The 66,422-nt window shown below is 35.3% G+C and overlaps 12 protein-coding genes, 1 non-coding gene and 1 pseudogene across 22 annotated transcripts in view; 4 read left to right on the top strand and 10 right to left on the bottom strand.

Annotated features, from left to right (window-relative positions):
- LOC105164181 (V-type proton ATPase subunit c''2-like) overlaps positions 1-280 on the bottom strand; it is a 2,297-nt gene extending 2,017 nt beyond the window's left edge. The window contains exon 1 of one of the 2 annotated variants that reach the window (XM_020697022.1): positions 60-280. In XM_020697022.1, coding sequence (XP_020552681.1) covers positions 60-172 — 113 coding nt within the window. In that variant the 5' untranslated portion in view covers positions 173-280. The remainder of the gene's footprint in view (positions 1-59) is intronic. The other variant, XM_011082786.2, reaches the window with a different exon arrangement.
- On the top strand, positions 4,510-9,323 carry LOC105164169 (plastidic ATP/ADP-transporter). 3 transcript variants are annotated; one of them, XR_847996.2, is made up of 6 exons: positions 4,510-5,723; positions 6,617-6,871; positions 7,240-7,383; positions 7,481-7,828; positions 8,150-8,565; positions 8,835-9,323. XR_847996.2 is itself a non-coding variant. In XM_011082772.2 (5 exons), exons 1-5 carry the CDS (start codon positions 4,944-4,946, stop codon positions 8,513-8,515), a joined length of 1,893 nt encoding a protein of 630 aa, XP_011081074.1. In that variant the 5' UTR covers positions 4,510-4,943; the 3' UTR covers positions 8,516-8,775. The 3 variants fall into 3 exon arrangements, 1 of the variants encoding a protein (XP_011081074.1); XR_002286787.1 differs by having other exon boundaries at positions 8,830-9,323; XM_011082772.2 differs by lacking the exon at positions 8,835-9,323 and having other exon boundaries at positions 8,150-8,775.
- On the top strand, positions 9,783-12,706 carry LOC105164162 (root phototropism protein 3). Its single transcript, XM_011082759.2, has 3 exons — positions 9,783-10,565; positions 10,690-11,358; positions 12,044-12,706. Exons 1-3 carry the CDS (start codon positions 10,515-10,517, stop codon positions 12,572-12,574), a joined length of 1,251 nt encoding a protein of 416 aa, XP_011081061.1. The 5' UTR covers positions 9,783-10,514; the 3' UTR covers positions 12,575-12,706.
- On the top strand, positions 14,211-16,630 carry LOC105164155 (molybdate transporter 2). 2 transcript variants are annotated; one of them, XM_020693132.1, is made up of 3 exons: positions 14,211-14,794; positions 15,273-16,270; positions 16,349-16,630. In XM_020693132.1, the coding sequence occupies exons 1-2, from the start codon at positions 14,351-14,353 to the stop codon at positions 16,230-16,232; spliced, it is 1,404 nt and encodes a 467-aa protein (XP_020548791.1). In that variant the 5' UTR covers positions 14,211-14,350; the 3' UTR covers positions 16,233-16,270; positions 16,349-16,630. The 2 variants fall into 2 exon arrangements, with proteins under 2 accessions (XP_020548791.1, XP_011081048.1); XM_011082746.2 differs by having other exon boundaries at positions 14,212-14,794; positions 16,373-16,630.
- On the bottom strand, positions 16,651-21,380 carry LOC105164135 (dolichol-phosphate mannosyltransferase subunit 1). Of its 2 annotated transcripts, none has more exons than XM_011082718.2 (10): positions 21,218-21,380; positions 20,472-20,560; positions 19,263-19,391; positions 18,598-18,697; positions 18,463-18,496; positions 18,320-18,396; positions 17,870-17,895; positions 17,619-17,783; positions 17,421-17,535; positions 16,651-16,991 (listed from the first exon to the last, which is right to left on the bottom strand). In XM_011082718.2, exons 3-10 carry the CDS (start codon positions 19,382-19,384, stop codon positions 16,887-16,889), a joined length of 744 nt encoding a protein of 247 aa, XP_011081020.1. In that variant the 5' UTR covers positions 19,385-19,391; positions 20,472-20,560; positions 21,218-21,380; the 3' UTR covers positions 16,651-16,886. The 2 variants fall into 2 exon arrangements, with proteins under 2 accessions (XP_011081020.1, XP_011081028.1); XM_011082726.2 differs by having other exon boundaries at positions 16,887-16,991; positions 19,263-19,370.
- On the bottom strand, positions 21,918-23,101 carry LOC105164685 (gibberellin 3-beta-dioxygenase 1-like; the record flags this gene model as incomplete). The annotated part of the gene is made up of 2 exons (XM_011083401.1): positions 22,611-23,101; positions 21,918-22,533 (listed from the first exon to the last, which is right to left on the bottom strand). Coding segments are annotated over exons 1-2 (1,107 nt in total), but the record flags the coding sequence as incomplete, so codon positions are not given.
- Positions 25,830-27,482, bottom strand: LOC105164675 (annotated as a pseudogene).
- Positions 27,941-33,042, bottom strand: LOC105164122 (bifunctional aspartate aminotransferase and glutamate/aspartate-prephenate aminotransferase). 3 transcript variants are annotated; one of them, XM_011082699.2, is made up of 10 exons: positions 32,806-33,042; positions 32,595-32,719; positions 32,337-32,384; positions 31,348-31,476; positions 30,952-31,011; positions 30,219-30,375; positions 29,551-29,657; positions 29,396-29,454; positions 29,078-29,186; positions 27,941-28,594 (listed from the first exon to the last, which is right to left on the bottom strand). In XM_011082699.2, exons 2-10 carry the CDS (start codon positions 32,655-32,657, stop codon positions 28,142-28,144), a joined length of 1,185 nt encoding a protein of 394 aa, XP_011081001.1. In that variant the 5' UTR covers positions 32,658-32,719; positions 32,806-33,042; the 3' UTR covers positions 27,941-28,141. The 3 variants fall into 3 exon arrangements, with proteins under 3 accessions (XP_011081001.1, XP_011081008.1, XP_020552944.1); XM_011082706.2 differs by having other exon boundaries at positions 32,852-33,042; XM_020697285.1 differs by lacking the exons at positions 32,337-32,384; positions 32,595-32,719; positions 32,806-33,042 and adding an exon at positions 31,790-31,810.
- TRNAM-CAU lies at positions 35,261-35,345 on the top strand. The gene is given in 2 exon segments: positions 35,261-35,298; positions 35,310-35,345. It is a non-coding gene; the product is annotated as a tRNA-Met (tRNA).
- Positions 36,853-38,314, bottom strand: LOC105164113 (protein CDI-like). The gene has a single exon (XM_011082687.2). It carries the CDS (start codon positions 37,974-37,976, stop codon positions 37,143-37,145), a length of 834 nt encoding a protein of 277 aa, XP_011080989.1. The 5' UTR covers positions 37,977-38,314; the 3' UTR covers positions 36,853-37,142.
- Positions 39,804-42,395, bottom strand: LOC105164666 (auxin-responsive protein IAA14). The gene is made up of 6 exons (XM_011083380.2): positions 42,351-42,395; positions 40,928-41,082; positions 40,565-40,746; positions 40,340-40,451; positions 40,160-40,221; positions 39,804-40,051 (listed from the first exon to the last, which is right to left on the bottom strand). The coding sequence occupies exons 1-6, from the start codon at positions 42,393-42,395 to the stop codon at positions 40,014-40,016; spliced, it is 594 nt and encodes a 197-aa protein (XP_011081682.1). The 3' UTR covers positions 39,804-40,013.
- On the bottom strand, positions 46,593-49,358 carry LOC105164104 (auxin-induced protein 22C). Its single transcript, XM_011082676.2, has 3 exons — positions 49,043-49,358; positions 47,123-47,219; positions 46,593-46,827 (listed from the first exon to the last, which is right to left on the bottom strand). The coding sequence occupies exons 1-3, from the start codon at positions 49,356-49,358 to the stop codon at positions 46,728-46,730; spliced, it is 513 nt and encodes a 170-aa protein (XP_011080978.1). The 3' UTR covers positions 46,593-46,727.
- On the bottom strand, positions 53,692-59,407 carry LOC105164085. 3 transcript variants are annotated; one of them, XM_011082657.2, is made up of 11 exons: positions 58,534-59,407; positions 57,539-57,641; positions 57,217-57,434; positions 56,314-57,137; positions 55,829-55,943; positions 55,463-55,588; positions 55,108-55,163; positions 54,984-55,029; positions 54,683-54,910; positions 54,225-54,317; positions 53,692-54,134 (listed from the first exon to the last, which is right to left on the bottom strand). In XM_011082657.2, the coding sequence occupies exons 1-9, from the start codon at positions 59,073-59,075 to the stop codon at positions 54,883-54,885; spliced, it is 2,058 nt and encodes a 685-aa protein (XP_011080959.1). In that variant the 5' UTR covers positions 59,076-59,407; the 3' UTR covers positions 53,692-54,134; positions 54,225-54,317; positions 54,683-54,882. The 3 variants fall into 3 exon arrangements, with proteins under 3 accessions (XP_011080959.1, XP_011080951.1, XP_011080966.1); XM_011082649.2 differs by having other exon boundaries at positions 54,692-54,910; XM_011082664.2 differs by having other exon boundaries at positions 54,225-54,313; positions 54,692-54,910.
- Positions 60,422-66,066, bottom strand: LOC105164076 (nuclear pore complex protein NUP50A-like). The gene is made up of 2 exons (XM_011082637.2): positions 65,888-66,066; positions 60,422-62,125 (listed from the first exon to the last, which is right to left on the bottom strand). The coding sequence occupies exon 2, from the start codon at positions 62,061-62,063 to the stop codon at positions 60,720-60,722; it is 1,344 nt and encodes a 447-aa protein (XP_011080939.1). The 5' UTR covers positions 62,064-62,125; positions 65,888-66,066; the 3' UTR covers positions 60,422-60,719.

The raw sequence follows: 66,422 nt of genomic DNA, 5'->3' as shown, positions 1-66,422 counted from the left end.
GGAAAGAGGCAGAAAAAAATCTTAGATATAGCGAAAAAAAAATGAGAATTTAAAAATACCAGGCAGCGCCTAGGACGGAAACGCCGATTGATATGGCAATTCCGATGGCGGAGAAGGTGTAGGGAGAGATCCGAACCAAGGCCTGCCACCATGAGCTCGACGACGTCACCATCGTGCCGAACAACTCTCTTTCTCTGTCTCTCTCTCTCTCTCTATATATATGTATATATCGTCAGGAGATCGGAGAAAATCAATTAATAGTTTTCCTGATCAGAGAAGAGTCAAATGAGGAGAAGACGAGTTCTGGAATTGGTTGTATTTGAGTCTGGGCTTTGGTTCTGGATGTAGTGAGTTGGGCTCAAACTGTAAAGCCCAATAAACATACCCTTACTCTTTTGCTTCTCGCCAAAATTTTAATTTTTTCTATAGTCATCATTTTCTCAAGAAAAAAAAAAAAAAAAGGATAATTACACGGCTATCCAGAAATTTAATATAATTACATATAAATTTTTTACAATTAAAAAAATTATATTTACTATTCTTGATAATTATATTTGTCGAACAAATAGATTTCTCCATTAGTCAAAATTCACAAAATTTCTTATACTAGCAAAAATATTGAAATGAAAAATCGATATTTACTTTGATATACTTACTACTGAGTTGATGTAAGTCAAACAAATTTTTTCTAATCAAACTACCCGTGTAAGATGAAGATACACATCATCAGATACAATATCATTGTCTTATTACATGTCAAATAAATCTTTTTCAAATCAAATTCTTTATAAGGATGAATATATACCTCCTTATATACATTATCACTGTCTTACTGCAGGCTAAATAAATCTTTTATAATCAAACTATCCTTATAAGAATGAAGATGTACCACCTCATATGTATTAGTATGTGAAAGATGTATAAGTATAGTTTGATTATGAAATGTTTGTTTGACCTGCAATAAATTAGTCATAAATTATTTTGAATAAATATGAATTTTTATTTTAATTTTTTTGGGTTAAATATAGCAAATTCCATCAATTTTGATTTACTTAAGGATCTATTTGTTAAATAAAAATAAATATTAAGTATACTAAATATAATTTTTCAAACCATATAAAATCACTTAAATTTTTATATACAAAAAGAAAAAAAACCATAAATACACGAGCAACGGCGTTGGTTAACCGGCGGGAAATGAGATCACGTGGGAGATGGGCTTTTAGTGTTCCTAGGCAGATGATATTTTCACCTAAAAACTCCTGCCTGCTTTCCACGTGGACGATTAGACACCGTAGAGTGCGGGGTCCATTATCCATCAAACCGGTGATTATGGTTGGAACTCGGAACTTGGAAACGGAAATGGGAATGGGGGATATGTGCCCAACTCGCCCATCCCTCAATTCTTGGACCCTTTTACGCTTCTACCCAACTTATCCTCAAATTCGCGTTCCCATTAAAATTTCAGGTAATTTACAATAGATTTTTATAAAAATTAATATAATTATAAATATCTTATTATGGTATAAAAATTATAAATATTCTTTTTTTTAAAATTAATAACTGTCTTATAAATATCCTCTATAATGAATTGTCACAATGGTGTATTTGTTATATAAACGTTAATATCACAAAAGTATTTATTAATTTTTTAAATAACAAGAGAGTAATTATAATTATGACAAGTTTTATGAGTGTCCGTTGTAATTTACCCTTAAATTCTCCACCTATACGATTAGTACAGTTGTTTAACTTTATTATTTTGTTTAAATAATAATGAATTTGAATGTTGTGTAACAAATATTATTTTATGTGTATATTATGAATTAAGATGGTTGATTTATAATGTTTAAAAAAAGATTGAACTAAAGTTTTAACTTCTAAAAATTAGTTGTATGGCACGTCGTTTCTCTGTGTATATAATAAATAATTTTTTATAATTTAAAATATATTATAAATTAGATTAAAATATATAAATCAGTACATTGCATTAATAGAAAAAATAATAATTTATCAATTATTGTAAATTTTGAAAAGTTGAATGAGTTAATTATTTTATCATGAAGAGCATTTTCGTCTTCACAAAAATTTGATGTGGCGATGTCGTCAACCGCTGTTTGTGAGTGTGGAGGGATTTTTATTTTTTATTTTTTATGCTAGCCGTTGTGGCACGTTGTTCCTACGCGCATATAATAAATAATGTTTCACGTTTTAAAATATAAAGAAAGAAAAATAATAACTTATCAATAATATAAATTTTAAAAAGTTAAATAACTTAGTTATTTTATTATGAAGGGCATCTTTAACTTCACAAAATATTGGTGCACCGTTGTCATCAACCGTCATTTGTGAGTGTTGAACGACTTTTCTTTTTCCCTTTCTATTTTAAAAAAAAGTCATATATTTGAATTCCATAAATATGTGAATTTCTCTTCATATTAACAAGAATATTTATTTATTTATAATAATAATATTTATTTAAAACAAATAAAATGCTTGTATTATTATTTATTAATCATTTCAAAGTAAGGAAGGTTATGAGGAGTAGGGTGGTATTGTTGTGACTTCTGACTTGGTAAGAATGGGTTGGCCATGAAACTTCAAACACAAATGTCACAACTGACTTGCCTTGATCAATTTGGTTTCTCTTTCATGCTCTCACATTATTTTTCTCAGCATTTTGCTTCATTCCTATATTATCTACTCTATTTAAATTTAAATATTAATTTAATACATTAATATATCGTAATTGATACTTTAATATGTTAATTGAAATAATATTTTAATCTAATAAGACAGATACCGATCACAAGATTAATCCATAAATTAAATTGTAACTGAGGAATATTGTGTATACCACATTAGATAAAAAATGAGAGACTGATATGAATTTTCGGAAGTATGTATTGAAATCGGGGTTGTACGAGTTGTAATAACTCTAAGTAGTTATGAGAAAAGAATCTCCGTGTATTAAGTCCAAATATCAATTGGCGTTTGAAGTGTCACGGGGGGCCGGAGTAAATTTGTGAGAACCTCATACGCGTAGCCAGAGCTCAATTTCACTTCAAAACATACAACACAACAACATCCGACTTTTCTTATTCTTCCCCTCGTGTTTTTTGCGCAAATTTTTTTGATCATCGAGTATTGTAATTTTAAAATTTTAATAAGTTATTTCAAAGTAATTATAATTTTTAAAAATATTCCACCTTTTGTTTTATTATAACCCTTTAAAACTTTTTAAAAAAAAAAATTAAAATAAAATTAATTGTTCTATAAATTTTAACCTTTTTTGTAAATATACTTTAAATAAGTCTGTGAACACGCTTTTTGTCAATAGCAATATGTATAATTAAAAGAGTAGAGACGTGTTTAAGTGTAGTGGGATTGAATAGATATTTCTCTTGTAGTATTTGTATGGTAGAAGTAGCACACACCATTACGGAATTTTAGTTAAGGACGTGGCCCACCTTCTTGGAAATATTTCCCACATTTCTCCCTCATTATTGGTTCATATAATTCATAGTGCATAAATAAATTAAATATTTGATCAATACATTAATATACTAATAATAATTAATAATAAATTATAATAAATCTTGATACAATTAATATATTTATTTATTATACATAAATTACAGTAATTCACATAAAGCGAAACAAATACTCCCAATACCTATGGCCTCGAACCTAAAAAAAAGTTTTATATAAAACTTAAAAAAATAATTAAATATTTAGGATTTATTGACATTCATGCAACACCTATATTACCTAAAATTCAGATCATAAAATATAATTTTTGTAATTTAGATTTTAGTGAATGTGTATGTAATTTTTTTAAAATAAATTTATTGTTTATAATTATATGAGTTTACTAATTATCTAAGAATATGTAGAGCTATTAATTGATATTTTAATACAACAATATTATTATTATTATAGTGCGAGTTCGACTTTGGTCGAATTTGTTAAATATAGTATGATATGCAACTCGTACACTCAATACGAATATTCGATAGTTTTGTGAAGAGAAGAAAAAAATCAATAAATAGATAAAGTTAAGATTTCAAAATATTAAATCATCCTAAAACTTTGCAAGAATACATATATCTATTTATTTTTTAATAGGATGATTTTGCATATAATTATCGATACGTCAATCTTACTTAGTCTCATTTTTTTTATATAAATTATATATTATTATTAATTTGTTCAGTTCACTTTAAAAAAAATAAAGGCACAAAAAAAAATTAAATGGCCAGAAAATTTTGTAATAATTCCAACAACGTATGTTTGAGTTTGAGGGGGAAATTGTACATCACTTCACTTGGTCAAATTTAGGACTCACTCTTGGCTACATATGCGCTTTATTCACATGATTCTCTTGCACTTTTTAGTTGTGATTCAAGTAAAGATCCTATTTTGATTGCTACCCTTTACTCTCTTTCTCTCTCCGCACACTTCTCTCTCCTCTTAGAGTTTCTTTTTTTTTTTTTTTTTTTTTTTTTTTAAATTTAGGTATTCATTCTTGTCCCTTTATTTTTTGTTTTTTTTATTGCAAGAAACTGCAAGTGGAAGAATTGTTCATACGCTGCTTAGGCTAAGAAATCACAGTTTACTGCAAATCCCTGACATCAAGGTTTTTGATTCTTCTTAATCCAAGAATTTCAGGGAAAAACTTGTATTTTTTTATATACTTTCAAATATTTTGTCTTGATTCAAGAACAAGGGTTTGGTTTCTGTGTGAGGTAGTATATAGATATTTGTGTATCTTCCTCAGAACCTCTCTGAGCAAAAAAAACTATCTTCGGCTCCATCACCTCACCTTATCTTCATCACCCATCTCTCTTTCTCTTGTGTTCACTTGATAAAAATCAAATCTTTATATAGGGAAGTGTGTGGGGGAATAAGGAAAAGTAGGGAGAAAGAGAGGGGTTGGAGAAATGCAAGGTGTTTTACAGTCAAAAGGGCTTCTGTCCTTACCTTCAAACCCCAGAACCAGAGCTTTTCTTGCACAACCCTCATGTGATTTGAGGTATAGATTCAACCCTATAAATCCTCCGTTAAAATCAAGAACACTCAATGGGTCCTCTTTAACTCTTAATGGGTTCTCAAAATTCCACGGATTTGTGACAAAACCTCAATTAGTAGGCCAAAAGAATGGAAACTATCCCATATGTAGAGCTGAGGCTGCTGCTGCATCAGGTGATGGGCAGCCTTTGTATGGAGAGAAAGAATCACCCAAGTTTATGGGCATGGAGCTGGTGACTCTCAAGAAAATCATACCACTTGGAATGATGTTTTTCTGTATTCTGTTTAACTACACAATTCTCAGGGACACTAAGGATGTTTTGGTGGTTACAGCCAAAGGGTCTAGTGCTGAAATCATACCTTTCTTAAAAACTTGGGTGAATTTGCCGATGGCTGTTGGGTTTATGCTCTTGTACACACAACTGGCTAATGTGTTGTCAAAAGAGGCTCTTTTCTACTCTGTTATTCTTCCATTTATAGCCTTTTTTGGAGCATTTGGGTTTGTTTTATATCCTCTCAGCCACTATTTCCACCCCACAGCTCTTGCTGATAAGCTTCTGAACATTTTGGGTCCAAGATTTCTTGGACCTCTTGCAATCATGAGAATCTGGAGTTTCTGCTTGTTCTATGTCATGGCTGAACTCTGGGGAAGCGTGGTTATCTCGGTTCTGTTTTGGGGGTTTGCTAATCAGGTAATGGTCTCAGTGCAGTATTACAAATATGTGTTTGGATGTGTCTTTTTTACTATGGTTTGCTCTCAGAAGTAATTCCGGATTTTTCCTTTTGATACATACAAATGATTTCACGAGTTAACAAAACTTATTCGATCCTTTTCATCTGTCTGGTGTTTGAGATTCCTGGTTATCTGTGATTAGGCAGGTGTACTCAAGATCCTTATTCATCCACTTGAAATTTTCAAAATAGCTTGGTTAAGCTTGCAAATTCACTCATTGAATAAGTAAACAATTAAATTGGATTCGATTGAACGGCACGAACGAAATCGAGTGCTAACTCCCATTTCTTATTGAATTAACTGATCGATGTGCTATCGGACATTTATTTTGAATTTGATAATTTTCACAAAAAAATTTCGACATATTTTTATTTATTTATTATTATTATGAGAATTGATCCTACTACTTCTGGTTCTGGGGTTTCCACGCTATGTAAATTAGCTCGGTGCTAGATAAAAGTTTGTTAAATGATGATTAGGCAATGATCATTCTTGTTATAGTTATCTCCATGGTTTTTCTTATAACGATTATTTGGTGTACTTTTATTTTCTGTTTGGAGTATTCAGTATATATTTATAGATTTCTGCATAAAGTTAGGTGGATGCCTGGTGCTCAGTTGATTGCATTCTCACTGATTGGTGTCTATACGAACAAAATTTATGGGTTATCATGTGTCATTCCCTTACATTTCTCACTAAAGGAGTAGACAAGTAACTAGTATGAACATATCATTATACCAAACGTTGTAAGCTATCATGCTTTCCCTGATGTTATAAAGTTGTTGACATTACTCAATTCATGAGGACAGAAAAGTGGATGTTTTAACAGTATTATAATGCATTATCTCGCAGATCACTACTGTCGAGGAAGCCAAGAAATTCTATCCCCTTTTTGGTCTTGGAGCAAACGTTGCCCTTGTTTTCTCTGGTCGAACTGTGAAATACTTCTCTCAATTGAGAGAAAACCTTGGTCCTGGAGTCGATGGTTGGGCCATATCCCTGAAGGGAATGATGAGTATCGTGGTGGGGATGGGGCTTGCAATTTGTTTCCTTTACTGGTGGGTGAATCATAATGTTCCTCTTCCCACCCGTAGTCAGAAGAAGAAGGTATATTTGCTGCAAGATTATGTTGTTCCGAGTAATATTCTGTTGATGTTATTTTGCAGCTAGTATATGTTTCTATCCACTTGGTTTGATGCAAGCCTTTCTTCGAGTCTTTCTCAGTATTAATTACTGTGTTTAGGAATCCTAGTATTTGAAAAATTGAATGCCAAGCCAATCAACTCCAAGCTCGTGGGAAGCTTGGTGGCTTATGCTTGCACAGCCGATATTACGATACAATTTTCGAAAAAATTATTGCTGGAGTTCTTGAGATTTTCAATAGCTTTAGTTTTCTACTGTTAGGAGGTTAATGGTTTGTTAACTGAATTTCTGTTCTCAATCTTCACTAAACTTGGTGGTTTTTTCTTGTCCAGGAGAAGCCAAAAATGGGGACAATGGAGAGCTTAAAATTCTTGGTATCATCAAGATATATTAGAGATCTTGCCACTTTGGTTGTGGCATATGGTATTAGTATCAACCTCGTTGAGGTTACATGGAAATCGAAGCTCAAAGCTCAGGTAAAATGACTCCAAACCTTCCCTTCTTGCAACATCCATACCAAGTTATATTATTTCATCCTTTCTCTCTCTCTCTCTCTCTCTCTAAATTGCACAGTTTCCAACGCCAAACGAGTATTCATCCTTTATGGGCGACTTCTCGACTGCTACTGGAATAGCAACTTTCACAATGATGCTTTTGAGCCAATGGATCTTTAACAAATATGGTTGGGGAGTTGCAGCAAAGATCACACCTACAGTCCTGCTTCTGACCGGAGTTGGCTTCTTCTCCCTGATTTTGTTCGGCGACCCTCTTGCTCCAGCTCTTGCCAAGTTTGGACTGACTCCACTCTTAGCAGCTGTTTATGTCGGAGCAATGCAGAACATTTTTAGTAAAAGTGCAAAGTATAGCTTGTTCGATCCATGCAAGGAAATGGCTTACATTCCTTTGGACGAGGACACTAAGGTTGGCCGTTGACTTTACTATCATATCTCAACTTATTTCTTTCAAAGTGATAATAATTTATAGAGCAAGAATGTTTTAGGTTATCATTATATAACTTTTTCTCCTAGAAACAACCCATTCAAGCACATGTCTCAGATCATTACTCATTTTTCTAAACTTATTTTTATCACTTTTTCCCCAAAGATCGATTTCTAGGCAGGAATTATCCCTGCATAGCATTTAAGTTTCCATGTTGAGAAGTCGACGAATGATGATGTTAGATATTCAACGATCACCACTGTCTCTTTCTTGTGTTAATAATGCAATTGTTTCTGTTCTCAGGTTAAAGGGAAAGCAGCAATTGACGTTGTCTGTAATCCATTGGGCAAATCAGGAGGTGCTCTTATTCAGCAGTTCATGATTTTAACCTTTGGGTCCCTCGCAAATTCGACTCCCTATCTCGGAGGTATTCTTCTCGTAATTGTTCTTGCATGGCTAGGAGCTGCCAAGTCTTTAGACGGTCAGTTCACTGCATTGAGGCGAGAAGAAGAACTTGAAAAGGAGATGGAAAGAGCAGCCGTGAAAATTCCCATTGTGTCATCGAATGAAAGTGGCAATGGCTCTCTTGGTAGTGGCTCGACGCTAAATCCAACGGGAGGCGACTCATCAAATGCTTCATCCGAATCCTCATCTCCTAGGAACATCTGATCATACTATCCGCTAGAGGAATAAGAATATATATTACAAAGATTCATAAGGTTGAGCCTAGTTCTTAAGATTTAGTTCCCAGATATTCTTGGATTTCATTCCTTGTAAGATTTTCTTTTAGGCAGAAATAATTAGAACCAAGACAGTCATGTGATTCATTATCGTTTATTTACTTAAATTTAGCATATTTTACCTCTGTAGTCGAAAGTGTCTATCCTATTATTCCAATCATGGCTCTTGAATTTGGGTTTGGCATCCTATACACCTATGTTTACAATAAAGCTACGAACTTGAGTTTCTCTTGTCTCGAAAAGTGCAGGGTTTTTGCTTCATGGAAAATTCGCGAATGCTGCTTCAGACAGTGGCCCATGGTTGCTGCACATGACCGAGCCAAGAAAACCTCGCTGGGGTGAAAAGATCAGGGCTCGACAATCAGGTGATATGGAGTACCAAAATTTTCTCTTTATGGTATTTGTGTTGGACAGAGTGTACATGAGAAGCAGTGAAGATCACTTCAAGTTTGCTGTAATTATGCAAGATTTTGCAATCACTGTTGTGCATTTGAGTACCGTTATGTCTTCTAGTTCTGCATGGTAAGAATTGCTGTTGTGGTTGGGCTACAGTTGAGAATTGTTGCTTGGAGTGTTGTTTAATGTTGTTATCAGTTACGGGCTAACTTACAACTTTTAAGACAACGATAGATAGAAGCTCACTGCTACAGCAAATTCTTACTTGCATGTAAAAGAGGATATAACAGCAAGACATTTGATCCTTAAGGTACCAATTTAAGGTTAAATTGTCCGATTAATAGAGCTTTTTATTCCGACATTCTTTGGCTATCGAATGCCGTAAACTTTTGCATTTCTGGTATTCTTTTGTGTACTGAAGCGGCCCGACTCCTTACAAGATACAAACTCCACCAAATGAGCTTCAGTTTGCCCATTAATTGCTGCAACAAAGCAGACGATGCTGGGTTTTGGTTGGGGACAAAAAAATCAAGAATCTTGACGTCAGCAGTACATTTGTCAATTCATTACACGTTTTTTCCCTCTTTATTGGGTGTGACAGCAGGAGTCCCAACAATGTCCGACTGTATAAGCCCATAATTGCAGTCCCATCAAAATATAGTGCATTAGAATCACTTATAATCAAGTTATGGATCGATTACTGCAACCTGGGTCGTGTTTAATTGATTTAATATCATGATTTACTTTATGGGAACACACATTCTGTTTCACTTGAACTATCAAGCTACCAGACAGTAGTTAACGGGCAGAGCTGCAAAGTTCCCTGCATAAGTATTCTCTTGCTGTTCTCTGAAAGTTTGATGTCACAATTTGAGCAGCAGTTGAGAAAGAAAAGTGACAGAGAAATAAGACAAAGAAAAGTTAATGCAAATATTCCATCCTATGACACACAATGCCTTATTCTCTATTCCATGAACAAAATTCATTAAGACACCACACAACAAAATGGGGATAGAGACTTGAAGGGATTGGATCTCTCCTTCTCTCACCTCTTCTTTTACCATCTTATCCTCATTTTCTAACCACATATTTGCACAACTCAGTGGTAAACAACCACAATCAATATTGTCAGGACTTATCATTTTAGTACTGCCAAATTACTACAGACACTTTTTCTCCCAACGGCATTCTTGTCTTGGCAAAAGGTGCACGACTTTTTTATATGAAGTGATCCATTTTTACCAACTGAACCAGCATATGTTAGCCTGTTTTCCTTATTACTGAGTAATTTGTCAAGTGACTCTATGCCTTCGGCCTGTAGTAATTGGCCCTTTATGGGGTTGGGGTGACTGACTTGCCCTTTTGAATGTAACTATAACTTAGTGTGACAGTGAAAATTCATATAACGTCGCAAAAATGAAGGGAAATTAGCGTCGCGCTTCTTTTGCAACTTTGCACCTTATCAACAACAAAAAATGCCAAGTGATTACATGATTGATATATCACAGGCCTGACTTGAGAACTTCCAAATAATGGGCTCACAGACAGCACAGGCAGCAGTGCTAGAATTTTCACACAGAAAGGTGACCTTTTTGCATACTTTTCCCCACTTGTTAATTTCCACTACTTATGCAGCTATAGCTGAGTGAATGCGCCCATACTTCACTACCATATTTTCACTTGAGAAGAATTAGCCCAAAAATGCAGAACATGGAACTGCCAGAATTCATCACATCATCAGACATGGATTATTTCATCAACACCCTATCAGACATCAAGGTGAAGGAAACCAAGCCAGACCTGATTGCCTCAACCATAACACATTATGCCTCCAAATGGCTGCCTGAGCTGGCTGATGACGAGGGCGATCGGGCTGTGGCCCATTATGAGGACTCCCAAGAAAGTGTGACAGCTTCATGGACAAAGAAAAGGTTCTTCATACAAGCTCTTGTCGCAATTCTGCCTCCAGAGAAGGAGTCCATCCCTTGCAACTTCCTCTTGAGGCTCCTAAGAGTCGCCAACATGGTTCACGTTGGGCCATCCTATCGGGCCGAGCTTGAGAAACGAGTCTCTTGGCAGCTCGATCAGGCTTCTTTGAAAGAATTGATGATACCGTCTTTTAGCCACACGTCTACCGCATTGCTTGATTTTGAGCTTGTTCTTCGTCTAGTAAAGAGGTTTGCGAGTATGGAAGATGTTGCTAGGAGTGGGGCTGCTGTCATGAAGGTGGCAAAGCTTGTGGACTCTTACCTTGCTGAAGCAGCCGTTGATTCGCATCTGTCATTGCCTGATTTTGTCGATCTTGCTAGCGCCCTCCCAAGCCACGCACGGTCTTCAGACGATGGACTTTATCGTGCCATCGACACGTACCTCAAAGTAAGTAAGCGTTTGTTGTGCTTATGTTCTATTGTTTTTAGTGTATATGTTCTGTTCTACGCTTGTCTTTGCTCTGTGAAAATGGCTAAAATTCTTGGTCAGCCCGGGGACAACTATAGCCTGGTGGTGATTAGGGGTGTTGGATCATATGCAGCCAGCTGCCGGATTAGATTCTCTATGTGTGTTTTTTTTTTTGCCAGCCCCAAATTTAGTGACATCTTCGAAAGTGGGATAAAAGTGGAGGCCTTTTTGGTATTGTGACCACAACAAGATTCTTCCGCTAAAGAGAGTTAAGCAGATAGGTTAATCTTTAGGCACTGTCATTGCATATGATACATACCTCTTATCCTGACACAAAGATTGCCTGAAATTGGCTTTTCTTCTGTCCTTTAATGAGACATTGCATTAACTTAAAAAGTTTAGGATTCAGGCAATGCTGCACTTCCACTAAAAGATTAATGAAACATTCCCCTGCAAATAGAATAGACATTCTTGGAGGTTCTGAAACATTATAAAAAGTTCATGAGTTTGAAAAATTACACTGACCCTCCTGCAGACATGTTTTACGTTACAGATTTGCTCCAGCTGTTCATTTGGTAGGGGAATATTTAATGTAAAACACGACATCATAAGTTGCGGTAAAAGGCCCGAATTTCCCACGCTAACGTGTTTTCTTGTCGAGTAGGCGCATCCGAGCTTGTCGAAGCAAGAGAGAAAGACGTTATGCAGTTTAATCGACAGCAGGAAGCTGTCGCAGGAGGCGTCCGTCCATGCAGCCCAGAACGAGAGGCTGCCAGTTCGGGCAGTGATCCAAGTGCTGCTCTCGGAGCAAACTAAGCTCATCAAGCACGTGGACTGGAGCGGATCGTTGAGTGGCGCCCGTAGCCCTGCGGGAGTGGGGCTTGAGCTGCCGGGGCGGTGCTTCTCGAAAAGGGAAACGAGCGTGCAACAAATGGAAATCAAGAGGCTGAAGGAGGATGTGCTGAGGCTGCAGAGCCAGTGCATGGCGATGGAGAGGCAGATTGAGAAGCTGGTGGAGAAGAAGAGATCAGCAGGGTCGTATTTCAGCTGGAAGAAGCTGGGGTTTAAGGCCAATAGAGTGGGAGAGGTGGGCGGAGAGAACGAGGTTGGGTTGGGGCTGAAATCGCCGTTGGAGATTAAGACAAGGCTTCTACGAGGAAGGAATTCCTCCAACAGGAGGAAATCATTGTCCTGATCAAATCATCACTTGCTTATATCCAATATTCCCATTCTCTCATGCTCCTAATCAAATCCAATGCTGTTTATTTTTATATGTATTGGGAAACTAAGTAATTTAATATGCTACTTCATTATGTTATACTCATCAGACTGACACATTTAATGTTACAATTTTAATTTCAAATTGAATCAAATCCACTATTAATAACACATAATATACTCTATGTAATACAGCTTCAGTCCATGATGCACATGGGCTACCAGTAACCCATAGTGGACTTATGTATATACCTTCCATCCATTTAGCCATTAGAATATTAGATTACAATTTTGCTACTGTTTTTATTTTTGTTAAAATAAAAAGATGATTAACATATTAATATATTTTTTAACAACCATTAAATTATAAAAAATAGAGTGAATTACAATGAGTTTTTCTGATTTTTGACATAATTATAAATATTCTTTTATTGTTGAGAAATTATCCATACTTCTAATATTGAATGAAATATGTAATCTTTGAACGAAAGCCTAAAATATCAATTTTGCCCTTTTTTTAAAAAAAAATAAAAATTGAAAAATATAAAAAGTTGCTGACGAGATGAAATTTTCTTCTTGCCCTTTTAGTCCATAATTTCTTTTTAGAAAATTATAAAAGAATAAGTCATCTAAAACAAATAAATGACAATAAAGTTATCTGCACATCATACAAATTTTCAACTCACAATACCATACTTATTTATAAAACAGAGGGATAATTACGTAGTCCACTTTTGAGATTTGGTATAATTACATATACATCATGTGGTTTGAAGAATTGTATCAAATACCGACAATATTTTTTTTCTGTAAAACAAATAAGATCATTCCATTAGTGAAAATGCACTAAATTTGTAGATATTTAGCACAAAAATTAATGAAAATCCACATTTATTTACTACTCACTTATTGTAGGTTAAACAAAGATTTTCTGATCAAAATATTCTTATATAGGTGAAGATATACCTCACACGCATTAGCATGTGAAGATGTATGCAGATTTATTTGATCTGAAATGATTCAGTAATAAGTCAATTAGAGATAAATATAGATTTCCATTCAACCTTTTTGTTAATATTAACAAATTTGATAAATTCTAACCAATGAAAGGGTTTATTTGTTAGAAAGAAACAAATGTAATTTTTCAAATCATAGAAAAATTAAATGCAATTATAACAAATTTCGGAAGAAGACAATATAGTTATCCCCGAAACTTAAAATGCCCATTTATTTTATGATATAAATTATTTAAGTACGGGAGAAAAACAATTCTATATTAATTATATTATGTTTTGTTAGACTGTTTAGATTGAATAACTCAATCCAATTAAATAAATAGGTTGAATTTATAATATAAAATAAACACTTTATAAAAATATATTAAGCAGACTATCTAATCTAGTAATAAAAAGTAATCTGCGTGCAAAGTCTCAGCTGCAGCACAAGACTTGACAAGTTTAGAGATGCAAGAATGGTGGGAAATGCTGACACGGCAGGACTTCCTCAACTAATCCGCGAAGAGCCATTTCTTGGCTAGTCATCTTTCTCCGACTCACCATGCAACTGAAGGGCCTTTAATAATGAGATATTCTTTCCGCAGGTCGCTGTCCAAATTCATAAATCATCTCTAAAAATTGTAATGAATCTGACCAAACATGTAATCATAAAAACAGGAAAACCAAAGGGTTGATAATTTAGTAGCGGCTTTTGGGGTAGTTACACTCCTCACTTAAGACTCTCTCGCACCGTCAAGATGTCCGGTGACTCGCCGGAACCTAACAACCCCCTCCTCCGCCACCATCTTGACGGGTGGCGCCACCATCTCGCCACCTCACTCCGCCTCAAGACCACCCTCCTCTCCGAGCTGAGCGGGGCCGTCGGCGACCTCGGCACCTACATCCCCATAGTACTGGCCCTCACACTGGTCTCCCACCTTGACCTCTCCACCACCCTTATCTTCACCGCTCTCTACAACATCGCAACTGGAGTCCTCTTCGGCACCCCCATGCCCGTCCAGCCCATGAAGTCTATCGCCGCCGTCGCCGTGTCGGAGACACCCCATCTGACGGTCTCCCAGATCGCCGCCGCCGGCATATCCACCGCTGCCGTCCTCTTCTTCCTGGGGGTCACCGGCCTCATGTCCATCCTCTATCGCTTCCTCCCCCTCCCTGTCGTCCGCGGCGTCCAGCTCTCACAGGTGTACTGAAATTCCACACTTTTTGATATATTGCCCCAACATTTTCCAACATCACAGAGACAATGAGTATATATGACGTGCTGCAATCAAAGTTGTGATTTTTTATTGATAAATTATTAGGAAATGGCTCAAATTTATTGCTAAAGGATTGAAAGTTCATTTTGATGGATTGTTTAGTATGAATCTGCAATTTCTCTCATTTTTCATGAGCATGGTATTTGATTCTTGAATTTGCATGAATTTCACTAGAATTAATGTAATGGAAGCTGGACAACTATATACGATATGACTATTACGAAAGAATTAATTACACATACTGTCACTATGTAATAAGATTTGTCCTTGTTTCTCTAACACTAATAATACTAGTTTGTTTTCCACAGTTCTTGAGTTAGTGGATGAAGCTTTCAAAAATGAATCTTGATGTGAAGGAAAAACTCCCTTGATTCCTGAAAGACATTCTTTACTATGTTGACAGGGCCTGGCATTTGCCTTCTCTGCTATCAAGTACATTCGTTACAATCAAGATTTCACCAAAACAACAGCAACAAAAACCAGCGACCCCCGCCCCTGGCTCGGCCTACACGGCCTTGTTCTTGCGCTAGTTTGCCTCCTCTTCCTAATCCTTGCAACAGGGGACGGCAGCGGCAATGAGAGTGATGCCCATTTGGTCTCAACAACCCGACGAAGAAGAGTTCAGAGAAGGCTCAGGATTTTATCATCAATCCCATCTGCCCTCATTGTCTTCTTGCTTGGCTTGATCTTGTGTTTTATCAGAGACCCGACAATATTCAGCGACATAAAGCTTGGCCCGTCGAGGTTTCATGTGTTGAAAATCACATGGGATGATTTCAAAGTCGGATTTGTACGAGGAGCAGTGCCTCAGATCCCTCTATCAGTGCTGAACTCAGTTATTGCAGTATGTAAGCTGTCTGGTGATCTGTTTCCTGGTACAGAACTATCCGCAACCAAAGTTTCGGTTAGTGTAGGTTTGATGAACTTGGTCGGCTGCTGGTTTGGGGCAATGCCAGTGTGCCATGGCGCGGGAGGGCTGGCAGGGCAGTACCGTTTTGGGGGGAGGAGTGGTCTATCTGTGGTGTTTCTTGGATTGGGGAAACTAGTTCTTGGCTTGCTGTTTGGGAACTCATTTGTGCGGATTCTGAGTTCGTTCCCAGTGGGGATTCTTGGAGTGCTGTTGCTTTTTGCTGGGATTGAATTGGCAATGGCATCAAGGGATATGAATTCCAAGGAAGAGTCTTTTGTGATGCTGGTTTGCGCTGCTGTGTCGTTGACGGGGTCGAGTGCTGCCTTGGGGTTCGGATGCGGGATTGTGCTGTACTTGGTGTTGAAACTAAGGGAGATGGGTTTCTCCGGTCTTCCCTTCTTTAGATCAAAGTCTGAGCCGACTGCTGAAGATGAATCCCTTATAAATCCATAAGATTCTTATCTACCACGTTTGACACATGGGACCTTACTGTAAGAGAAGTATACTCTTAGCTATATTAACACTTCACAAGATTTGAGCAGGCATGTCATAAGACATTGGCCCTTCAGACTGTTGTTCTTCTTCTTCTGCAGGATGAAGAAAAGACGATGTGATGATGCAGTTGAGATGAGGTTGACACAGAAGACTCCAAGGCTGCTACTTATTCCGTATCTAAATGTTAATTAACCTAAATTCTCTAAATTAGTATTTATGGGATTAAGGCTATTATGGCTTATCTGATTCTAGTAATGAGGATTCTGGGTTGCATCTGGATATAGATTACTGGGTGAGTAGAAAATCCTTACCTGTATTTGCTGGGTTAGCTCCATGTTACGAGGAGTGAAACTAAATTCAATATTTCAAAAAGTCATGCATATAATGTCCTGCATTGGTCAGATATCATGTCAAATACAACATGATATGTCTTCAACACTGTATTCAATATGTCATGCGATAGTTCAGATACAGGTAAAGATAAAATGCTCGCTGAAGCCAATTTTCTGTGAGATTGAAGAAAATAGGTCATCTGATCATTTGAAATTTCTATAATCAAAGGTCTCTGCAAAACGTGAAGAGGTTATCATGATCAACTGCTTAGGCTCCATTTTAAGTTGTCACCAGAAGGTATACAAGTCCCTTCAGATACTCTACTATTTCCGATCCTCCCAGCTTTGAGCTTCCATATACTCTATCGACAAAAGTTATTGGAACCTATGAAAACGTGGAAAGCAACATCAGAAACCAGTTTAAACATTCGAAAAATTTCATGGTTTAGGTTTAGATGTTAGAATCTATATAACCTTAACTTGTTTCTAACAGAGCTTGTCAAGAGTCTTTACCAATGAGTCCCAAATCCAAGCTTCAAGTACTTTCAGGTCTAACAAATCTGGAATTTGTTGGATTTGTTGTTATTTGGATTTCTGAGTTATAATTTGGAGTCTACTAACAAGTATTAGGTAGTCCTGAAATCGACTTCTAGGGTCAGTTTTCCAAAGTTGGTACGTTACATGCTCTTCATTCTAGTGGACTTGATGTTTACCATGAATCAATATTTCCGTTTCTTCTGTGATAAAATTTGCACCGTTACGTTCATACTCATTCGTATCACCTTCCTAAGTAGATATAGGAAATTGTAGTTACCTCTTCAATGTGGTAACCCTTTCTTGAGGCTCTAACAATCATCTCCATCTGGAAAACATACCCCTTGCTCACACATGAGCTTATAACATCTTCAAGCACAGATTTCTTGTAAAGCCTTCAAATCAGAAGGGAATATCAAACTTAAGGTGGTATCTGAAAGGGAGAAACTATTATGGCAGGTGCAGAGTTGAGCAATACCGGAATGATCCTGTTAAGTCTGATACACCTGGCCAAAGAAGTGTTTGCGCAAGGACATTTGCTCCCCTGCTTGTCAATTTACGCATCAGATTCCACCCATGCACCCCACCCCCTTTAACATATCGAGTTCCAGTAACTATGCTTGCACCTGTCTCTCTCTGTTTCCTGAACTCAAAAACAGTTTTCACCTAGTATGAGTAGTCAAGCACCAAGTTCATGAAAATCCAGCACTTCAATAAAAATATACTTACTTTATAAAGCTCGGTAGGTATTTCGGCTGTGACAGAACATGAAAAAGAGAACTCAGCTCAAATGGGAATGAAGAAAAGAAGTATTGCATATTTAAAAGAGTAAATAAATGAAGAGGGAAACTTCAGTACAAGTAGTCATGACGTTTGAATAAAAGTGACCATCATTTTCCAAGTCATCTTGATTAGAAAAATCTGATGAAATATCCTTTTCTTCTTTCCTTTTTGGTTTTCTTCACATTATTAACAAGATCCGTAAAGCTGTCAGCCTTGGCCCTTAGGATCTGAATTTCATACTACAAAAATATTTTGCTTCTTTTATAAATTAGAACATTAAAGAGGATTGGGTGCAATACTTTCAGAGAGTATGGAAATCATAGGTTCTCACAATCTAAAAAGTAAGATGATATGAACAAATTCTGTGTTTTTATGCATTTGAAGCCAGAAACTTACATGGTGGGATAAGTCAGCATCCATTATCACAACAAAATTTCCAGTCGCATGCTTCAGACCATGCATGTAAGCCGTACCTGCAATGTAAAACCTTAAGATATTTCACCATGATCTTTCAAAGTAGAGGATGACTGAAAACATACCCAAGCCAAGCTTCTTAGGTCTAGGTCTCAACAACTGCATTACCACAGCACCATGAGTAAAACATACAGCAATAAGAGCTAGAGATTTGATGTCATAAACTACAAAAATGAGTAAATTAAGTCCTAAAAGCTTACAATACAGGCTTCCCCATATGCTTGCTGCAGTTGTTTGACAATCTCCTGGGTTCCATCTGGACTCCCATCATCCACTACTATTATTTCAAAATTGACATTCCTGATCCAAAAGAAGAAAAGAGTCATAAAAAGTGAGGAAGTCCAACATGTGCAAAGGAGAGAACCAAAATGATTATTTCAAACTCTCGATCCATTTCAGCCACACAAAAAAAATTGTAAAATACATTTTGACCCCCTAACTGCATGTTGTGTGAAATTCCCTCTACCATGCATACTTTATAAGACATGAAGACCACTTCACCCCATCCCCCCAAACAATAATATAAAAGATCTATCCCCCCTAAGCAATTTGGTGTCAAATTTCCTCTTCAGTATTATGTGAATCTATCCCCCTAACATCAATACAATTTTATTTTACTTTATTCTTTCTTTTCCTCCTTTCTCTCTCTTCACAATAGTTGGGAACAAAACAGATTCTAATATCTAACGAACAATGAGCAGCCTCTGGAAATCTAAGGAAATTGCAGAATAAAAAACATAAAAAGTTAATATACACACACACACACATTTATATATATATATATATATGTATATGTGAGTGTGAGTGTGAGTGTTTGTGTGTATTATTGTGACACAGACAGAGAGAAACAGAGAGCAATACTCACTGGAGGTGCTTAAATATAAGGTAAACAATGAGCGCAATGTTGAGGCGCTCATTGTAGGTGGGAACAATTATGCTGTACTTGTTCTCCTCTTTTTCTTCCATTGAATTTCTGATCAACACCATCAAAAACCTAAAAATGATCAGTAATTGTTTCTTTTCAAATCTTTAATCAGGTGAAAGAACAGAGAGGATTCGGAAAAATACTATGTAGTGGACTGGATCCAACCGAACAATTGTATAGTTCATGCACAATATCTTCAACCCAAATTAAATAATAAGGATCTAAACCAAATAATTTCCAAGCCAGCTGAATATATATATTTAGTTTTCTCCTTCAATTATGCCTGATTCATACTAAATTCTTGTTCTGACTATATCAAATAGAAATAGTGCTGGCAGATTTTTATTCACTTGTTCAACAATTTTCTAGTTAAATGATTGCCTTTAAACTCAACATCTAGTCCCACATCAAATAGCATGTCTCAAGTAGTTTGAGTCTTTGTTGTCTGTTTTTCAACATCCAATTTAGTATCTGCATTATCAATACAACTGATAGGTATCCCCAATTTTCAAGAATACTCATTTAATTTACATGCAGAGCTCCAAAACATAGTGGAAGGATTAAGAATTACATGTCCGTATATCTACTTGCAACATGAAAAACATAAGCAACAAGGAGAAAAAGTCAAACAGCTCTGCAGATCCCAAGCTTTACCAAAATTTTACGCATATTAATTGTACTCATACTACTTAATAGGAGATGCCGACCCGATTTTTCTACTTCAAAGCATGAACAGAGAAAGAGGAAGCCAAAAGAAAAACACAAGGTTGTGCTCATTAGACATCTCCATCAACTGTACAAAATCGATGAATCATCTTAGGTTATTTTCAATTTACCATTTTGTCAGTCAAATCATGCTAAACAAAGAAGAATTGTCAACATTCTTCCCCCATATACAAAATGCATAGTAGTTGATTTAAGTGTAAAATTTCATACAAATTGAGAAAACTGATGACAACTTAACAAATTACAAAAGTTTCACATGTCAATCAGCCAAGTCTTTCAATTTTCAACATATTTCAGCAAAAAAAATAAATATTCTGGCGAGAAGAACATTGGGTGTTCAATCAGGCATTTTAACAAAATCCTTGAAAGCAATTAAAATTTCTCCTACAAACTGTAAAAAAAATTACAAAGAACAAAAATTACTTGTTAATGTCGTCGGAGAGAAGTTGTGCCGATGGAGCCGGAGCCGGAGCCGTCTGCGATCGAGCGAATGATCTGCTTTCTTCTTCCCGCTGAGAGAGAGAGAGAGAGAGAGAGAGAGAGAGAGAGAGAGAGAGAGTTATTTCATGTCTATCTACATGGAAAAAAAATCTGAATTCATAATCGAGTACATTTTATAGAATAAAGTCATCACTGGGACCAATCAACTATTGTATTTGAACAAGCAAGAGCTAACCATAGCTCTTGATCTATACATCTTTGTCTTCTAATGCTGAGATCTCTTAAGCTAAAATTCTAGTTCCAAGCACCCTTCTTGTTTCATTATCGAATTTCAGTCACCTCCAAAATTTCAAAAATTAAACTTGATGAAAATTGAGCAATGATTTCTCACTTACAACTACTATAGGTAAGGGGAAGAATGTTCCATTGCAAAATAGGATTATGTGTAGCTAGTACTTTCTTCAATTTATGTTTTATATTTCTTACACAGTAGACATCAGCATCTAAGAAATAATATCGGAATTCCCATAACAACTCCAAATCCACCGATAGTTGCAAGTACCTTATTAAGGTTTTGGAAGTAATATAAGGAGCTTTCATGGCAGCACCAACTGAACTACTGCCGGTCATATAAATCCCCCAATAAAATTATGAAAAATTCAACAAACTCAAGTGGAAAGAGGCAGAAAAGAGCTCGATATTATAACAAAACGATGATTGAAAAATACCGGGCGGCGCCGAGGACGGAAACGCCGATTCAGATGGTAATTCCGATGGCGAAGAAGGTGTTACGAGTGATCCGAACCAAATCCTGCTACCGTGAGCCAGAAAACATCAGCTTCGTGCTGATGCTGAACACCTCTCCCCCTCTTTCCCCCCCCCTCTCTCTCGCGTTCGTAACGAGAACGAAGAAAATCAATCAACAGTTGCCTGATCAGAGAAGCAAGACGAGTGTGTGGGCCGACAAATAGGCTGCTATAAAATTATGAGCTTTGCATGATCGATATTTTGGGCCTAACTATACTAGGCCCAATGAGCTCACCCATTTTCCACTCGGCCCTATTTAGGATATTATGAAAATGAATGAAAAACAAACAATCTATATATTTATTTAGAGGAGATATTTTCCACTATAATATTTTTTCATATAAGTTTTTTATGTCAATGTTGTCACATTAATTTTTTTAATTGTAATAATGGGATGATCTTATATAAATATGCAAAAATTATAGTACGAATAATTAAATTTAAGAATAAAATTTATGGGGTGGAGAAGAGTTATATATCTTAATATCATTCAAATACGAAAAAAAATCCATAGTTTAATTCAAATTTGAAAATGATAAATATTAAAATAGGAGCAAAACAATGCTCCAAAAGCACACCTTTCATTTATTTATTTTATATAATTATAATTTTTTAGTCAATTTTCACACTATCATCATCATCGGCATTCATAAATCCATTTGCTAGGCTTATTGTTGTGAGTGCCTTGTCGAAATATTGGGCCTTGATGCCCAAATATTCATTCCAAGTAATGGGCCTGTAGAGAGGAGGGTGGTTGCTGTCCACTAGTTGTGGAAGTGGGCCCATTTTGACACTTGATGGTGGTCCATGGAGATAGACTACAGACAATCGGTGTTGGGTCTGGTTCACAACTGCCCGATGGAGCGCGTTCAAGTATGACCCGTTTGACAATATGTGCATGAGGTCTCCTATCACGACTATGAGGGCTCCCGGGTGAGGTTGCAACGTAACCCACCCAATGCCGTCTCCTCGGAACACCTGTAGGCCACTGGTGTTGCTTTGATGCAGAATGTTCAGGATGGTGGAGTCTGTGTGTGCCGCCATGCCCATGGCCTTATCAGGATCCGGGCACGGTGGGTATGAGTTGAGTTGTAGAGCTGCACCTCTCTCTTTCAGTTCGCCTTTTGGTTCGACCCACTTTACATCATCTTCAGTTACGCCTAATGACCCGAGTATGAGCCCCATAAGGCGGCTTGCTAGGTTTTTCATCTCCTTTTGGTATTCTTCAATCGTATTACTGAAAAGATAGGATAAATAAATTTTGAGTCACATATCAACAAGCACACATTGTTCAAAGGCATGGAAATATTATACCAGAAGTTATGGTAGTCATGGGGCCACAGTTTGGCAGCATGTTCAAGCGGTGATCCAACAATAGTGAAGCCCTCAGACCACATGCTCTTTGAAAAGAAAGAAGAGATGCGCGCCATCCCATACCCTGACACGCCGTTAGGGGTACGCTCTGCCATGAGCTTCCGATCCATGGGGAGGGAGAAAAGTTTCTCCCCTGCCAACTCCACTTCATCAACCAAATTCTTGGGTACATTGTGGTTAACGATTTGGAAAACGCCCCAAGTCGTGCATGCGAGCCTGATGAGCTCCATGGCGTTTTCATCCTTCAGGTTAATTATAGGAATTGATTCGAGTCTAGATATATCGCCTCCGCAAGAGGAGCTGTACTTGTTTGCTTCCGACGTCCATGCATGGGAGTCGGGTAATATCTCAACTGAGCTCAGGTCTACAACTTTGTGATTGAGATTGAGAGGATGAGTTCTAAAGGCATCGGAGAGTACTGACGAGGACATGGCCTTGAACTTGGAAGGAGGGATGTTTTTGTGTACTGATTACATAAGAAAGTAGTGTAATTTTCTATTCTTTTTGGCTATAATTTATAGGGTGACAAAATTAATTGCTGTTTGCCTTTAATTTGTTAAAGCAAGTAATTTATAACATTTTCCTACTAAACTTTTGAATAAAATAAAGGAAGGTATGTTTGAGTTATTCAATATTAAATGATTGCCCTTGTATATATCGTGTATGTTAGAATTGAGATATAAATATTATTGTCATGAAAAGAGTAATGATACTACGTGTCAATTTTTAGCTTCCAATTGTTTTCCTAATTTTAATAACTGTCATCGTAGTTAATTAATTTGAAAGGATTGTAATTGATTAATGTAAAAGGGTTTACTGAACGTAATTAAGAAATTAAGAATGGGTTAGCCAGGAATTTAATACACTTTTCCATTTTAATATTTTGAATAAGACATAACTATATTAGTGTTATTAAATATTAAATGATTCAACTTGTAAATAATTTAAAATGGAAGAGAAATAAATCTCGGCATAAAGGGAAAATTATTTCAACAAGGAAAAAAAGATATCGTCACCAAAGAAAGATTCAAAGTCAAATCTGTCAAAACTGTTGTAATTGAGCAAATTAGGGGAACACCATTAGTAAACAAATTCTAGCCGTGTAGAAGGGATAGGTAAAGGACGAAATAATATTTTGCCTTCACCTACCCTAAATAGCATAAACTTGGAGTAGCATAAATACCTCTCATTAAAAGGAGGAGAATGATTTTTTAGAGAAGAATTCTAGTATGAAGTGTGTTGAATCGCACTCCTATAATATAAATATAGTCGATTTTGCTTTTTAACGACATAAACTTGGTGCCGTCTGTCGCAAATCACGACTCAACACTTGAAAATGCACACTAGATCAAGAGCGAGGAACGAGAATAGAAGCGTAGGAGAACTTGAAGGGATCTCCGAACACCCGCTCCAAGAGGAAATCCAACAACCATTTGACCCCGGGAGGGAGGAAGACAACAGAAGACCTGGAAAGCAAGAGGAGCAAGAGCGAACTCCTCCTCCCCCTACTAGAAGACAAATTGCCTCCGCCACCTTCTAAGGAAGCACCACCAGAAAAGTACAAACCTCCAAAGAGAGACCAAATTGCGGCTAGACAAGCCAACATAGAAATGACGGGAAATGTTCAACCATTCCCCCTGGTCGTGGCCCCCTCCTAGGCGTAGTCCCTTTGCCCTTATATCCTAGCAGAAGCTATTCAACCTGGAATTAAGATTCCGAATATTAACGAATATGACGGGACGGAGTATCCTCAAGATCATTTAGACCAATTCCTAGCAAAAGCATATTTGGTAGACATTAGTGATATTGCATACTGTAAGATATTTTGGACGACCCTGGCTAGAAAAGTCATGACTTGGTTAATCAACTACCTAGCTCAATGATAGACAATTTTGAGCAACTATTTCAATGTTTTTTGCACCACTTCGCAATCAACAAGAGATACCCTAAAACGTCCTCATACTTATTCACTATGATCCATCGAGAGCACGAGAGCCTATGAGACTACGTGTAGAGATTCACCGAGGCCGTCCTAGAGGTCCCTCATGCCAACCCAAAGCTTATGGAAAGTATTATGTAGCAAAACTTGCAATAGGGAAGATTTTGTGAATCTATAGCCGAAAAAACCCCAACCACATTGGATGAACTCTTAGTACATGCAGAGAAATGCATCCGAATTGAGAAAACATTAAGCGTAAGAACTGCAACCCCCTTTAAGAGGAGAGCTGAAGACGAAGTCCATACCAAGCAACACATGAGTCAAAGCAACTAAAGAGACTGAAGGTGCGTGCCGCCCTCCGACATAAGCCGATATACCCTACTGAATGCTCCGCGCGTGGAGATCCTTGCCGTAGCAGAACAACAAGGGATAGTCCAGTGACCATTCCACATAAGGGAGAATCTTAAAAGGATGAAATCAGACAAATATTGTCTTTTTCATAAAGATCGTGGTCACAGAACCGAATATTGCTACATCTGAAAGATAAGATAGAGAAGTTGATCCAACAAGGATATCTGAATGAGTACATAGATCGTAACAAGCAATCTCGTGAAGGCGCTTGGGACCTCTCCGAAAGGGGCATGAGAGAGAGGCAATGCAAAATAAATCGAACCAATATAACCTTCTAATCATCGAAGCTATCAGGGTGATATTTGGTTGACCAGCAGGAGGAGATTCAGCTCGAGCGAGGAAAGCCACGCATAGAGCCATAAAAAACGTTACACATGACCAATTTGGGCCAGAGGTGATGATGAATGAGGAAACATCGGGAAGTAGGAAGGCCCATACTAGCTTGCTGAAGCAATTGGAAATGCGACCTATATGATCATTTTCTTATCGATTTTTCTACTGAAAAAACATCAAAATACAATGTACATGTAAAAAAGTATCCCATCACATTTTTCTTAAATATATGTACATTATATTTGATGTTTTTATTGAAAGAAAAATGAAACAGAAAATGATCAAATTATATTAAGAAAATTATAGAATAAAATAAATCCTCATTTTGCATGATAATCTTATTCAAACTAACCACTACAATTTTTATTTATGAGAAGTTTGAGAAGAAAAGAATGTTCAAAATTATGATATTATTAAATAAGAGCTACTCCAAAGATACACTTTGGATTTATTTATTTCATATTATTGTCATTTTTCTAGTCAATTTTCACACTATCATCATCATCGCCTTCCATGAATCCATTTCTTAGGCTGATTGTTGTGAGCGCCTTGTCGAAATGTTGGGCCTTAATGCCCAAATACTCACTCCAAGTAATGGGCCTATAGAGTGGGGGGTGGTCATTGTCCACTAGTTGCTGAAGTAGGCCGATTTTGACATTTGATGGTGGCCCATGGAGATAGACTATGGAGAATCGTTGTCGGGTCTGGTTCACAACTGCCCGATGGAGCGGGTTCAAGTATGCCCCATTTGACAATATGTGCATGAGATCTCCTATCATGACCACGAGGGGCTCCGGGGTGGGGCTGCAACGTGATCCACCCAATACCGTCTCCTCGGAACACCTGCAGGCCACTGGTGTTGCTTTGATGGAGAATGTTCAGGATAGTGGAGTCTGTGTGTGCAGCCATGCCCATGGCCCTATCTGGATCTGGACAGGGCGGGTATCAGTTGAGGTGTAGAGCTACACCTCTCTCTCTTCGGATTCGCCTTTTAGTCCGACCCACTTTACGTTCGGTTACACCCAATGACTCGAGCATGAGCCTCATAAGGTGGCTTGCTAGGTTTTTCATCTCCTTTTGATATTCTTCAATCGTATCACTAAAACGATAGGATAAATGAATTTTGAGTCACATTTATCAAGGTAAAAAACTAGCATATATTAAAATAAAAAATAAATTATAGCGAGCTCTCATGAGGTTGTTCATAATTTTAAATACTCCTCATTGTTTAAAAAATTACTAATACCTCCTGATTTTAACATACATTCAGCAACTAGCCCATTACACTTATCTTCATTATATTTTCATTTATTTTTTGTACCGAATCAGCCAATATGCCTTACGGACTATGAAATAAGTTTACATCTTTTCTAAATTATTTTAAATTTTTTATGGACTAGAATAGTACAAAGAAAATTTCACAGCATCGATTATTGTGTATTGAAATATTAGTTAACGGTACAAAACATGTAATGTCACTTACAAATACTTATCATTATGTGGTATATAAATATAAAATGGATCAACTGAGTCATACTATAATCATGCAATATCAGCAACACAAACTCGAACATTACTAATCAATCAGATTAACAAGCATTGTGTTGAAGGGTATGGAATTATCATACCAGAAGTTATGGTAGTCATGGGGCCACAATTTGACGGCATGTTCAAGCGGTGATCCGACAATAGTGAAGCCCTCACACCACATGCTCTTTTGAAAGAAAGAAGAGATACGCACCACCCCATATCCCGACAAGCCGTTAGAGGTACGCTCGACCATGAGCTTCCGATGCATGGGGAGGGAGAAAAGCCTCTCCCCCGCCAACTCCACTTCCTCAACCAAATTCTTGGGTACATTGTGGTTAACGGCTTGGAAAACGCCCCAATTCTTGCATGCAAGCCCGATGAGGTCCTTTGCATTTTTATCGTTCAGGTCAATTATAGGGATTGATTCGAGATTAGGAATATGGCTTTCGCAGGATGAACTGTGCTTATTCGCTTCAAACGTCCATGCATGAGAGTCGGGTAATATCTCGATTGAGCTCAAGTCTATAATTTTGTGATTGAGATTCAGGGGATGAGCTCTAAAGGCATCGGAGAGTACTGGCGAGGACATGGCTTTTGAGTTTGGAACGAGAAATATTTTTGTGTACTATATACAGAATAAAGTATTTTATTTTTCTCTTCTTTTTGGCTATAATTTATAGAGTGTCAAAGTCAACTTTTTTTGCTTTCCATTTGTTAAAAGCAAGCAATTTATAACATTTTCCTACTAATTCTTTGAATAGAATAACTTTTAATTTATTTCCATAACCTACCAAATTCTACCTATGTATATAAGGTCAAAGATGCCATGGAAGAAGATTTTCTAAAGAAAACAATCTATATAGAATAAAACACAACAGATGAGGCTATCCACCTAAGTCCAATGTATGAAATATTATAAAATATCTTATAATATATATGAATTTATAAAATATTTTAAATAAACTTAGGCAATAAAAAAGAACCTGGTAATCATCATCATGAATGCATATAGGTTCAACACTAAGGTAGTCTCATTTACACAAAGATGGAGCCCATATATACCAAAAACAGAAATTTAAAAAGAAAATCAACTAACAAGATCAGCAATGCTCAAAGTACAATAAAATTCGAAAAATTTGGGATTTTATAGAATTTTTCTTCAACTGTAGGTATCAAATCATGCCTCAGAAATAATTATTTCTATGTCACAATTTGCTAAAACACAATGGGACAGAAGACAATAGTATTGAATTTCACATCATGGAACCATGCCTTCATTTACCAGTTGTTGTAGCCCTCTCTTGAGCCTCTCGGAGGCAACACGACATTGGTCCTCGACCAATCCCCCGAACGAGATCCTCACGTATCCCGGACACCCGCTTGAGCATCCTGGGATTAAGACGACGCCATGCTTCCTTGCCAGCCAACGGACTACCTCAAAATCATCATGGTATTGGTGGGGAAGTTTTGCCCACAAGTAGATTGCACCTTCTCCTCCTTTGACGGCATCCTGCCCTAACGGGGACAAAGCGTCAAGGAGAAGTTCCCGGTTTTTTACAAGGTTTTTTACTTGATCCGTTACCCACTCGGGTCCCATTTCCAGAGAGTGAAGAGCGAGGCGTTGGCTGATTATCGAAGCGCAGATGGGAATGTTGTCTTGGACTTTAAGCAGTTGAGCTGCGAAACCTTCTACTTCTGAAGGGTACGCGATCTGCATCAACAAAGACGTTGAAAACTTTGCGTATGTCACATTTGTAATAGGAATAATTACACTAACATCCCCTAAGATTTAGGTATATTACAAAATGACACCTAACTTTAGAAAAATTATATCGGATCACGTGCAGATGTACAGGCATTGGGAAATTTGTAATGTGTAAAATATGACTGTAAAGGGGTTTGCATGTAATTTTCACAATCGAGGGACTTTGTAATAATTCGTGTAAATCTGAAGATACGTGTATGTGATCATGTCACATGTGAAATCACTAAGTAAAAGGGCGCTGATGTATATATTGATCATTATTAATTATCAACAACAGTATGCAAATTTACAAAAATAAATAAAAACTAATAGCATAAGGCGAAAATAAAATAAAGGAAAATTTTTGTAAAAAATAAGTAAATATTAATATTTCAAAAGATTAAATATCGTAAGACATGAATGTTTTTTTTTTCGTAAAGCAGCACTTACGTATCCGACTCGCCATCCCATCATCCCATAAGCTTTTGAAAAGGAAAACAGATTGACTATATGATCACCCTCTACACATACATGCTTCCGACCATCATACATGAAGTACCTGCATGCAAACTTGTTTAGACAGCATACACTCTCTCAGGATGGATGCTTGAAAATGCCACAAAAAAGAGCATTTACGAGTTAATTGTTCGTGTCGTCTTTCTGAACTCCCAAATCCCAATATTTTGTGTCGTTTGCCTCAAATGCATGTTAGATCGGACAGTTTGAGTACATTGACACTCTAGATAAAAAGAAACGACTTTTACTTACTCGTATGTATTGTCTACAACAAGCCAACATCCAGCGTCTCTGCAAAGATCTGATATCCGCTGCTTGAATGCAATCAATACACAAAAGGCAATGTCACAAAGAGAGTAGTATGCATATGAAGAGATAAGACAGACAGAAATGAGGAGAATTGAAACCTGAAGAAGAGGTTCAGGGATATAGGTTCCTGATGGATTTCCGGGATTTACAACAGTAACGAGCTTAGGGGTTGGTTTTGTATCCAGTAACGTCTTCTCTAACCAGTCTGGAAAGAACGTATGTCACGGTAATTACAACACGAATTGTTTAATATTATATAATCAACTATCATCTGAATGCATATTAGCCTGGAAGATCACATCTCTTCAACATTGTTCTAGGCAAAGCATTTCCTTAATGGCAATTCTATCTTTTTTATATCAATTATATGAGAATAAAGAATTTGTAAACCGACTATAATAACAACAAAACAAATAGAACAAAAAACGGGATTTTCGACAGTATCATGCAAAAGATGGGAAAGCATGTCGGTTCAAGATAAGAAATATTTCAGTATGTTTTTTCAACAGCACTGATACTCGGGGGGTCCCAACTCCAGCTAAATTCACCATATTGATTGACTATATGCTTCATAGAACAAATTTATGCATTAGGGGTAGAAAATGCAATATAGATTGTATCATATGGGGAACCACCACAAGTTTCAATAATAGAAAACATCATGCATGTCTTGCACAAAGAGAATGCAGTATTTGAGGTAATTATCTAAGATCAATGGTAGGAGCATCGCCATTCCGAGACATGGGCATTTTGTTTAGATATTAACCTGCATCTGGATGAAGAGTCTTTGGGTCACCAGGACCCACCAGAATGTCAGTCACACCAGTCATCTGGAACGACATGTATGAATTGAAGTAGTATGGAGCAAACATGATGACAGAATCTCCGGCATCGCATAGAGTAAGAACAATATTCACAAAGGCCTGCAACAATTTGGCAGCAATTTTACAAGTTGTACAGATATGGAAGCTGCTCATGCGTTATAAGAATGTTAGCAACAGGTATTGGGAAAAATGCAACTCCTGCTTAGTAAGAAATCTAGCATATGACTGTGTGAAGCTTTGAAGTGACAGTATAGATGGAGTTATCTGGACAGCAAATTTTAATCTGTGTGCAAACTTGTTCATGACACGTATCATCTCAGTTGTATGTTTTGATATAGATTGCAGACACAAGAAGAACCTCTTGGGGGGGAAATCAGTGGGAAAAGCGTACAATTCAATGACAAAATGTTAATATGTAGAATTAAATCCAGTTCAAGTCATTGGAAGAGTAATGCCCACAAAGCAGCTGTCTGTCTGACAAGAGGTGCAAGGGACAATGTCAGGGAACCAAATGGATACCTTTCCAAGAAGAAGTAAACAAATGCAGCAGCTAAAAAGCTTGCAAATGCATTACAAATTGTCAACTCAAATTAAGCCCTTATAACTCTTTTCATGTTAAACTCTGTTTTCTGTACTGTCATGGAGAAAAAAGTGAATCAGATTGAAACTGCCCACCTGATTTGCCCCAGCAGTCACCATAACTGAGGATTTATGTAACTTGTTTTCATGACGTAACTGCAAAAGCAATGACAGAAAACAATTAGCTCGACAACCAAAAGGCAATGTAAGTTTATAGTTACTTATACATCTAGAGGATCTGACTGGGATATAAAGTTGGCAAACTTATCCCAAATACATCATATTTCACCAGTTATAACACTGAGGCTGACCCATCAAATAACTCAACAAAGTCCATCAAAATATTGAGTATTCATAGAAAATGACAAGAATTTTGATGAAACGACATGAATCAGTATGCTGAATGAGACACTTTCATTTTGAGAAATGATACTTTACAACACCAAATAAGTCCTAGCAGAGAAGATAATATAGATAGCTAACAGATATGACCTTCTTCATTAAGGCCTCCCTCAGCTCAGGAAGGCCTTCATCAGCACCGTACCGACTAACTGAAGGCTCCCATACAAGTTCTTGCACCTTTTGTAGCGCCGGCTTGGGTGGTTGCCAGTACACTACTCCCTGCAAAAACACACAATGAGGATTAAGTTTACCATTTTAAGCTATCGTTTTTCTTTCAATCATGTAGAGTGGAAACAAGTTGGATCATAATTCTAAATTTACAGAGAGTATAAACAGTAGTCACAGTAGCAGTATTTACACTTCTAAAACCTGCTAGCTAAAAACTTGTCGCTTTATACAATCTAACCAAGTCTTCAAATAATAAGTAATCGATGAAATTAGTGACATTGGAATAGCAACAGTCAGGCTTGAACGTCGACAATATAGAAATAGGTAAAATGGGCAGGATTATGAGCACAAGGCAAGAGCATACGGTTCACATCTCGATTTTGGTCCACAAACGGAATCCCGAGTCACCAACTGAAGACTTTTTCCCTCTGTTTACTCCTGGTTTAAGTCATTATCACTCTGCTATTAGCCAAGTTAAGAAGGGGAATAATCTAAAGCCACCAGTCATCTGGATATGCAGTTCAAGAACAAGAAAACCCATACGAAAAACTGCCAACTTCAAGATGCAGATACTTGATACAATCAAGAACTTCTAGAATTCATTAAACTAATCCAGATCATCATTGGTAACGACAACCCAAAAACAAGTCAAGTTACACAATTCCAGATGCAATTGGCTCTAAAGCAACTCTCACCACCCGTAGAGATGTCGAATTCAAGAAAATGTACTTTCCCAAGAACCAGACATCACCAGACTTTACGGTTCAACACGAAACAACATAGACAAAGGCCTTCACACTTCTCAATTCCTTGACCTCGATACTCAGAAATACATGTATACAATACCACGAATTATACATATTTTACAAAAAAAGTCATGAAAAGTAAAACATTGGGGAAAGTAAACAAACCTGAGCCAAAGAAACACAATCCTTCACACCTCGGATCAGCTCTTGTATCTGAAGATTCAAAACCATTAATTTTCACAATCCACTAAAACTAAAGGCACCACCTTTTCACAACATTCAAGCAACTCTTCATCCAAGTATTCAAGAAACACATATGGGCATACGCAGTAACATGTAAATACCCAAAAAACAAAACAAAAAGCACAGAAAACTAAACAAGTACAAAAAGGGATCCCATTTTCAATACAGAAAATTCAGTACCTGAACCATAACAGGGGTATCAGTGAGCAAAGCCCTTCTTGCAAGCATACCACAAGAACCCATCTCTCTTAATTTTTCTTTAATTTTTCTCCCTTTTCTCAGATGCCCACAAAATAAATATATGTCTGCGCTGAACAAAAAGAATTACTTTTTCCTCAAAAAAAAAAAAAAACAAAAGGGTAGTAAAAATTCTTGGCCTTTTCTCACCTACCCTTCAAAGATTATTTCTTTATTGTTTCTCATAAAGATTGGCAAACCTCGTATTTTGTTAATCTCTCAGTCTCAGAGAAAAGGTAATAAAGAAATTCCTTTTTGAATAATTTTCTTCTCACACCAACAGCCACTACTACTTGCCATTTTTTGCTTGCAAGAGACGAATCCGAGTGAAAAGATCAGGCTATGCTGCGAAAACACGATTCTCGCACAGAAAGACGATTCGCTTTATCTATTTATCTAGTTATTTACATAGAAATATATATTATTATTACATGGTGTTCGTGCAGGATTTTTTACTATGCTTTTCTTTTATTATTCCTCTATCTAATAATTTATGTAAATGGCAGTAATTTCTTAGAAGTGAAGAGAATTCAATTTAAATTCAACGCTAAAGAGAAGATTATAAAGAGGAAATATTGTTTGTGATGTGTTTGGCATGGAGAAAATTGTTGTCCAATTTTGGCAACATTTTCTCCATAAATTTGAGAATTTGATACGGTACGAAAATTGAGAACATGGATGAAAAATAAATTACAACTCATGAGTAATATACAGATATATCCCTTGCATTAAAGATGGCATATTTAATTTTTTTTTTCGAAATATTACACTATAAATATAAAGCTGTCGTTCCCACAATTATAATTTACTTATTAAAACTATAGAATTTGTTGAAAGCAAAAATAATTTAAATAATAGAAAACTTTGGGATTGAAATTCAAGTCATGTACGTTTTAACTTGTGTATTGATCTTCGTGTGGCTAAATTTTTTAATTTTAGTACAATAAATAAATTATAAGATTCAGTGCACATGTATAATTTACCACCACAAAATCTCAAATTCGGATCACTGTTTGAGGAATACACAATATTCTTACAAAAAATTAACAATCACATGAGTGAAATTTTATAAACCAGGAGGATTCTTGCACATATATGCTGCATGTGAACGTTTTTCGAGAAAGAATTTTACGAACAAATTGTTTGAAATAGTAACTTGCAAAACTCGTGTAATTGGTATGATAAATTAAAAAATAAATAAAGTTTAGATTGCAAAGTACAAAAAAAATAGAGTGATTTTTTTTAATAACTTATATATTTGATATAAAATCTATTATTTTTATTTAAAAAGATGAGAGAGAAAGAGAGATAAATACTGAGAGAAACAGAAATTCATTGGTTAAGAATGAAACAAACCTATTTACTAAAATTACGTCTACTGGGCATTTAAAAATATAGACGTACGACCTTATAAAATAGATCTTATTCAACTAAAATCGTACTCATTAATTGTTAATAATTGCTATTCAAATTCATTATTATTTATATGCATCCAAATTATCATTTACATTGAGCTTTTAATTTTCCCAAACCAGATTAATTGTAGCCCTATAAAATATAGTACTACATTATGTTAGATGCTAGATGCCATATAAGCATATGCAAAGTTCTTTTTTAATTGATACGTGGGGGGAAGTTTCACATTTTTTCTGTGTTGGTTCGGTTCTACTTTGAGCCCTCGTACACAAATACCGTTCGGTAGTCCTATTTTACTAATGTTAAAAAAAAATTATAAATTTAGTTGTAGTGAAAGTCGAAAATATTTGAAATAAAAGTAAAAGTTGGTAAAAAAAATTGTGAAGTTGGAATATGTACAATTTTACCAATGAGCTGTAAAAGTTGATGAGAGAAGTATATAACTTTTAATTTAAATGAGCTTAATATAAACAGTTTAGAAACATAAATTGTAAATAAAATAACGTTATTTTCAACTTATTTTTCGATTAAAAAATTGATAAGTACTTATGTTAAATTATTGCAAAACTTCATTTAGTACCATTTTGATGGGGTCACGTTAGCTATATGAGGGAACCTTACACTAACTATGTTGATTCGTAAAATATGTGTAGACTAAAATATTCTTAATATATATATTTTTTCTCGCATATATTTGACCGATCAATTTCATTAATAATTTTTTTGTTTATAAACACCTTATATTAATTTATTTTATCGATTTTGATTAGTTATTAATTATTTTGACTCCTCTTTTTATTTGATATAATAATAAAAAAATGTAAAGAAATAGGTGGATAATGAAGTAAAAGAGAACACAATGTATGTTATTACTATTTAATATAGAAGTAAAAAGAGTAGTCCCTTTTATTGATATGATGTGGGAATAAGAGGTGAAATGGTGAGGAAAGCAACAAGGATAAGCCTCTAAGTTGATTCTATTGCTGCTCACATCTCACATCATGTCATCATCACTATTAAGATCATCAACCCAATCACAAACCTCCACATGTCCCCAATAAGTACTAAAAGCATAACCCCCCAACTTGATTCTTGGCCTCCAATTCCATTGAACCAATTGCAATTCTGATAATTCTGAATTTTTAAATTCATTAAAAGGTCTATAATTTTGTTGTGGAATGAATGGCATCAAAGGGGTGGTGGCGCAGTTGGCTAGCGCGTAGGTCTCATAGCTTCTGAGTTATCCTGAGGTCGAGAGTTCGAGCCTCTCTCACCCCATCACGTATTTTCTTTTTCTTCCTTTCTTGTTCACCTCATTAATAGTTTGTTTTTAAATTTTACCTGAAAACTGGTTGTGTTTTTTTGGCTAAAAAAAGAGTAAAGTAGGTGATGAGATTCCGGAAAAGATCAATATATCCTCCAGAAAAAAGGGTGAAAGGGATTTCACGCATTTAAGGTATTTGACCGGGTGTTAATCCCTTGAGGATTATATATTTATGGCGTATAAAAGGGAGAAAATCCCAAAGAAAAAGGTAATTTTTTTTTGATGATTTTACCAGTACTTAGGACTAGAGGGAGATTTCTCTTTGGAGGATTTTTTCCGTGAAGATTATATTTATTGTGATGAAAACTGACTTGGGCGTCGGAGTATCTTCGCCGGGGCTTTTCCCGGCTAGGTAACGTTTGTTTCTCATTCTCAGAATATCCGTGGTCGGAAACGGAAGGCAGATAACGAGCTCAGAGTGCGATCTGCGATTTCGAGCCTGATCAGTAGGCATGGTTGAGATGATACTTATTGATTTAATAGTTCTAAGTATGTTTAGACTTTCGTTTTATATCGGATTTTCTTCTCCCATATGGTTATTTTCAGATGTACCACAATGGGCTAATAATGTAAATCATGCCATGTCTGTATAACGTAATCGCTTTGCTTATATGGTTCATTCAAGATTTCTGCACAAACAATATGAGTGAGAGAGAGAGAGAGAGCTGAAAATGTGGTGATTGGTGGTCCAGCTCCCTAGAGCTTCAAAAAATTTATGTAGCAGATTTGAATACCGAGTATTCGGGCACAACAAAGTCAGCAGTCAAAACTAAGAGGCAGATGTACAGTCTCCAATGGATGTAAACAACAAAGTTTTATTTCAACAAGATGAGTAAATTCACCAAGTTTAATACTTGCACCATCATTCTTTAAATGCACGCAGACATGAGGCATACCACCATAAGATTACAACTTCCCGTTGCGTATAAACAAGTTGAGGAAGACGAATTGGAACGACCAAAGTTGAGGAAAAGCAAGAACAAACATCAATAGGAGAAGTTGGCCTACCCTGTGAGATTTCTGCAGAACATGGAGATTGGCGGTTGAGATTTCATGAACCCTTTCGAAATTCGCCCACAAAGATGGAAGGATGAATCCAACTAATATGACACTACAGTGTTTGGCATTTAAGCGGATGCGTTAACATTGGTGAAGCACAAAGTTCAAATTCCTCCATTGAAAAAATACTCCAAGTATGCAATAGATGAGCTAAAGCAGTGAAGGTATACTTTTCTGACAGCCCTTAATTACTCGATCTTTGAGCAATATAAAAGCCGGTGATGATGATTTATACGAGTAAACAAGGAACATGCAACAAAGGCGTCTAAGTTAACCTGGTCCTCCAGCTTGCCCAAGTTTATGTGAACAAGCCATTCGATAAAATTGTTTCAGAAAAGCAAACAAAAATTCAAATCAAATGGTATCAAAGGCAAGGTTGCAGAAATTAGGCTACAACTATCATAATTCAAATTCACAATCAATCTCTTTCACCAAATAATGATTATCAATATGATGTCACAAATCTTGTCTTGACAACGATTCTTATACTACAATGAAGAATCCTGACAATCAAACAATACGAATATTACACACGAGAAAGGAATGATTCTATATCCGTATATAACTACCAAAGAACGCCAACCTCCATACTTTAATGACTTCTAATCAAATACGTAGAACGTGGAAACAAATGGCAACCAGCCGAATACCTTATTAGTGGACGATAAGTTGTAGTAGCTACAAACATTGGCTTAATCCACCTTCTTCTCAGCAGCCTTCTTGTACTCCTCCAACTCATTTAACCATAGATCCCCAAACTCACAATCCTTCCACTGCTCAAACCATGGACCTCCAAGAGTGTAATGTATTGCCTTTGGATACGTACTCTGATCACCCTCGACAACCTTGTTGTGCCCCACAAGGAAATTCCATACAAATGGGACTTCTCCTATCTCATCATCCTCTAACCATTGAAACCTATGCAGAAATGCACCCGTCTCCTTATTAACCACATCCGGGGTTAAAGCTCGATTCTTTTCATGCCCACAGTTATACAAAACCATGGAAGACCAGTTCTTCCTCGGGTACACCGTTTGCACAGCACCGTCCATTTTCGTTGTCTCCTTTGGTGTATAATCGTGCTGCACGCACATTATCGCGTATTTATCATCAGTCATATCAACTAACTCCTTGATATCACCCAAGTACAAGAAATCACAATCCACAAACATGGCCCAACCCTCATAATTAGCCAAGAAAGGGGTCAAGAAACGTGAAAATGAGAACTCAGTGCTCTCCAATTTCCCCCTCTCTCTCCAGTAAACGCCTTTTTGGCGCAACTCACTTTGCTTAATGGGGAAAATCTCAATTGGGATTGAAGATCTCTTGAGTAAAGAATAGCGGCAGACCTCATAAGCAAGATCCTCCCTCGGATCATAGCCTATGAAAATCTTGAACGACTTTGCATCTCCGTTCTGGCAATTTCCATTGACATTGCCATTGCCATTGCTCAAATTCTTGGAAACGGGATCAGGGTTTTTCACCTCAACACCACTTGAACAATGCAACTCTGTTCCACCTGACATGATTTCCGGCTAAGAACTTCCAACCTGCAAAAGAACCCACGAAATTAGTTCAAGAAAACCAGCAAGATCCTGCAAATTTTCACACACTAAAGCTGAAATGTAGCTAGCTAGCAGATCTGAGACGGGGAAGGAAAACAGTCAAGATTGAGTCTTTTTGTACAGAAATGAAAGTGGGTCAAGGGATTTTGTTTTATCCGAGTAGTTAAGGAATTTGGATCACAGATTTTTGAGTGTGAAAAGAGAGGGAGAAGGGATTTTATATCGACAGCGTTTTTCACCACAAGGCCGTCGGTGGCGCGGAAGGGGTTGCGGGGATTTAGCGCTGAAGGTAAGTTTAGGGGGGGTGTTATGTGGGAAAATTGAAATTCTTAAATACTTAAACTAACCATCTATCAGCTTATTGTTAAAAAAAATTAAAAATATTATCTTTATTTAACAATTTTTATCTTTGGATTTTTAAATAAAATTGATTTAATTGAAAATTATAAATATTAAGCTATTTTTCCAGACGTTCTAATCTTAGTGTTTTTTTTTAACTTTTATTTTTAAATATTTTTAATTTTTACTATTGTTTAATTTATAATTTTTTCTACAATTTATTTTCATTATAAAAGTAGAAAATATTATGACCTCACTATCATGTAAATAGACCCACTTTTTAAATTAATGTAATTACCTTAACTTAATATATATATATACACACATGTCTGTTTTAAAGAAGATAAAAATTAAAGATAATTATACTTCCCTTCCATGAGATTTGATATAATTATACATAAATTTCTTGTAGTTTGAGAAATTATATATAACATCCTTGAGATTTGCTTTCGTCTAACAAATAAGTCCCTACATTAGTCAAAATTTATCGAATTTGCTGATATTAGCAAAAAACAATTGTAAAAAAATCTATATTTACCCTAAATTGATTTATAGTAGATTAAATAAATTTTTTATTACCAAATTATCATCATACGTCTTCATGCATTAATACATGTAATGAGGTATATTTTCACTATTATAAGAGTACTTTAGTCCAAAGAAAATTGTTGACTTGCAATAAGTCATTATTAAATCAATCGAGGGTAAATCTCAATTTTTATTTAGTTTTTTTTTATTAATATCAACAAATTCAGTAAATTTTGACTAATAAAAAATTAATTTTTTAGATGAAAACAAATCTCAAGATATTAAATGCACACAGAATTTATATGTTATTATACCAAATTTTAAAGAGGTGAGTGAAATTAGACCTAAAAATTATTCTCCAACTTCTTATTGAAACTCGGTCACGTAAGATGCAATCACTGGATAACTTGATACTCATTTTAGGATAAATGTGTAACAAACCGAGTAGTGTAAGACAGGTGAGGGGTTAATAAATGGAAACTCGCGTAAAGAGCAAATACAATGTGGTACAGTTGTACAGAAACAACTTTGAGGAGATTCTTACAACTCATGCTTGTTTCATATTGGATCCAACCTACTCATCACTAATCTTGCCTGTAAAGGGGTCTCACTCTCCGGATATATTCATCTTAGGGCGTGCATCTTTGGTCTATGCTTTTGGACCATTAGAGTGTCCATTCTTCGTAACCCGTTTAACTTTGCTTTGTCGGCCTATTCAAGATTTCAAGTGGCCCAAAATATTTCCAAATCAAAAAATAAAAATTGTGGCCCAAAATAATATTTCTTTTGGGCGTCCACTTTATACAACTTTTCCACCAAATAATTTTTATGAGAGGTTTGAAATTCATAATTCCAAATCCATCAATCCACATGTATATTGAAATTATCTTGTGTCAAACAACATCTGTACCAAGAAAGTAATTAGGGGTAAGAAGTGTATTAAAATTCCAGAAAAACTGAAGCCCAAAATTTTCAATACATCTAGTGAAGTACATCAAAGATTTGTTACATTCAAGTAAATTCCTGAAATCTATAGCAGGGTATAAACTCCTTGAAAACAGCAAAAGAAGGCTGTCTCTGTACAAGAAAATACTCTCACCCAAGGAATTGCCAAAGAACCACTTGCTTTTATCAACTTTTGCTTAAGCCCTTTGAAGATGTTTTAGGAGCTGCAGAAAAAGAAACAGGAAATATGAGAATACTTCCCAAAAAACATATGTTTTTCAAGACACCATTGTTTATGAATCAATCATAATTTTACTTTCTTATATATATACCTAATCCAACAGCCTCAGAGCTCTTCATCAACCTCATCCTCTTACATGATTCAACAAACATTCTGCCAAATCCCAGAAGAGACAAGATTAGGAACTAGGTAATAAATATGCTTACTTAAACAAGATTAGCAAAAATAAACACAAGATCAAGAAATCTTGGGTGCGAAATAGGGAACTCACTTCCAAGGAACATCTCCAACCAGCATCCAATCTCCATCTCTATCCTCATAAGTAGGCACATACTCTGTGCCATTTGAACTGTCCATGATCTTCCTCTCATTGACAACATTACCTTCACCCCCAAAAAAACAGATGAATAATATTAATCCTCTAATCTTGGCTCGAGAAGCCCATCACCATGAACTGATTGAAACATGATTAGATTAATTAATTATGTATGCTTACATATGGTTAAGCATGTAAACATTTCCTCCAATGCAGCCAACAACTGCTGATAGCTAGTGTAAATCTCCAGATCAACTTTTCTCAAATATGGAGCCCCATCCACAGCCACTTTCACATATTTGCAGTTTTTCATCATGTTCTTTCTGTATGATCTCACTGGCGGCCACCCCACAACTTGAGCCCTTCAATCAACACAATCTATAGTCAGTAACATTACAACTATACATACTAATTTACAAGGGAAGAAATAAATAACAGAAAACTCCCACTCCCTTTAAATTGAAAATTAATTCGATACCAATAAGTAAAACCCTAAAAGTTCGACCAAATCAATCGGAGAAACCTCGAACAGCTAGCACTTACTTCGAGGGAGGTGGTGTTGAAACACTAACTTCATCGTCACAACTGGAACCCAGTCTCAAATCCACAGTCTCGGAAAATCCGCGCTTCGAGCCGGACTTGGACGTCTTCTGACCGCCGGGCAAGCCCAGGGTGAGCTCCGTCTTCAGGCAGCAGGACTATTCCGATTCCGGCAAGTCATTTCCCTTTTCCGGCGACATTTTCTCCTTTTCAGACGGTCTTAATTGTCTGGCTAGGAGCAGTAGAATTGGGCCGAAGTTTCAACTCTCTTGTCTTCGTAGCACAACAATTACTTGTGTCTGCGCTTCTGTGTTTGTTTTGGAGTGGAAAGAGAGGAAAAGATTGAAATATAAAAGAGAGGAGGAAACCACACGGCGACGTTTTGGTGTAAGACTGTCCAATCCTCCACCGACGCGTGTCGTGGAATGAAAGGTTCTGATTCGTCCAAGTCGATATGTTTTGATAGTAAGCGTGTGGGTGCAGGAGTATGTGATATTGAGTGCTCTCAACATTCGGCCCCACAAATGTACGATCCTGTCGGCTCTTTGTTTATTTTATTTTATGTGGGAGGTGTTATGGTACGCTTGGTGCACCTAGTCCTCCTCACCACACACAAAATAACTGGAGACCATGTTCACATTGTGAGATGGAATTAAGACTAAGAAGGGATGATACTTGGGAATGAGTGGTGACTGAATGGAAAAATATTTTGTTTACTTGGACAAAATTTGGAATAAGAGAGACAATAATATGGGTTAAAATCTTATCATATGTCATTAATTACCTACTCAAATTATTTGTATATTAAATATAAAAATATGATTATATCGAATCATTCCCTCTACAATTTTACGAAAAATTGGATAGAGAAAAAAAGCTAATCACTGTCATGTGGGCTGGATTTTCCCACCTTCTTAAGTGAGATTGTGATATATTCTTTGTGTCAGTGTACTGATGCAACTTACCTTATCTCCAACAGCAAAAAACGAAAAAATATATATAGACAACTGATTAGATAGGATATTCGATCTTCGTTAATTTAAGTAAATATGGTCCAAGGGTAAATTATCGAGTAATGAAATAATTTTATTGTTATTTTAAAAATAATAAATGCCATATATTTAATTTTATAATACCAAGAATATAGTAAGTGGGTAATCAAATATCATTTACATAGAGAAAAAGTTGTAAATCTTTGATTAGTGAGGGTGCATGGGCGGAAAGCGGGGGGGAGATACAGGGAAACAGGGCCCTGTGTTCGTGCGTAACGGGGGCAGGGAAATAATGTGGGCTATGCGGCCCACGTGTCGGGACTAAATAGGTACATGGAGAGTCAACTCATGTACAACTCCGAATGAATGGCCCTGGGACCACAATGTCCATGTGACCCTGTTGTTTTGTCGGCTAATGGACGGCTTTCTCTCACCGACACGTGGGAGTTAACGGTCGGCATCCCACTCCCCACCCCCATTGCTTTTTCAGTGCAACCGTCTCTCCCAAGTAATGTCCCTCCGCTTTACCGGAGTTTGATGCTACATCAACACGCTGTTTCCAACACAATTAACAACAACGAATTATTTTTTTTTTATTGATATTAATAATTTTGCACGTAGTTCTTGTGAATATATAAAAAAAAATTATACTATGTAACAAAAAAATAAACAAATATAATGTGGGAGGAGGTGAAAGAAAAAATAAATTTTAATTTATTAAAAATATTAAAATTACTGTTATAATAAAAAAAATTGAAAAGAATGAATGAATTAAAAGATAAATTTAAATTACAAAATTGGTATGACAAAATGTTCTCTTTTATAATAGTACAAGGAAAAATTGATTGATGAACAATTTAAAAATAAGAAAATATAAATCAAACAAAAAAAATCAAAATAAGAAAAAGAAAAAATAAAATCGTGTATTCATACTTAGATTCAAATATTTTTTTGGTCGATAATTTATGATCATTTCCGTTTTAACAACTACATCGAATTATAACAGAAAATTCGAGTCGGATAGTTTATGCCTAATTGTATTTATTCAAACATAATTCAATTTATAGGTATTTTTAGACTTAGTAAAATTAGGCCGAAGATGATAGAAAACCAAATGTACCAACCAACCAAATTAGGCACGATACCATTTGTTTTGGCCTATGAAACTTTTGGGGTTTTCAGATTCTTGAACCCTAATTTGGTTCAACTGTCAATGAATTTTATATTTATTATTAAAATAAAAAATTATTCACTGATTTTGCCCATCACGTCGGATGTGAATCCCTTAATTTTATTTCCCGATTTTATCAGACATTATATGCTTGAAATTAAACTTGCTTTGTATTTAAATGCAATGATATTGACCTGCCATATAATTGTCATCAATCACTATTTTTTCTCTTCAAAAGAGAATACGTCGACAATCACACTACAATTATTTTAATTGTACGTTAATTCTTATGTTTGTATTTTGAATAAGTTGTAGAGAAACTTGAAAGCCAAGTAATAGTAAAAATTTAAAAATATTTGAAAAATAAATTACATTTACAATAATAATAATAATAATTAATTTGTTAAACATTTATAGATAATAGAGCATAATATGATGATTGTTTGGGCAGGACGGAATGGGTTTTTGTTTGGACAGATAATAAACATGTGTAGGTGACATGCAAGAATTTGATGACACGACAAGCAGACATGCATGTCTCAATTAAACTTTTTTATTATTATTTTATGCTACTTTACAATTTCTTTTTTAATTCAGAGTGTTGGGCGTTGGAGTTCGTGTTTATCCACTCACCACTTCAACCAAAGATATTTATTTATTTATTTTTATAAAAAATCTTTGACACATTAGTTTTAAGAGATTGTGACTTTTTATTTATTTTCAAATGATAGTATAATTATTTGTTTTTATTAGAAAAAAAAAAAGGGAAGTGGGGTTCATGTCTTATAAAGTACGCAAGCTGTATTCGATTTTGTTAAACAATTAATTTATTGAAAATTAACTTTTATTTTCTAAAAGTATAAAAACCCATAAAAGTGAAATTAATATAAAAATACTAAAATCAGCATCGAACTATTAGTAAAAATAAAAAATTCTTACTAAATTCATTGTTAATTAATTTCACTATTTTTCGAGAAATATATGTTATTGTTATTAGCGTTGATGTTTATAATGTATATTGCATATTTCATTTCATTTAACATACACATACTATACGTGTAAAAAAAAATTCAAAATAAAATACATAATATTATTTTATAAAGATTGTATGTATTAATTGCAATAATAGATATAATATTAGGGTTCTCAATGAGTAGTGTAAGACCTTACCCAAACCCAATGATTATTATTAGATCCAAACCAACACATTCAATACCCATGAATCTATATACCCAATTCAGACCCGAAAATATATATTTATTTTTCTTCACTATTTAATTGAATTATTATTTATCAATCGATCTAACTTCAAGAACAAATTTATAAAATTGAAGACATCATAACATTATTTATTTGGTAAAATTTTTATAAGATTATTTTGGAAATGATATATTAAAAAGTTCTATAAAAGAAGAGTTATTTGTAGATTTGAATATTTAGGGTGTTAAAAATTCGGTTAACCAGTCGAAAACTGACCGAACTGAATTTTCAGTTCGTAACGAATACTGAAACAAAAATTTGGCTTGAATTTCAGTTATTTTTGTAAAAAAAGAATTAGTACAATCAGTCGGTACAATTTGATTAGGTTGGCTAACCGTACCGATCAAACAACCGAAATTAAAAAATATATTTATATAATATATTATAATTTTAGAAAATATATTACTATATGTAAGTTATATTTATAATTTATAAATATATATTATACTATAATATAATAATTTAATTTATACTAATTTTAAATTTAAAATACAAAAATAAAAAAAGTATTAAATTAATTAATTGACAGATTTTTCTTTTCTTATGAATTCGGTAATTTGGTTATTAACTGAATCGAACTGAAAGTTATTCAATTATAACCAAACCGATTAGTTCTTTTCATTTTTTGGTACGTTGAAACTTTTGGTTAACCAAAAAATCGATTCTGTTCGGTTTGGTTGATCTAATTGAACACCGCTATAAATTATAGATAAAAATAAAAAATAATTAATTTTATCAGTATAATATATAAAAAAAAAATGAGTCGAAATAAAAAAGAAAATTGGGTCTGGGCCTAACCGGACGCAAACACTGGGTCTAGTTGGATCTGGAGTGGGGTAAAATAAATTGGGCAGGGTTCGAGTATAACTTAATTTGTTTGGATCCTCTTTAGGTCTGAATTTGAATAGGGTCTTATCTTACTCATTGACAAGTTTAGATAATATGGTTCGAAATAAATCGTTCAATCACAATTTTAAAAATTTCATCGACATGGAGATGATCCAAGTGATCCGTCCATCTAGTCATTTGTTCGATCGCACGATCAATCAATGCTAGTGAAGTTGTGATCAATCCAAAATCCATTAAAGATTAAATATTAGGTATTTGGATATTTTTCATATTCAGATTTTAGTGTTTGGACCCAAACTCAACCCGAACAAGAACCCGGTCTTTTTAATTCTCTTACATGTATATTTTAAATATATCTATACATATATGAAAAGTTATAAATATGTATATTTTATTTACACTTATATATAATACATAAAAATTAATATTTTTATAAATTAAAATGATGATATAAATAGTTTGTAGACGTTTTAATGTATTTATAAGTAACACATATTTTAATATCATAAAGCCTAAAACATGCATATTTAAATTTACTCATAGTATAATTTTCTTGTACATATAAAGTTATAGTAGTATTATTTTAAAATAATTTATTTTTAATAGGACCTCTTCTATAATACGAAATTATATTTTTCTCAAAAAAATTCTAGAATTACACTTATACCCCTTAAAAAGTTTACTGTTTAACCTAACCTTTTTTGTTGATTCTATTGGACGGAAAAATGCTGACATATATACACCTTTAATTTTATCCCGTATTTAATATTTTCATATAAAAATTTTGTACTTACAAGAAAAAAGTTAACCTTACTCTTTATATATATTACACTTTTATCCTTTTATAAGTATAAAAATATACAGAAGAGTGTTCATTAAGAGACGAAATTAAAAATTTATATACAATTGCAATAAGCACTCTTGCACATTTGTGCATGAAATTGAATATAAAACCAAAAATAAAATAAAATAAAATTAAATTAAAAGAAGTACGAAGCATAAAAGGTCAATAAATCATCCATGATTCCTTAGCCTAGTGGTTAAGCCTAAAATCTCATGAATAAGCTTGATGTCATCATGTGTTCAAATCTCATCGGACTTGTGGGTAATTGTATCATAACTTTATATAAATTTATTGTAATTTGTTTCATTATATCAATTGAATCGAAATATTACTCAATTTATTGAGATATTGATGCAATTATGAAATTACGTACTGTTTTAGCTTTTTTAAAAAAAAGGCCAAAAAGCCATATATTAGGGGAAAAAATAGTTAAAAGAAGAAAGAAAAAGAAGCCAATAGCCCAATATAACAAACTCCAAGTACTAATTAAAGAAACTCGACAAACAAAGCACAACATATCAATTTATATATCAAAACAAACAACACCCACAATTTCTAAATTAATCTGAAATTTCCAAGTTATATATATATATATATGCTTCACCTAGCTAGCATAATTAACTAGAGAAGGTGGTGGAAAGACAGATATGCCCTTCACAAATTTCATATTTGACAAGCATTTTACTGCTACTCCTCCTTGGAGAGGGGGTCTTTTGCATGAACCCCCACACCATTTGCATCTGCCCTCTTCATGATCCTCAGCCTCTTGCATGACTCTCTGAACATCCTACATATATACATATGTAGTACATAAATTTATTAATTTTGCTTGTTTTATTTAAAAAAAAAAAAAAAACTATATAAAAGCATACATTGCACGGTTTGTTATTTTCATGAAAAAAGATTGCATATAACTAATAGATCCTTCGTATAATACTTAATTACAGGATTCAATCGTTTGTCACGTATCTTGCTACATTCAATCAAGTTTTATTCAAAAACCCTAACCACAAAAATCCTTAATTTCGGACATTTCCTGTTTCCAGAAAATAAAATAAGAAAAAGGGTAAAAGAGACATTACTGCCAAGGGACATCTCCGAGGAGCATCCAGTCTCCATCTTTATCCTCGTAGATTGGAACGTACTCACATTTCTCTTCCTCATCCTTCAATGCCTCCCCTGTTGTTCACAATCACATTCCAATTTAATATACTTACTCACCCTCGCATTTCACCAATATTTACACTACACATTTTAAAAATAAAAATTAATCTACCATTAAAATCGCAGCAATTCATGAACATGATAGTATATTTGCATGTAAAAGATGACCTGAACAATTTAAATAAATAAGTAATTATATCGATCAAATACTTAAGGATATGATTCATGTTCTATACTGCAATATCACAAACCACAAACCATCGTTTAGGGTGAAAAATGTCTTTTTATTATTATTATATTAGTATAAATATATATTGATAATTACTAAATAATATTTACTATTTTAATCATTCATTTACTATTCTTTTAAATAAATCAATTATATACATTAAAACGGTCAATGCAACTGAATAAAGATCGGGGTCAGAATCAGGAGGAGAAACATAATAGGATCTCTTCAATCGAAAGCCGAAGTAAGAATTTAGTTCAGTATCAACAAAAGCACCGCCTAGTTTAGGAGCAAGAATTGAATCGAGATCAATAGAATTTCTTGGGATCGGACACCACTTCTTAAATTATTAATTACGGATGATTATTATTAAATTATATAAAGATTCAAAATAGACACTTATAAAATTCAAACATATAATTTTAGTAGTTATGTGGGATTTGAATCTCAATTATTTTTAAATTCTGTCACTTTTATGTCTCAAAATTTAATTTTCAATATAACAGTTCATGTATATTATTATATTATTTTTATTAAAAGAATACAATAATATATATATATATATATATACACTTGTATGTATTATATTGACTTGTGCGGAACTTAGTTCTCCGGGCCTGAAAGCTTGAATTTCAAGAGTAGCAATCACTCCCAATCACAGGCCAGTAGTTGTCATAAATCCTGCATGTACTTTCTCCGACAATATATTGTGCCATAATTTAATGAGATTAAATTTATTTTCGTCCTTTCCTACTTTATATTATATAAAGTTTTAGATAAATTTATATTATTTTCTAAATTAAGTCTAAATATATAAATACATTTTTTATTTTTTAAAAAATTACAATTAATTTTTTTTAGAATTATAATAGTGGCAAAAATTTACAAATACCTACACAACATATATTGCACGTACACCTTCTAAGAGAGTGTATTTATAATTTTACAAAAGTAAAGAAATATTTGTATTTTTGAATCTAATTTCAAGGGGTGTTGTACACGGATAACGACTATTTTTCAGGACTTTCACAATTATTCTTGCTGCGAGACATAGTGTTTACCTGCACAGATCATTATGTTTTTATTCTCTTGGGATTTTGAGTCTTGAATCAGACAAATATGTGGATCTACTTTAGTTATACTTCTGCTTCAAAAAAAAAAAAAAAGAAAACTAATTACGTACACCATAAATTGAACGGAATCAAATCTTATAAACTAAATTTCCCCCACATCTAGTTTGGGTTAATTGATGATTTTTGAATTTTAAATTATTTTGAAATTTAATGTGAATTTTATTGATATAGTGTTGTTGGAAATCATTTATCGTATATCTAAATATATCTGGAGAATTCTAAACTATTCTTGTAGAAATGGTGAGACTGAGACATACAAATATGCATACCAACAACAAGAATCAATATCTTATGTGAAAACCATGTTTGGATGCATAAAAAATTAGATCATCCTTAAAAAATTAAATATCTGAAAAACAAAAACCCAATTTACTAATTATCTTGGTATAAATTGGCAGATAAATGCTATGATCATGTTCACACAAATAAACATAATTCTTTCTATATAAATATGAGATGAAAAATTGATTACTCACCAATTCCATGACAGCCAAACAGTTCCTCAAGAGCCTTGACAAGCTCCGAATACCCTTTGTGCATGCTCAAATCAACCTTCCGAAGAAAAGGCGCACCATCCATGCTAACTTTCACGTACATCTTCCCACCGGTAAACACATTCTTCCTCCTGTACGCCGCCACCGGTGGCCACCCCACCACCTGATTCTTGTTCTCCCCACCGCCGTAGAAATCAGAGAAACCCCTTTTCTTCTCATTCTTGATCCCCACTTCACCGCCGCCGGGAAGCCCCAGCCGCAGCTCCGTTTCGAGTGATCCCACACCATTTTTCTCCATTTTCAGATGAATAAAAACTGATAGAAGGGCTAATTAATTTTTTATTTATTTTTTTTCTTTTTGATTTTGGGGAGGAATTAATTTTAATTTCTTCGGAACAAAAATATGAAGAAACATGTAGGTTTTATACGTGCAAGAGGAGACGACAGTGCCAGGTCAGCGGCAAGATTATTGGTCGGTCACATGAGAAACAATGGTGGGGAAGTTTATGCTGCCTAAAACACAAGAATGGGCCGGCAACACTAAAGTTTGGAGATGGGCGGATCTGAGGGCTCTTGGTTTGTCACGCCTCCGGAGGGCGGAATCCTGCCCGTCCAATATCGTTCATGGAGACACTGCATGTGATGGGATAATTAATTGAAGAAAAATTAAAATTAAAATATAATTTTACATTTACTGTATATATGATTAATTAATTAAATAATTTATACTCCCATTAGAAGGCATGCATGCTGTTGGTATGTAATCATGGGGGAATTAACAAGGAAACAAGTATTTATTACTGTTTTTCTGATTTGGGGATTAGGGTTCAGGGGTTTGAGAATACATTCATATTTCATATATATAGAGCTTTGTCAACTATCATACTTGAGATTCTCATGTTCGACTCTACGCGTACTATTCATCATATATATATATATATATATATATATATGCTGTTTGTCTGTGTTAATTGTTTCAACATTAAGCATGTATCTTTAAACTAATGTAACATGTCGGGAGGAAATTATGTCTGTATTATTATTATTGTTGTTGTTTATGTTTATATTTGGGGACAAGAATTTTTATTTTGTAATTTCATAGTTCTAATAATAATAATAATTTTTTAAAATAGTTATTAGTAAGAATTAGTGAGAAAGATAAGCACTTAAGTAAAGTTCTAGTTAAAGACAATTAGTGTCACATATTTAGACGATATATAATCATTGTCTTTTTTTTTTTGTTTCTTCCCAAGAGTTTAGTTTATTGCTATTTCTATAAGAGGTTAGTTGCATTTATCCCTGCGATCGAATTTTATAATGGGATGATAAATTTTAATCTCATTGTCGACATTTTCAAGAAGTATTTCACAAGTTCAAAATAAATAAATTTTAAATATCGATCGAACTGTAGAATTATACACTTAAATATAATATTAGGTCGAACTCCATCACTCCAATATCTGTCATCTCTCTTTTACACACAATTTTCATATAAACTTATCTCTTTCTCTCTCTATATATTTGTAGGGGTTTGAAATTTATTTAAGTATTTGGTGGTGTTTCTGTCCAACCTGACACAAGCTTTATTAGGTTGGGTTAAGTTCATTAGTTTCATACATACATATAGGGCACACGTGATGGGAGTTGTCTCTGGCACACATTGTGGAATACTATGGTGTGTTTGGTTCATGACATTTAGACAACAATATTTTACTTCAAAAGATATGTCCCAATAATCTAATAATTTTTATTACCCCCATATAATCATTTTGATGTCCAAACAAACCCTTATGTTGTTTGGTTATGGTGTTGAAGATTTTGGGCAAACACCCTTCAAACATACATAGTTGAGTGTTGAATTTGAGACAATCATATCATCAATACAATAAAAAAGAAATAGAAAAATGAATGAAATATTAAGTTGTAATCTTGAAATTATCATAAATATATATATGAAGTGGTAATGATTTCAATTTTATGGTAATAGTATTAAAAATATTATGACAACATATAATAATTACAAGAATAATTTTATTCATGTTACTTGATTGTTACTATATATCTCTAATTAATTAGTAATTGTAATAACTTTTATAAAAATGTTTTCCATCATTATACCATCAATATGGTGATTTTGTGGTCAAGAGTTTAATGCTTCACATAAATGTCACAAGAATAAACTTCACTGAAAATGAAGAAGATATTAAAGTATAACGTCGGAACGACGATTGCTGATCGGTAATATTTTTTTTGACTCGGTGAAAATCATTCTTGACTTCTTATATGTTGGTAACGCTACAATAACCAAGTTAGGTAATATCCATATGGAAATTTAGCAAAATCAACATCTTGTGATGGTTAGATTACTTTAATTGGGATAGCAACAATGGGTTCATCTTCACCTAACGGTATCAAAAGGAGATTGCTAACTTTTCAAAAACTGTACTGCATTTTAACTAAAATATACTTAAAAAAATGGCTGTCCATGTGGCTATTTTTTTTTTTAAACATTTACTATGACAAAGAGAATAAAAACCATAAAAAAGAGAAAAAATGTAGTAAACAAAAATGACAAGAATTCATAAAAAACTTGAAGCATTGACTGGTGACCTCAAGACCCATAGAAGAGAAGACTAGAAAAGCATTGATGGGAACAGGTCTGTGCAAATTAATGTTACACCTATTTCACTTCTGTTTTTGGGAGTGGGACCAAATTACATATGGCCCACATCCTATGAACATTGTATTAATTAATTGTGTAAGATAAAGACTGGAAAACCTTAACCCCCTTTTCTGTTGATTGAAGTGGACATGGATATTTCAATTGTGGATATGAATTACTTGGTTATGTGGATCAAAGCTGTCCATGGATATAGATATTCCAATAGATTGGTGGCCCTTTTATCATATATGCATGAATTTACATCTACTTCTTACAAGAAACTTAGGTATTATTATCTCCCAAACAATTTCCGGATGGTATAACATATAATTAACCATATTTTTGTAGGAACCCCCCAAAGAAAATTCAAGAATTAGATGTTGGGTGGGGGGGCTGAGAGCTATTATTGATCTAAGGGAAGTACAAACATTGATTACCTTGAATTCTTGAAAGACTAGGATGGAAAAGTAGATGGGGATAGGTGATTGGTGAAAAGTGTATACACGTATAATATTTTTGTAATTTCTTTCGATAAAAAAAATATTTATTTGTAATTTTAATGTGACATCATGCACTTCAAGCATTACGTATAGCTTTGAACTTTCGTTGATTTGAACGCTCTCACAATACACGTGACTATTATTTTACATATCAAAACAACTTTGTTTGATCAAGTTCACGGGCATTCACTAGATCAGCAAGATCCATATATACATGTACCTTCATCTGCCAAAGCAGCCAGCAGGCTCTAAATAATTTGCATAGCTGAAAATACTTTGATTATGCAACAACTGCTGACAGGTTTTTGCAAAAACACATTCGACACTAAATCAAATTCGATGATTATTCTCATGGAGTACAAGACAGTGGGTTGCAATTTTAATTACCTTCACAGAGTACAAATCAACAACAGTTGGAGTAGTGTGTTCTCATCAATTTTTCAGAGACCAATGTCATACTCACCACGTACGCTAGCTTGTCATAATGCTCTGTGTAAAGAAAGCTTCTATCAGATCAAAGAACACACTCAACGACAGCAATCAGTCAACGGAATTAGCCAGCAGCAATTCATAAAATATGATTAAGCACAAATTAAACATCAGCCAAATAAAACAAACAAAAACCTTTTTATTATGAGTTCGCCACGTTCATAGGAGATCGTTCTCGCTACTCAAACCGAACATTATTTCATAGGAGATCAGTTTCGCTGCTCAAACAGAACATTATTTCATAGGAGATCGTTGTCGCTGCTCAAACTGAACATTATCACGTTTACTCCGTAAAGCCCATGACATGAACCAAACAACTGTGGAAATCCAACCTACTCAGTTGTGCCTTCAAACCATTGCCTGATTGTCGTCCATGGAACATTTGACGATGCCCATTTGCCTAGCAAAGTTACACTCAAGCATCAGATGTTGATCGTCCTCAACTACTGTCCCACACTGAGAACAGCCCATCTCAACCTCCAAACGACAAGATTCTGAGCTAAAGAAAGGTGCTCCAAAACACATCATCCACCAGAACTCCTTGATTTTGTTAGGTACTTATGCTCTTCCAAACAATGTTCCAGAAAGTCCATTGACGCGACATGCCACTACAAAAATCAAGAGTCATATTTGTTTTGATTCCATTTTTTAGAGATAAATCCATATTCATTCCTCAAAATCTCTTAATTTTATATGCTTTATATTATAAAATACAGCAACTTTTTCACTAAACTCCAACATGACACTGAAGTTTGACACTCACAAGCTTTTAATTAAGCACATGTTATATTATAAATTTATAGCACTCAAATATGAGGTATCAAATTATAAAAGAAAAAGGAAATTAAAATTACAAATAGTGATCAATAGTTGCTTCATCAAGAGTAATATTGCACATCACAATATTTTCCAAGTTTGAACCTTTTCTTTCAACCATTATATGCTAGGAACTTAGTTGCAGAAACTCAGTACCAAGTATAGAACACACAAGTATGAAAAATGATCACCACATATCTGAGTCAACATAGGTAAACAAGAAGAAAATGATAAGCTAATGCAGTCACAGTTCATTAATAATTACAACCGTAGAACAGAAATAGAAACATTTATCGTTGTCATAGAAGGAACAACAGCCCAATATCAGCTAGTAGTAGTTTTGCTTTCAACCCAATCTATTAGCATCAAACCAAAGACTGATTCTTTAAAAGAAAAAGAGAGTTGAGACTGTGTTCCGCTGAAGAGGATATCCAGAAAGTGCAAGTTCTTTGAAAACCTGGATAGGCAATCGGCACAGACTGATATAACCCAACATTTATAAGAACAAGGAAACACTCAGGTTGAGGAAGGAAGCTTTGCCGCCTGTTATTCCAATACTTTTTTAAAGAAGACTTGGCAAGCTTTATGAAGTCGAATGCACAAGAACCTGCAACAGAAGATGGAAATCACTTTTCTTCTACCTTGCACGTTGACAGCAAGAATTGAATAAGATTCATTCAATTTTTTATGTCCTTACAGCATATAAGAGCAAGGAATTGCCACCCGTCAAGCTGCAGTATTCTTCCTCAAATTAAGAAGCAAGATCAGGCTTTTTTCCCCGTCTACCTGTCTGGCAAAATAGAGAAAATAAAGAATTATCAAAATACACTCTCAAGATATGTTGAAACTCCAAAGGGAAAAAAGAAAGAGAAAGAAACAGCATTTTCCTCAATCCCACTTCTGTCTCACTTTCCAGTGCTTGAAATTCAAGCAGGCAAGACGGTTAAGCAAGGGAAATTGAGGATGTAATGACCAGTTGCTTGTCTTTCCTTAGAAGTACACTTTTAACTTCCCCCCAAGCCCTGACCCCTCCACCCACTCACCCACCCAAAAAAAAGTAAAAGAAAAAAAGAGAACCTTATCTAAGCTAAATGGAAAATTACGATTTGCTGGCCTACACCAAGACCACGCCAAACGCAAAAATAGAGCCATTACCTAAATTACCTCAGAATATTCAGTAAGCCCATATGTGATCCAGATCAGGAATTGGAGAACAGAGAGGGCCTGGAAGAAGGCTTACAGCACCAAAAACACAACCAAGAAACTCAGCGACACCGAACAGATGGAGGAGATTTTCACTGCAACAATTATGACTTAATCTGCTTACTGCAATGGGTTCAACCTATCTACATACATCACTGGTCAAATTTCATCTCTGTGTATCTGCAAATCAATACATCTTCATCAGCAAAAGAACACAGAACAGAAATTAGGCTATATAGCAAATTGAACTTGCCTTCGGGGATTCTTTTGCCTCTGGCCAAACTCGTCATTTGCAAGTTCTGCTTGAAAAGACAAAAATTATTCAACAGCATAATGGGCAGGAATGTGTCAAGCAAAAAAAGATAACTGTATCTTACCAGGCTTCTGTGAAGGCTTCCAATCACTACCAACATTTGTTGCATTATCTTCTTTACTGGAACCAAAGTTATTGAGTTACTTTTTGTTACAGAAGAATAACGGGATGCAGAACCACATCCATTTACCAGAAGTAACAGTTCCAATGAAAATTAAAAATAAACACAGGCATCCATTATAAACAGAAAGAAAGAAAAGAAAAGAAGGTACAGGCATTACCCAGAAGACAAATTTAAAAATGTATTAACAGAGTAACAGTTGCAAAGGAAGATAGAAGCAAAAACATGATATTCTAGATGCAACAAAGCAATGGAGGAAGAGAAAGGATAATGCAATAATGGGCACTATCCTGTCTACCTGAAAGCATCTGTTATAGACGTCGCTGGTCCAGATGGGCGAGCATTATAGGAACCATCAACAGTAATATATGGAGGACAATATCTTGCCCCCAGTGCTCCAGCAGCACCAGCCAAAACTGGTAGCCTGAAAGTCATCATATAACTAAGAATTATGAACAGTTTGTGACATTAATCAAATAATATTACAATGACTTGGATTCTTACATTATAAAGATATGAAAGGAAGGTAATGTAAGACAAAGAAAAACTTGATCAATGTTGAAACAGCCTAATTATACAGCAAACAAATTCAAGTTTGTAACTGAAGAATTAGCAGATGAAATCTGTGTTTGCAAGAAAAATAGGATGGTGCTGCAGTTATTACCAAGTCATTTCAGAATTCCCTAGACCAACTTGTGGTTGAGCAACATATCCCGGGAAGGCCATGCCAACAGCAGGAACTCCTATTCCACCAGGATGCTGGCCTCCAAGTTGCACGACTGTAAAATTCCACCAAGAATAGGAATCACATCAGGTTAAACTTTGCATGCACCACCAAAGAGAAACAAGATGCATTAGAATAGCATACAGATCCATAGATGCAATCTAAAATTTTACTCAGCAAACAAAGAGCATCGTCCAATCAATATTACGCACATTTAAGTCTCTTCAGGAAAAAGGGAAAAAGGGAAAAAGGGGAAAAGAAAGAGCTCGGTGAAGTGTAAACAACCACAAAAAATCAACATATATAATACTCCGTTTGTAAGAAGAACATCCATCTCTTTCTCCAATTCAGATTAATATCAAAATTTGCAAAACTGGTACTTGTTCTCATTCTGGATTCTGAAAGATAAATTACACAAGAATTACCTGGCAAGAAAGCAGGGAAGTTTTGATCGCCATGACCACTGCCCATATTACCAGAGGGCCCCAGAACCTGTGCTCCACCATATAGGAAGGAGCCCCTTCCACTGCCTCGCTCACTACCTTTTCCTTTATGAACAAATCCAGTCTTGGATTTACTCGGTTCTGAAATAGATTCCAGCTCAACAGACTCAATTGCATTCACAGCTCCAGTAGCCTTTGATGGAGAAGAAGTCTGTGATGCACTGGAAATACGTTGTGGAAACTGCTGGCCAGAAGCTTGCACAGACGTTTGCTCACGAGCTTGACCAGGATTGCTCTGAGCATCTTGTAGTCGTTTTGGTGCAGGAAACCTGACTTGGGTATTAGAGACAGCTGGTTGGTAGGCCATTTGTGTCAAGGGAGCTGTTCCTCTCCCTTGACTGCCTAACTGTTGTTGAGTAGAGTTAATAGCTAAGGGACCAGTTAGCTGCATTTGCATAGTGTTTGCAGGCTTTCCAGAAATTGCAGAAAGTGAATCATTAACATAAAGCTTATCCAGACCAATAAAATCCACTATATTCTTTCCCTGCAGCACCTCGGAGGATCGTGCCATGGTAACTGATGGCTGACCATTCCGATTAATTATGCTAGCATGGGCATCCCTCTTGTTGGGCACACTGTTGTCTTTTGTGGAAGAACCAGAAGGATAAAATGGTGGAGAAGCAATGTTCAAATTAGACGCAAACACTTGTTTTCTGGGCAGCACCACTTGAGGCTCTGCATTAAGCATAGATTCACTGGTTCTTGCAGAATTAACATTCAAGGGCTTCTCAACTGATTTTCCCGATCTAACATGAAAAAATGAATTGAGAACATGATGACTACACTTCAATAGAATTAACATTAAAGAATAAGGCTTTTCCTCACCGTCTGTTTTGAGTTAAAGGTGCCTCACTGCTCCTAAGAGATGGTTGATACCTTCGAGGTCCTCTCCCCCTGGCGCCCTTTGGAGCATTGTTCTGGTTGTTATTATTCTGAGTGCCATTACTAACACGTTCTTTGGGTACGTTTCCTCGTGCATAACCACGGTCTGCAGCTGTATTCCTACCACGACCTCGATAACGACCACTTGTACCCTTCTTACGCTGGATATAGCAACTCATATGAGACATAAAATATATTAAAAGAAAAAACATGCACATAAACATGGACAAATACACATCTATTAACACATATATAAACTATTCACCTCTTCGTAGCTCCTTTCCTGCATAGTCAACTCCTCAAACTTATCATGGCCCCATTTCCTATCATCCTTGGACTCCCATAACTTTCTTCTTCCAAATGTACGCCTAAGTACAAGAAAATCTAGATAAGTACGCAAATTTAGTTTCTTACAAATTTCAATGAAATCAGCAACATGATGACACGATAACACATAAAGGCAACACCTGAACTAAAACTATCTCAACACCAGTGTTTAACAACTGCTTCCTCATTACAAAGGTCAGGACAAGGTCCTGGTTAAAATATTTTGAGTGAGCATAAAGTTTTAAAAGAAAGTTCAATATCTTTTATGACTATATATATCCTGTAGGCATGTAATGCTATAAGTGAGGAGCGAACTTGAGGAACTCTGTAATCAAGTAGGAGCATCACCAGCGAAAACATGTCTAACATTGAAAGTTTTTACGGGTTTAATAAAACAAACATGTTTCCACCAATGTTCACGGGATCCAGAATCCAAAGATTTCTTTCTATGAGTTGCTTCCAGGGCCTAAAATGCCAAAATTAGCCTTGTTCCTAAAACTTGAAATTCAAAGCATCATATACTTCACCACCTGTCAGAGGATGTCATCAATTAATACAACCTCACTTCATCATTTCCCACACACTTGACTTGCATTGTTCCGCAACACATACATACTCCCTTCTAGTTGTAAAGCAGGAATTATCTAATAAAAGCAAAAAGGTTTTCTGTGCTAAAGTGGAACAAACTTGAGAAGCCACGAGCATCATAGCTTAGGGAAGGTAACAAAAATAAAAGATGAATAGTGAAAGCCAGGAAATCGAAGAGACAATTCAGATTTAGAAGACATTATACTCAGAGTAATCACACCAGAATCCCTTATGCAGACAATCCAAATTGAGATAATCTAATTCACTATACAAAAGTTAAGACACTCCAGCAGTTTAATTCAACTCACTGCATAATCAGAAACCTGATAATCAAATGCTCAATACCTATGTCGTCCACTAGCATCGTCTCGAAAGCGGTCATCATGCATGTAAAATGCACCTGACGTAGGCACTGTATAAGGCTCTATCTCTTTCTTTTCTCCCTCACGCTGACCATCATCAATATCATTATTTTTGCTGTTAACTTGACTTGCGTCATTGTTCAACCCCTTCTTCTCCACCATCAACACCCCCGCGGCCCCACCATCTTTCCGTATCTTGGCCCTCACCACCACCATCTCCACAGCATTGTCGCCTCTGCTAACATCACTTTCTTCATGATGCACCTCCTCCATCTCCTCCACATACTCCTCACCCAAATCGTAATGTTCCTCTTCTTCCTCATATTCATCCTCGTACTCCGCCGGAGCGCCTTCAGATTCCCCATCAGAATCAACAATCGTCCGCCGCGGCTTTTCCGTAATCTCCCCTCCCTCATCCTCTTCATCGTCACTCGCCTCTCTCCTCCGCGTCTTCAATATCAGCCTCGCCTCCTCCGGATCGCTCTCGTACTCAATCTCATCCTCCGCCATCGCCCCTCCACTCATCAACCCCAAAATTCACACAACCCACCAGCTTCGAAGCCCTAATTCCGGAATGGGTTCCGAAATTAGGCCATTAAAGTCAGGGGTTTTGCGGATTCGATCCAAGATTTCAATATTCCGGGGAGGGAGGCGGTTGTCAGGGTCAGAGAACGAATTACTCTGGATTCCTACACTTGATTGGGCAGATTTCTCTCAGGGGTTCTCGCATGGATTTTTGTGTGGTTTCAAAGGAAATTCAAAATCCACCAATCAGAGAATTATATTGGTGGAGGTACAGTACAGCACGGCATTGACGGATGAGCTGATGAACTACTTGTATATATGCACTTAACCAAAAGAGAAGCAATCAAATACGACACCTACTAGGATGGAATTATCTAATCCCCCAAGGTGTTTTCTGTAAATTGCGATCACGCACATCCGGGTCAACCTTCAACTCGAACCCGAAATACTACTCCCGCTCAGCCCAGCCCAATTATCTGAACGGGCCTGGCCCAACTATCCCAAAATGTTGATTACTTCTTTTTGAAATCTTTTCTTATATCAGTAAAAGCCAATTTCTTTCCTTTTTTTTTTTTTTTTTCTAGTGGTTCATAAAATGTATTACTGTTCCAACATGCATAGACGTGTGCGTGTGTGTGTGAATTTACTTTTTAAATGATACAGTCCAATCAAAAAGATGTAGTGAAAGAGAAAATCCCTCATGAATTATGCCCTATGAAGAATTTAAGTAATTATCATTCTATATTAAGGTAAATTACAATGAATTTTTCTGAAATTTTATAGATACTTTATTATTGATTGATAAAAGATTAACAGTCATCTAACAAATATTGCTTCATTACAGTCCATTGTATGAAATATTTGTTAGACAATACACAACCGTTGATCTTAAGAGGATTTTTATAATTTTTCAAATAATGAGAAATTATTTATAGTTACAACAAATATCAAGAAAGCCCATTTTTAATTTATCCTATTTATTATTTGATCCTCTTTAAGAGTTAAAAAACTGATATAACTTCAAACGAATCCCGTACCACCTTATCAATGTCAATACGAACACATTCGAATAGATAAATTTGAATTTTGTGGATTACGAAATATGACTCAAAATGATTGAAAATAAAAAATATTGCAAATACAACTAGTGTTAGTGAGTTTAATATTCTGGGTTTAAAATTGTAGGCTTTAAATATATTCATTCAAACACAACCTAAAAGTAGTCCAACAATTTCTGAAATAGTCCTCCATGCTTAAGTCATCACATACTTGCGCAGATTTCAACTATATATTATTGGGTCTTAACTAAAATTTGAATCCCATTGGAGATGTATATGAGCCGGAAGTTTAAGCGAACTATAGACTTTAACTACTTAACATTCATGTCTCCAGAATCCGCATAAACAAGACTCAGAACCAAGCACATTCACTAAAGAAGACATTAGAAGACACTTTGCTAAGGTTTACAAAGATTAGCAATGACAACAAAAGGGATAGGCCTTACAAGCTACACAGAGGGTTTACCAGTTATCGAACTTAATAACCATAAGCACTTGTATCAACCTTTCGCTTATGGTACAAAAGAGGGCAAGGCATAAGTGGTAACCTAAGTGTGCAATTTCTCTGAGTCTGTAGAGGGTGCAGTCATTTATCCGATGCCTGTGGAGAATTTTCTGGGGTTTTAAGAGCAGGAGCAGTCTTAGATTTGTGCTCCACAACAGCCGCTCGAAAGTCTTCAACTATGGAAGCATCCTTGAATTTCAAGGCAATTGTAGAAAGCCCATCTTTCCCTTCACTAGCAGTATTCACACAAGCGAAGGTGATGCCTTTCTTGTCCATATTCGTCAGCTTCATGTCCGGGAAAAGACTAGCATTCAAGATTAACCTATAGTTTCCTCTGGCCCTCATAATAAGTCTGCCTTTTCCTGTTCCAGTTGTGGAAACATTGATTTTGAGTTCTCCCTTCCCCCTTTCCTTCCATGCCCCATCAATAAACTCAAACAGGACTGCATCAGATGTGAAAACAGCTTTCTCGTTTTCTTCTCCTGTTTCAACAGCAACCTCCTGCATGGTAGGGAATTTGTTGCCCTCACTCTTATCAGCAAGATTTGTCCCTGAAGTTCCAAAGATAGAGGAGTTTCCATTATTAGAATTTCCAAAACCAAAGGACGGCTGATCGTTCTTCAAGCCAAAAAGTGAACCAGTGGTAGAACCTAAAGGAGACCCATCTTTAGGGACTGATCCAAATGAGAATGAGGTACTAGAGAAGCCTGTCCCAGCAAGACCAGAGAACGCATTCTGGCTACTTGAGAGTTGTTGAAATGAGCTAAATGAGGCAGTTTCTGCAGTCTTCTCAGTAGTTGCCTCCCCATTACCTTTCTCCTCAGCTTTCTCCTTGCCATCGACATCCTTCCTAGAGTCATTCTCACTATTGTCAGCTTCTGCAGCTTTTTTGGAGACAGCCCCAGAATCCTCACCTTCAATGACCTCCCCAACTGCAGATTTAGCTATGCTTTGTGCAACAACAATGTTACTCTCATCCTTCTCAGAATTAAATTCCACTTTTGACTCATTAACTTTGCTTTCAGATGGCTTAACATCTGCACTAGATTCACCCTTTGGCTCATCAGTCACATTTTCAGATTCGCTATTGTTCTTATCACTTTGCTCGTTTTCCTTGCTTGTAAGACGACTCGCCTCCGCCTCCACCACCGCCACAGGAGCAGAAGCAGGAGGAACCAAGCGGATAGTACTGAATGGGTTAGAAGTAGGAGTTGGTTCTGTGGCTGATGGAGTTGATGATGTTTGCTGACGACGGACTTTCACAATTCTTCTAGTAGCCAGAACCTCATCACTTGCCCTTTTAAAAGTGCCTGCTTCTTGTTCAGATGTCTCCTCATCGTCGTCAAGACCAGGGTTATCTCGAGATAGTTGTACTCCAGCAGCCCTCTTTTTTGAAGGTTGCAAGTCGTTCTCTGCATCCCCCATGGCAGATATCAGGACAAGCTTCAGAGGATTGCTGCTCAGCAAACTGAAAAAAAGGAAGTTCTCTGCAAGAAACCACAATAAATACTCAGCAACGTTAAGATGATAGAATATGGAATTATGTTCAAATCTTGATATAAGGCGCAAGTGTATCTGCAGCTCTGCCTCCTAGACAAGGAGAAGAGGTATGGTATAACTTTTTCCTTTTACCTAACAAGTGAGAAAAACTACAAGAAAGAAGAAAATAAAACAACTGGAGAAGGACAACAAACTCAGGCAAGCATAGAGGCAGGAAAGAAAAGAGAAATTGCCAGCAGCTCCATGTCACTTTGCTCGATTCGCTATTGGTATTCATAATTCATTTTGAACAAAATTAAGGATATACGATCCAGAAAATTGCAACAGTGCCATCCCCACACTTTTGCACTATGCTCAGCCAGCTTTACAACACTGAATAGTGGCAGAAAAGGCAGATGGACATGGAAACTACGGGTCAGACATGGAAGCAAGAATAAAGAATTATAAATGGATGCACCAAAGATAAAACAACCCACTACAAGAGACGGAATATTTTATATCACCTAAAATTATCGTAAATAGCATGTAACCACTAACACATTATCTGTTATCTTCATAAATGCGAATCTACGCAGAAGACTAAACAACAACATGCAGTAAAATGGCGAGTAAAATTCGTATTGGCACCCAAATTTTGTCATTAATGTCATATTGGTACCCGAGTAATTAGAAATGACTCAATTAATACCCGAGTTTCCCTATTAATGGCGTATTGGTACATGAGTAATTACAAATGTCCCAATTGGTACTCAAGTTTCACTAATAATATCACCACGGTACCCTTTTTTTTAAAAAAATTATTTTTGTATTATCTTTTTTATGTAATGGTCATTTTACCCTTAAAAAATAAATATGCGGAAAAAATAATAATAATATTTAATTAATATATTTTTGTCTTTATTCAAACCATAAGATTTTCATGTTTTACATTTGAATATTATACTTAACAAATAATATTTCATTAATTTATTATTTTCTACTCACTTTAGTTATCAATAATTATAAGATAACTCAGTACTTAGTAATTAATTATATCAAAAGTGAAATTCAAAATGCATTGCAACAATAAAAAAGTTGAATTTGCGTTCTAAATTTGAAAATTTATAATCCAAAATCTGAACTTTTGAATCTGAATTTCAGCTTTGCAATCAAATTTTAACATCCCGATTAAATGCAAAAAACCAGATTTGTCGATGAAAATTTCTATTACTCAGGCCTTAACTATTAATATATAAATTATCTAATAATGACCTTTTCTATATATTGAAAAAGAAAGATAGTTGAAAATATCAAAATTAATTCAAAAAAAAAAACTTGATGATGATCAAATATGGAAATAAAAGGCAATTAGTTCAAACAAGCACAAAATATATCCAGAGAAACTTATGCAAATTTTTCTTTGATATTTTTCTTACTTTTCATTTTAATATCTAAGGTAAAATGGCGATTACATAAAGAGATTATAAAAATTAAATTAAAAAAATGAATTGGGTACCAAAGTGGTATTAATTGTGAAACTGCAGCAATAATTAAATCATTTGTAATTACACAGGTACCAAAGTAACATCAATGCTGAAACTCAAATAGTAATTGAGCCATTTGTAATGACGCAGGTACCAAAGTGACATTAATAGCAAAACTAGGTAACAAAATAAAATTTAATCATAAAACGACAAAATAAGTACAAATCCAAAACCTTGTCGTCATCAAAAGAGTTCCACCTAAAAGGATGGAATTATGAAAGGCTAAAACCCCTAATGATAATGCAAATGAGTTTTCCATATAAATCTAATTTTTCTTTATGTTTTTATTGGTTTTCCCAAAGCCCATCTACGAACAGGCTGCTTCAATAAGTAGAATAGAATTGTTAATAAGTAGATTTTGTTAAGACATGCACGAAGATTTTGGTGCACATACGTAAATATATGACATCAGCTGTGTGCTATAACCCTTATATCACCAACTCCATATCCAGCTATATAGAATTTAGGCATGGAAAAAGATAAAAAAATAACAGTTCAGTTCTAAAGCACCCTTTCTTTACTTTATCCAATTGATTTGTTCTCCCTTCTACAAGTAGAGGCTTGTTAGTTCATAAAGAATCTTTTTTCAGCCTCAAATTCAGAAAGTATTCAATACAGACCATCATTTGGCATTACATCAGACTAGGCAAGATATTAATTACACAAAGTACACATTAGTAGCTGGCACAAACAAGACAAGATTTCCTCAATGAACTTTTAGGGAATAGGACGAACCGCAAGATATCTTACTCCAGATCATGGAAATTCTTCAGTCACTCTGGTTAAGTTAAAGAGCAACACTAGAGTCGCTTAATGCAATTAGCAAACTAAAGATGGAAACACCTCAAACCTATAATGGAGGATTTCAGTCATATGACAATGAAAAAATTGTAAAACAATAGAAAGGGAGAAAAAATGATAAGATAAAGAGCATCATTTGGCATTACATCAGACTAGGCAAGATATTAATTACACAAAGTACACATTAGTAGCTGGCACAAACAAGACAAGATTTCCTCAATGAACTTTTAGGGAATAGGACGAACCGCAAGATATCTTACTCCAGATCATGGAAATTCTTCAGTCACTCTGGTTAAGTTAAAGAGCAACACTAGAGTCGCTTAATGCAATTAGCAAACTAAAGATGGAAACACCTCAAACCTATAATGGAGGATTTCAGTCATATGACAATGAAAAAATTGTAAAACAATAGAAAGGGAGAAAAAATGATAAGATAAAGGATTGTCAACAACCACATACCGCAAACCAGTATGAAAGGCCAGGTTGTATACGACAATATAATCATATCTGGCAGAGAAACTAAATGCCAGCCGCCATGAAACAAGAACAAATATGAAATATAGAAGAAACAAGTATGAAATTCTTACCACCTAATGACAAGTAACTAAAAAAGATGATATCATCAAATTTTCAGTGAACACTTTCTTGGTGTGTCTTGGCTGACAGATAAGTAACAACTATACTTAAATGTTTGGTTATCGAGATGATACTTTCATGAATGGGAAATACTAAAAGAGACAATTCTGATGCATAAGAATACTACTTAGACTACGGTCTACGCCCATCAGAAGAAACAGAAACGAGGAGCCACATTAAAGGCCAAATGTACATTGAAAAGCTAGACAAAACTACCATTTATTATCAAAATGACAAAAACAAATGTTCAAAGAAAGCATTGGGCACAGCGAACATGATTGCAACACAAGTCATTTCCAACAACTACACACCAATCAGTTGCCTATCCAAATATAAAAGTTAAAAGATACAAAAAGGAAACTAAAAAGTTAAACATTTCTTGCAATTAAAACCAGCAAAAACATCCAGATAAAAGAAGAAAATTTCTCAAAAGTTAACTCATCTTTCATTGGCGTCCACTAAGGGCACAACCCCGAAACTCTCATTTCTCCCAATTCATACCCAAATCGAGGGGGAAGAACAAAAACTTCAAGAAAGCCGAAAGCTCAAACCATGCAACAACAACAACAACAAAAGAGAATAAAAAATTCAACTAACATAAAACAAAAGCAACCCTTCCCTAACGCAACAACGTAAACATTCGGCGAAAAGTAAAATGGAAGTATCACCATCAACCATTCCCACTATGGTCTATTAAAGCAACACGACAATCGAACATTAAAAACTTTAAAAGAAAAAAAAATGTAAAACCAACAGCCCCGCAATAGAAAGAGAAAACAACGCAAGTACCTTAAAGAATCCGAAATCCTTGTCTCTGCTTGATTAAAAAAAGCTCCAAGTTTGCCAGTATTCGGATCCGCTAAAACCCTAGGCCAATTCCAGAGACTACACACACAGACAGGGAACGAGGGAGAGAGAAAAAATGAAATGAAGGTGGAGAGACTCTTTTTATCTCCTTTTTGTTCCCTCTTTTCTATTTTAAGGATTTTGTCCTTCTTTATTTTATATATATACATATATTCTATTGCATCAGCATTCAAACTTCTTGAAAAGTTTTAGTCGGTTGGCATCTTATGTTTGTTGTAATAATTCGAAAATAAAACTTTGCTCTACTTACTATGTAATTCATAGTTATTACAATAATTAAATTCTGACTAAAAGATTTTCTAATTTGAACGAACTTGAAATAACTCAATCTAAAATATTTATAATAACCTTTTATTACAATTACACCTTCAGACATTGCTACTTTGATATGATTTATACTTCTAACTTTAAGCTTTAGACCAAACATGCATATTCAGCAAATAAACTTCGGTGAAAT

This window comes from Sesamum indicum, linkage group LG1, assembly GCF_000512975.1.
Source record: "Sesamum indicum cultivar Zhongzhi No. 13 linkage group LG1, S_indicum_v1.0, whole genome shotgun sequence".
Classification (NCBI taxonomy): Eukaryota; Viridiplantae; Streptophyta; class Magnoliopsida; order Lamiales; family Pedaliaceae; genus Sesamum; species Sesamum indicum.
The sequence above is the reverse complement of the archived record's forward strand: the minus strand, read 5'-3'. Positions and strand labels throughout refer to the sequence as shown.

Bases quoted from the DNA above. Each gene is read 5' to 3' on its own strand.
- LOC105164169 (XM_011082772.2), top strand. From the start codon at position 4,944: ATGCAAGGTGTTTTACAGTCAAAAGGGCTTCTGTCCTTACCTTCAAAC. The intron at 6,872-7,239 runs GTATATTTGCTG...TTTCTTGTCCAG, and splicing joins CCCGTAGTCAGAAGAAGAAG to GAGAAGCCAAAAATGGGGAC. The intron at 7,384-7,480 runs GTAAAATGACTC...TAAATTGCACAG, and splicing joins AATCGAAGCTCAAAGCTCAG to TTTCCAACGCCAAACGAGTA.
- LOC105164162 (XM_011082759.2), top strand. From the start codon at position 10,515: ATGGGCTCACAGACAGCACAGGCAGCAGTGCTAGAATTTTCACACAGA. The intron at 10,566-10,689 runs GTGACCTTTTTG...CCAAAAATGCAG, and splicing joins TAGAATTTTCACACAGAAAG to AACATGGAACTGCCAGAATT. The intron at 11,359-12,043 runs GTAAGTAAGCGT...CTTGTCGAGTAG, and splicing joins CCATCGACACGTACCTCAAA to GCGCATCCGAGCTTGTCGAA.
- LOC105164155 (XM_020693132.1), top strand. From the start codon at position 14,351: ATGTCCGGTGACTCGCCGGAACCTAACAACCCCCTCCTCCGCCACCAT. The intron at 14,795-15,272 runs GTGTACTGAAAT...CTATGTTGACAG, and splicing joins GCGGCGTCCAGCTCTCACAG to GGCCTGGCATTTGCCTTCTC.
- LOC105164135 (XM_011082718.2), bottom strand. From the start codon at position 19,384: ATGGTGTTGATCAGAAATTCAATGGAAGAAAAAGAGGAGAACAAGTAC. The intron at 17,536-17,618 runs GTATTGCTCAAC...TCTGATTTGAAG, and splicing joins GACTTAACAGGATCATTCCG to GCTTTACAAGAAATCTGTGC. The intron at 16,992-17,420 runs GTAACTACAATT...ACGTTTTCATAG, and splicing joins AGGGTTACCACATTGAAGAG to GTTCCAATAACTTTTGTCGA.
- LOC105164122 (XM_011082699.2), bottom strand. From the start codon at position 32,657: ATGGGTTCTTGTGGTATGCTTGCAAGAAGGGCTTTGCTCACTGATACC. The intron at 30,376-30,951 runs GTGGGCAGTTTC...AAATTGTTGCAG, and splicing joins TGACTGCTGGGGCAAATCAG to GCCTTTGTGAATATTGTTCT. The intron at 29,658-30,218 runs GTTAATATCTAA...CGTTCTTTCCAG, and splicing joins GACTCTTCATCCAGATGCAG to ACTGGTTAGAGAAGACGTTA.
- LOC105164113 (XM_011082687.2), bottom strand. From the start codon at position 37,976: ATGTCAGGTGGAACAGAGTTGCATTGTTCAAGTGGTGTTGAGGTGAAA.
- LOC105164666 (XM_011083380.2), bottom strand. From the start codon at position 42,395: ATGGGGGTGGGGAGTGGGATGCCGACCGTTAACTCCCACGTGTCG. The intron at 40,452-40,564 runs GTAAGCATACAT...TTGGGGGTGAAG, and splicing joins GTTTACATGCTTAACCATAT to GTAATGTTGTCAATGAGAGG. The intron at 40,052-40,159 runs GTATATATATAA...CTTTTTCTGCAG, and splicing joins CTCTGAGGCTGTTGGATTAG to CTCCTAAAACATCTTCAAAG.
- LOC105164104 (XM_011082676.2), bottom strand. From the start codon at position 49,358: ATGGAGAAAAATGGTGTGGGATCACTCGAAACGGAGCTGCGGCTGGGG. The intron at 47,220-49,042 runs GTGAGTAATCAA...TGTGAACAACAG, and splicing joins GTTTGGCTGTCATGGAATTG to GGGAGGCATTGAAGGATGAG. The intron at 46,828-47,122 runs GTAATGTCTCTT...GTATATATGTAG, and splicing joins CTCGGAGATGTCCCTTGGCA to GATGTTCAGAGAGTCATGCA.
- LOC105164085 (XM_011082657.2), bottom strand. From the start codon at position 59,075: ATGAGTGGAGGGGCGATGGCGGAGGATGAGATTGAGTACGAGAGCGAT. The intron at 57,642-58,533 runs GTATTGAGCATT...TCTTGTACTTAG, and splicing joins GATGCTAGTGGACGACATAG to GCGTACATTTGGAAGAAGAA. The intron at 55,164-55,462 runs GTAGACAGGATA...CTTTGGTTCCAG, and splicing joins TCTATAACAGATGCTTTCAG to TAAAGAAGATAATGCAACAA.
- LOC105164076 (XM_011082637.2), bottom strand. From the start codon at position 62,063: ATGGGGGATGCAGAGAACGACTTGCAACCTTCAAAAAAGAGGGCTGCT.